Here is a 69831-nt window from a genome sequence, read left to right as displayed (position 1 = left end):
TCCCCCTTAGCGCATCCACAGGGGGCACCGGCCGTGAGGACGCCGGGGATGCCTCCAGGTGGACTGTGGTCACCTCTGTCCTCAGAGTGACGTGGACAGGAGCTTGCGAGCAGGGAGGTGATGCCATAGGTGCTGGAAGGAGTCCCGACGCCACAGTGTCCCCCAGAAAAAAAAAAACAAACCTGGCTGGAGAGGCAGGGCTGCGCGAGGAGAAGGAGCCTGCCCTCGCCCCTCGCCCCGTGACACACCTGCTGCCGGGTGACACCGGGTCCCAGAAGGTGCCAAAGCGCCCTGTGGGGTGTGGGGAGCCCTGTGGAAATAACGCAGCAGTGATTGTCCCCAGCCACCAGATCCTGCTGCAAGCCCAGGGTGTGAGGGATACAGAGAGGGGACACGGAGGTGTGACACCTTCCTTGGCTGTGCCCAGGAGCAGCGCATCAATGGGGGAGCCCACGAAGGACGTGCCGGGGCACCCTCTGCCTCCGACCCCGGGGCTGGCAGGGTGTGCAGAGCAGCAGGGCAGGGCTGAGGGCCTCAATAAACGTGGCTGGAGCTGTGAAACCACCGGAGTGGCTGTGCTTGAGGGATCTGCTGCCTCCCAGACAACGAGGAGAGGCAGCCTTGGCTGTGGGCACGAGGTAGAAGGGTCCCCACTCCTTGCTGGGAGCCTGTTGTACCCACGCACGGCAGCCTGACTGCATATGGGCTCCTGGTACCCACAGAATCACAGAATCACAGAATCTCTAGGTTGGAAGAGACCTCAAGATCATCGAGTCCAACCTCTAACCTAACACTAACAGTCCCCACTAAACCATATCCCTAAGCTCTACATCTAAACGTCTTTTGAAGACTTCCAGGGATGGTGACTCCACCACCTCCCTGGGCAGCCCGTTCCAGTGCCTAACAACCCTTTCAGTAAAGAAGTTCTTCCTAACATTTAACCTAAAACTCCCCTGGTGCAACTTTAGCCCATTTCCCCTCGTCCTGTCACCAGGCACGTGGGAGAACAGGCCAACCCCCACCTCACTACAGCCTCCTTTGAGGTATCTGTAGAGAGCGATAAGGTCGCCCCTGAGCCTCCTCTTCTCCAGGCTGAACAAGCCCAGCTCCTTCAGCCGCTCCTCATAGGACTTGTTCTCCAGGCCCCTCACCAGCTTCGTCGCCCTTCTCTGGACCCGCTCAAGCACCTCGATGTCCTTCTTGTAGCGAGGGGCCCAAAACTGAACACAGTACTCGAGGTGCGGCCTCACCAGAGCCGAGTACAGGGGGACGATCACCTCCCTAGCCCTGCTGGTCACAGTGTTTCTGATACAAGCCAGGATGCTGTTGGCCTTCTTGGCCACCTGAGCACACTGCTGGCTCATATTCAGCCGACTGTCCACCGTCACTCCCAGGTCCTTCTCTGCCTGGCAGCTCTCCAACCACTCATCTCCCAGCCTGTAGCTCTGCTTGGGGTTATTGCACCCCAGGTGCAGGACCCGGCACTTGGCCTTGTTGAACTTCATGCAGTTGACCTCAGCCCATCGGTGCAGCCTATCCAGATCCTCCTGCAGAGCCTTCCTACCCTCGAGCAGATCGACACACGCACCTAACTTGGTGTCATCTGCGAACTTACTGAGGGTGCACTCAATGCTGTCATCCAGATCATTGATGAAGATGTTAAAGAGGACCGGCCCCAGCACCAAGCCCTGGGGGACGCCACTAGTGACTGGCCTCCAACTGGACTTGGCTCCATTTACCACAACTCTTTGGGCCCGGCTATCCAGCCAGTTTCTAACCCAACGAAGCGTGCGCCAGTCCAAGCCAAGAGCAGCCAGTTTCTTGAGGAGAATGCTGTGGGAGACGGTGTCAAAAGCCTTGCTGAAGTCAAGGTAGACCACATCCACAGCCTTTCCCTCATCCACCCAGCGCGTCACTTTGTCGTAGAAGGAGATCAGGTTCGTCAAGCAGGATCTGCCTTCCATAAACCCATACTGACTGGGCCTGATCGCCTGCTTGCCCTTCAAGTGCCGCATGATGACTCCCAAGAGGATCTGCTCCATGAGCTTCCCTGGTACTGAGGTCAAACTGACCGGCCTGTAGTTCCCCGGGTCAGCCCTTCGGCCCTTCTTGTAGATGGGCGTCACGTTTGCTAGCCGCCAGTCAGCTGGGACCTCCCCCGATAGCCAGGACTGCTGATAAATGATGGATAGGGGCTTGGCCAGCTCCTCTGCCAGTTCTCTCAGTACCCTTGGGTGGATCCCATCCGGCCCCATCGACTTGTGCACATCCAAGTGCCGTAGCAGGTCACCAACCAGTTCTTCGTGGATGGTGAGGGCCACATCCTGCTCCCCGTCCCCTTCCACCAGCTCAGGGTACTGGGTATCCAGAGAACAACCGGTATTGCCGCTAAAGACTGAGGCAAAGAAGGCATTAAGCACCTCCGCCTTTTCCTCATCTCTTGTAACTAAGTTTCCCCCCGCATCCAGTAAAGGATGGAGATTCTCCTTTGTCCTCCTTTTTGTGTTGATGTATTTATAAAAGCGTTTTTTGTTATCTTTAACAGCAGTAGCCAGATTGAGCTCCAGATGAGCTTTGGCCTTCCTAATTTTGTCCCTGCACAGCCTCGCTACATCCTTACAGTCCTCCCTAGTGGCCTGCCCACTTTTCCAAAGATTATAAACCCTCTTTTTTCTCCTAAGCTCAATCCACAATTCTCTGTTGAGCAAGGCTGGTCTTCTTCCCTGCTGGCTCATCTTTGGGTGCATGGGAACAGACCGCTCCTGTGCCATTAGGATTTGCCTCTTAAAGAGCGCCCAGCCTTTCTGGACCCCTCTGCCCTTCAGAACCGCCTCCCATGGGACTCCACCAACTAGTGTCCTGAGCAGCCCAAAGTCAGCCCTCCGAAAGTCCAATACAGTGGTTTTACTGGTTCCCTTCCTGGCCTCGCCAAGAATAGTGAACTCCACCATTTCGTGGTCACTCTGCCCAAGACAGCTCCCGACAGTTATATCCTCCACCAGTCCTTCTCTGTTTGTGAAGAGAAGGTCTAGCAGGGCACCACCCCTGGTAGGTTCACTAATCAGCTGCGTCAGGAAGCTATCTTCCACTTTCTCCAGAAACCTCCTAGACTGCTTCCTCTGGGCTGTGTTGTGCTTCCAGGATATGTCAGGGAAGTTGAAGTCCCCCACGAGTACAAGCGCTGAAGATTTCGCAACTTCTGTCAGCTGCCTGTAGAACTCCTCAATCGTCTCCTCATCCTGGTTCGGCGGTCTATAGCAGACCCCGACCAGGACACTAGCCTTGTTGTCCCTGCCGATCCTAACCCAAAGGGACTCGATCTTGTCATTCCTAGCCTCGAGTTCTACAACATCGAAAGACTCTCTAATATAGAGAGCCACACCGCCACCCCTTCTGTGCTGCCTGTCCCTTCTGAAGAGCCTGTAGCCAGACATCGCAGCACTCCAGTCATGAGACTGGTCCCACCACGTTTCCGTGATGGCAACCAAGTCGTAGCCTGCCCGCTGCACGATGGCTTCCAGCTCCTCCTGTTTGTTACCCATGCTGCGTGCATTGGTGTAGATGCACTTCAGCTGGGCCTTTACCTTATCCTCCGGCCTTGCCATTGCTCCCCCTGGCACAGCCCCAACAGTCCTTGCTTCGGCCCCATCCCCCTTCTTACCTAGTTTAAAGCCCTATGTCGTGGTTTAACCCGGCTGGCAGCTAAACACCACGCAGCCGTTCGCTCACCCTCCCCCCTCCCTCTCTGGGACGGGGGAGAGAAATGGAAAGTGAAGCCCGTGAGTTGAGATAAAGACAGTTTAATAAGACAGGAAAATAATAATAACAAAATAATAATAAAAATAATAACAATAATAATACAATGGTGATAATAGGAAAGTAATAATAGTATGTACAAACAAGTGATGCACAATGCAATTGCTCACCACTCGCTGACCGATGCCCAGCCTAACCCCGAGCAGTCCGGCCCCTTCCCCCCAGCTAGCCACCCCTATATATTGTTTAGCATGACGTCAGATGGTATGGAATACCCCTTTGGCTAGTTTGGGTCACCTGTCCTGGGTCTGTCCCCTCCCAGCTCTTACTGCACCCCCAGCCTGCCCGTTGGCAGGACAGAGCAAAAGGCTGAGATGTCCTTGGCTTGGTGTAAGCACTGCTCTGCAACAATTAAAGCATCAGGGTGTTATCAGCACTCTTCTCATCCTAAGCCAAAACACAGCATTCCACCAGCTACTAGGAAGAAAATTAATTCTGTGCTAACTGAAACCAGGACATCTATCCACCCCTTATTCCATACCATTTATGTCATGCTCAGGTTACACTCTTTTCCATACATTCTAATTAGTCACCTATAGTAATCATGGTAGTGATAACATACAGTATAATATACTATTTAACATGGTACAATTCAGTTCATGGGCTATTCTCACCCAGTATTAAATCTCCTTGAGGTACACACCGGACCTCTCCGTTCTTTTGCATCACCCACCAAGTGTATCCAGGTCCCTGAGCGAAAACAATTCCACGAATAGGTTTGCCTTTTCCTGAGGCAGGAGTAGCCCAGACTGTTTTACCCAGCATATTTTTTACATGCACTACAGGAACTTTATCCCCATCTACAGTACGTAACAGGTTTGATTGGGCAGGTCCAGCTCGGTTGGTAGATCCCCTAGTATTGACTAACCAGGTGGCCTTTGCTAAATGCGTATCCCAGTTTTTGAACGTCCCAGCGCCCATTGCTTTCAAGGTAGTCTTTAACAGGCCATTGTATCGTTCAACTTTCCCGGAGGCTGGTGCATGATAGGGGATGTGATACACCCATTCAATACCATGTTCTTTGGCCCAAGTGTCTATAAGGTTGTTTCGGAAGTGAGTCCCATTGTCTGATTCTATTCTTTCTGGGGTGCCATGTCGCCATAGGACTTGCTTTTCAAGGCCCAGGATGGTGTTCCGGGCGGTGGCATGAGGCACAGGATATGTTTCCAGCCATCCGGTGGTTGCTTCCACCATTGTAAGTACGTGGCGCTTGCCATTGCGAGTTTGAGGGAGTGTGATGTAATCAATCTGCCAGGCCTCTCCATATTTATATTTCAGCCATCGTCCTCCATACCAAAGAGGCTTTGACCGTTTGGCTTGCTTGATTGCAGCACATGTTTCACAGTCATGAATAACCTGTGCTATAGCGTCCATGGTCAAGTCCACCCCTCGATCACGAGCCCATCTGTATGTTGCGTCTCTACCTTGATGGCCTGAGGTGTCATGGGCCCATCGGGCTATAAATAATTCACCTTTATGCTGCCAATCCAAGTCCACCTGAGCTACTTCAATCTTAGCAGCCTGATCCACCTGCTGGTTGTTTTGATGTTCTTCAGTAGCACGATTCTTGGGCACATGAGCATCTACGTGGCGTACTTTCACAGCCAGGTTCTCTACCCATATCCGCCCATATCCGCCCATACTCCCTGCCACCCACAACTATCCTGCCTCTGGGCACATCTCCGGAAGAGCTTCCCAAGTAGTTGTTTAACTATAAGCAGAATCTGAAGTGCATTCATGAGGCAGAACAACAAGACTATGGTACTCTGAGTATTCCAGAAATATTCAATATCTTGGAGAGCTATTGTGACAAGCTCAGGGGATAAGAGGGTGGTGAAGGAGGAAGGCAGAGTGACCCAGGAGGATACAGGGGTGGTGAAGGAGAAAGGGAGAGTAAGCAAGTAAGGAAAAATATCCTCCCCTTTCCCCTCCACAGATTGACTCCCTAATGGAAAAAAACAATAGGTATAATTGCTAACAGTTTCCAAGATACTGTTTCCAAAGTACAGAGTCGACGATGTTACTGAATACAAATAACAAGTTAGAGTCATGACCAGGTATCTTATCGTCTCATAAGCCATTGCTACAACACACAGCACCATAATGATCTGAAACCAGGGCCCGGAGAGGATAAACAACACGACAGAGAGCAAATACGGAAAATAATGTACTATAATACTCAATTTGGAAAACAGGCGCAGCAGAGTTGAGATTAAAGCAATCAGCATCATGACAAGTGACTATTAAGCAGGTCTAATCCTTACACCAATTTTAGTTTAACACACTCTGGTCAGATCTGCCGTTATCTCAACCTTTCGGGCCCCACGTTGGGCGCCAAAAAGGCTGTCGTGGTTTAACCCGGCTGGCAGCTAAACACCACGCAGCCGTTCGCTCACCCTCCCCCCTCCCTCTCTGGGACGGGGGAGAGAAATGGAAAGTGAAGCCCGTGAGTTGAGATAAAGACAGTTTAATAAGACAGGAAAATAATAATAACAAAATAATAATAAAAATAATAACAATAATAATACAATGGTGATAATAGGAAAGTAATAATAGTATGTACAAACAAGTGATGCACAATGCAATTGCTCACCACTCGCTGACCGATGCCCAGCCTAACCCCGAGCAGTCCGGCCCCTTCCCCCCAGCTAGCCACCCCTATATATTGTTTAGCATGACGTCAGATGGTATGGAATACCCCTTTGGCTAGTTTGGGTCACCTGTCCTGGGTCTGTCCCCTCCCAGCTCTTACTGCACCCCCAGCCTGCCCGTTGGCAGGACAGAGCAAAAGGCTGAGATGTCCTTGGCTTGGTGTAAGCACTGCTCTGCAACAATTAAAGCATCGGGGTGTTATCAGCACTCTTCTCATCCTAAGCCAAAACACAGCATTCCACCAGCTACTAGGAAGAAAATTAATTCTGTGCTAACTGAAACCAGGACACCCTATCAATGAGCCCCGCCAGCTCCTGGCCCAGGATCCTTTTTCCCCTAAAGGATAGGGACCCGCCTACGGCCATCAGACCAGGTGCTGAGTAAAGTGCCCCATGGTCGAAAAACCCAAGATTTCTGCGTAGGCACCAGCCCCGGAGCCACGTGTTTAACAGGTGGGCTTTCCTTGTCCTCTCCGTACCCCTCCCTGTCAACGTAGGGATGGACGAAAACACCACCTGCACTCCCGCTCTGTCCACTAGCCGTCCGAAATGTGCCCCTCATGTGCCCAGATCCCCCGGGGGTCTGGGGCACAGCCAGGGCAGCCTGAGGGTGCCAGCGTGGTGGGTGACAGGGGAGTTATTGGGTGATGGGGGCTCACTCCCAATTTGCCCATTCTGTTCTGCAAAGAGCAGGGTCTGGGGCTTGTAGGGGGGTTGGGCTTGCAGGGGGCTGGGGCTTGCAGGGGGCTGGGGACCCCGAGTTTATAGGGCAGTGGAGCACTGGCTGGGGCCAGGTCCTGCTGCTCCCCTGCATGGACCACAGCTTGTTTCATGCTGTGCCATCTGGTTTTGCACCCGTTTGTATTTTTACTCCTGTAGTCCCTGCTGGCATGGCTCCCCAAATCCCAAACCTCACCTCCCCTAATCCCAAACCTCACCTCCCCTAATCCCAAATCTCACCAGGGGGCAGCACCAGACTCCCTTTGGGGTTGTCACCCCCCCAGGAGAAGCCCCAAACTCAGCAGTGGCAGTTTTGGGGCTCTGGCAGCTCCTTTTCGCAACAATGGGAGCGACCAGGGCAGTGGTGCAGCCGCAGGGTGGCCGCATGTCCCCGAGGGTCTGCCTGGCCTGGGGACTGCCCTGCTCCACTGAAAAGTGGATTTGGTCACCGTGGGAGGGTGGAGAACGCAGAAACTGCTGGAGAGCACAGCCTGGGAGGACGTGCAGAGGCAACACCGGCTGTGTTGTCTGCATGCATGGTACTGCAGCAGGGCGCTCCCCTCGTGCCTGTGCCCACTTCTCTCCGGCTGCCCAAACACTCAGAGCTCCTGAGCATCCCCGAGGCTGCTGGAGCATCGCTGGATTTGCCTGAGCATCACCAAGCAGCCTGTGTCCAAGCATCGTCTGGGGGCTGCTGGAGCATCCCTACGACTGCCTGAGCTTCACCAGGACTGCCCACGCATCCCTGGGGCTGCCCGAGCACCCCTGGATTTTTCTGAGCATCCATGGGGCTGCCTGAGCCCTGGAAACTCCATGGGGAGCTGGGGGCTCTCGGTGTGAGTTTCTTGTTGGGAGCAACTTTGATGTCATTGCACAGCTCGGAGCATTTATTGGGTTTATTTATAAGACTGATATTTTTCTCTTCTGCTCCAGAAATACTACTGGGGAACAAATTCACCTGCTTGCCACTTTGACCTGTGAGCAGCAGCCTGGCACTGGTAACGGAGGCTGTGCTGGAGCGTGGGTGCCTGAGGGTGTCCCAATCCCTGTCCCCATTCACTGCCACCCCACCGTGTCTCTGCTGGTGTGCAGCACCCTGCCAGAAGGCTGCTTGAAACAGCCCTGTGGCCACAGCAGCTGGTTGCTTATTTAATGACTAATGGCTCTGCCAACTCTAGGGCTAACACTAGTTTTAGGAAGGCAAAAATAGCAGCAGGGGGATTTGCGTATAGATGTTTCTTTGTGGATTAAGAGCTCCAATTTCAATTTGAGCCAGCTGAGCTGCAGCTTGTAGTGGTTTTCCTTTCCCTCCCCTTCTGTTCATCTCTTTCTTTTTTCTATTCCTGTTTTCCTTGGGAGCTGGAAGGATGATGGCTTTTTAAGACAAAACTCACAGCGATGTGTGCATGTTTGTTTCCTGCATTGCTAGGTGACCTCTGCAGCACCACGGCCAGATTTTGGGTATGGGGCTGCAGAGCCACAGGAGAGAGCTGGGGGAGCATCAAGACCGAACCCTGCCCGCTGGCATATCCTGCAGTTTTGTCACCTAATTGAGGCTCTTTTAATACACTTAAACTACTTTTCATTAGGGAAAAAAAAAAAGAACAAAAAAAAAGAACAAAAAAACACAAGACAGGTGAAATTATGGCTTTAAAAAGCAGCTGGGTGCCCTCAGCAATGGAGCAAAGTGTGGTGTGTGTTTTATTGCTCGCTGTTCTGAAGGAGCCATGGGCTGCAGTCTAGAGGAAACCCACGTGTCTGATCCCAAGGAGTAAGCAACGGTGCTGGGGCCCAGTGGGTATTTGCATAGAAATGTTGAATAAACAAAGTCTCCAGTCTGAGGGCAGCAGACCCCAGCAGAGGACACAGCCAATATAGCAGCGCGTGTTGAAGATGTGAATGCCCAGAGTGGGAATCAATGCTCCTGCTGGCGGTGGGGGTGCTGCAGGGGCAGGAGCTCCTTGTGCTGGTGACTCCTTTCTGCTCCCACGCTCAGGTGGGAGAAAGCTCCGTCTGCTCCAGGCTTCACAAAGCAGGATGCTTCCAGCAAGTGTGCTCCTGGTCCAGCAAACCCTTGCCACGTGCACATTTTCCCCTGCCCCGCAGATACGTTTCTTCCCAGCTCCCTGGCTCAAACATCTTTGCCATTGTGGACCTGCTTGTTACAACCCCAAGGTCTCGCCTGGGGAGCTGGCGTCATATTCATCCCTGGAGGTGTGAGGCTGAGCCTGCTTTTTGGGTGTGCATCACTTTGCAGAGCAGTCTGCCCTTTCAGCAGCCGGTCTCCTTCCATCCTGCCACAGCCGTGCGCGGTGTTTGCAGCCCCTTACTACCGGTCAGTGCCACCACCACAGCTCCCATCTTCTCTTGAGCGTTCAGGGGGTGTTCCCCGGAGGCTTCCCTCCATGGTGACAATTCACCATTTGTTCTTTCTCCCTTTTCAGTAACTGCTTTTCCATGTTAGGACCCTCTCTCTTATCCCAGCCTTACCTTTCTAAGTCATTGTGGTGAGGGATCCTGTTGGGGCTGTTCTGGGCATCCAGGCAGATGACACTCTCTGTGTGTCCCCTGTCCTGTTGCCCCTGCTCCTTCAGAATCTGGATTTCTTCAGCACATCTCCTGGTGTGCCCCAGCTGCTGCCCATCCCTTCCTTTACCTCCCCTGCCTTCACGCTGGTAACCTCCTGCAGCACCACGGGCTCCAGAGGGATGCACAAGAGGATGCTCACTCAATGCTTCCTCTTCTTGGCTGCTGTATGACCTCCTGGGGCTGTTGATTCGGGATGTCCTGGGCATTGTGGCAGTCTGTCCCGCTGTTCCTGTCCTGGGATCCTGGGACATCAGCACAGAGCTGAGCCGCTGTCCTTCTCCTGCCCCTTGGAGCTGCTCAGGCCTGCATCCTCCAAAGGGCAAACAGGTCCAAACTGGGGCTGAGAGGCACCAAACTGGGGAAGTGCACCCTGGTAGAGGTGGTAAAACAAGCACTGGAAGATGTCTGGAGGGACATCTGTGCCAAGGGATGTCCCCTACCACCCTGCAGGCACTGCCACCCAACACCTTTCCTGTGTCACCCTTGGGTTCCAGGAGATTGCAGCTGGGGGTTCACAGGACTCCATGATACACGAGGACACTGAGGCTTTATTCCCTAAGCTTCTCTACCTGATTACAGATTACTGCCAACCACCACTAACAAGAATACCTACGGTTAACTGCGATGGATGCACTCAACTCCTTGACCTAGCCCATAGCAGCTTGGCTCGGGCTCCCAAGAAAGAAAGGCCTAGGCCCTGACCAGGCCACAAACTTCCTTGATTCCTGCCTGTTCTTTGGAACCCCCCTGAATCAGGTTGTGTGGTGTGCTTTGATGTTTGTCAGCCTGGAAACCAGTTCACAGGACCATGGACTCATTTAGGTTGGCACAGACCTCCAAGACCACCATGTCCATCTGTTAACCTAGCACTGAGAAGTCTACCACTACACCATGTCGTCCCTAAGCGCCACCTCTACACGCCTTTTGAACACCTCCAGGGATGGTGGCCCAACCACTTTCCTGGGCATCCTCTTCCAATGCCTCGCAACCCTTTAGTGAACAAATTTTCCCTAATATCCAACCTAAACGTCCCCTGGTGCAACTTGAGGCCATTTCATCATCATGTGATTAACAAGCGAATAACAGGAGGTTCTTCCAAGACTAATTTATCAGGGAGTAAAAGAAGTCGTGGGTGCAAGGAGTGTTGTGCTTGCCTTTCCCAGCTTTTGTAGTCTGACTACAAGTCAACCGCTTTATTCCATAAATATGGCTGCATGAGCTTTTGGGGGCTTTCCCTGCACAGCAGTGGGCTGCGTGGTGGCGGCCACCCCACGACCAGGGACATCTCCCCAGGACACTGCTGGAGGCTGAGAGGCCCCTTACCAGCTGCAGATCTTCCGTCAGAGACCGACATCACACACATGTACCAAAGGGTGTTAAGACCTTGCAGGGGGTGGCACTGCGGGGGCTCTGAGGGCCCTGACAGCCCAAACCACTCTGGGATTCTGTGATTTTATCAACAGTTGCTGCATCAGAAGTATGGCATCAAATATACACACACCAATGATAGGATGAGAGGGAATGGGCTGAAGTTGTGCCAAGGGAGGTTTAGGTTGGGTATTAGGGAAAACTTCTTTACCGAAAGGGTTGTTAGGCATTGGAACGGGCTGCCCAGGGAAGTGGTTAAGTCACCATCCCTGGAGGTCTTGAAAAGACGTTTAGATGTAGAGCTTGGTGGTATGGTTTAGTGGAGGACTGGTTAGTGTTAGGTCAGAGGTTGGACTAGGTGATCTTGGAGGTCTCTTCCAAACTAGACTATTCTGTGATTCTGTAATGAAAATAAATTTACTCTTTGTGTTTCAGCTGTGGGTCTGTTGTTTTTTCTGCTGCCTGCCTGTGCTGGCCCACACCCCGGCCTAGTGGGATGCAAACATAAAATTGTACGGAGTCCTGCCCAGGGACTGCTGCCTTTGCTCTGTCCTCCCCCAAAACACTCCCACCACATCCACCTCAAAATTAGAGGTTTTACCCTTCTGGAGCAGCCTTGCACAGCTGACACACATTCCCAGAGCCCCAGGCTGGCTGCCACCTAGCCTTGCATTTAGGAAGCAAGTTGGGATTGGGGGTTTGCAGACCCTTCCCCAAGCTGCATCACCAAGGCCTCATCCTGCCCTGGGAGTTGGTCATAGTGAGGCTCAGCCTGGTCTCCCTATCGTCGAGGCCAATTAACCCATCAGGGAAGGGAATTAGATTGGCAAGATAGCATTTGGCCTTGACAAATGCATACTGGTTGTATTTTTTATCAGCTTATTATCCCAGGGGGCGTATAAAATGATTGTTTAATGATTTACTCTGGTGTGCGAGATGTACTGGACTATTAGATGAATTAGGACCGGGGGGGCTTGTGAGTCCCTGTTCACCCCTGGTCCTCCTGCCAGGAGCAGCTGCTTTTGGCCTGCTTCAGCGCGGGGGCTTTTCCCATCCTGCACAAACTCTGAGATGATTGTTGATGGTTTTGGAAATGGCCTTGGACAGAACAGTCTTGGAGAGAGATGAATTTGTTGGCTGGACTGTTAGATGAATTAGGAATGCAGTGTCTTTATGGCCTCTTTCCAGTACGTCCAGGTCTCTCTCATCCTGGGGAGCCCAGACCTGGTCCCAGTACTGCAGACGGGGCCTCACCAGTGCTGAGGAAGGATCCCCTCCTTTGCCCTGCTGGCAGCACTTTGCCCAGTGCAGCCCACCAGAGCAGCAGCCCTCTTTGTGGCAAGGGCCCTTTGCTGGCTCCTGTTCAGCTCGGTGCCCACCAGGACCCCAGGCCCTTCTGTGCCAGGCTGCTTCCAGCCGGCTGCCCCCAGCAGGTGGTGGTGCTGGGCTTGCTCCACCCCAGGGGCAGGACGCTGTGCTTGTCCTTGTGCAACTGCATGAAGCTCTTACTGACCCATTTCTCTGCCTGGCAGAGAAATATATATAATATAATATTATATACTACATATATTATATTATATTATATTATATTATATTATATTATATTATATTATATTATATTATATTATATTATATTATATTATATTATATTATATTATATTATATTATATTATATTATATTATATTATATTATATTATATTATATTATATAATGATATATATGATAAATATGTATGTATATATTGTTTAATATATAATTTAAATATAAATATATATATTGATATATATAAGAGCAGGAGCAAGGAGAATCTCCATCTTTTACTGGAACATGACTACGGAGGATAAGGAAAAGGCTGAGATTCTCAATGCCTTCTTTACATCTGTCTTCAGCAGTCAGACCAGTTATCCTCAGGGTCTCAGCCTCAGGGTCTCAGGCTCCTGACCTGGAAATCTGGAATGGGGAGCAGAATAACCCCCTGACAGTTCAGGTAGAAAGAGTAAGAGACCTGCTGCTCCACCTGGACTGTCACAAGTCCATGGGGCCAGATGGGATCCACTTGAGGATGCTGAGGGAACTAGCAGATGTGATTGCTGAGCCAATTTCCATCATGTATCAGTGGGCCTAGTGAACTGGAGATGTTGCAGATGACTGGAGACTTGCAAATGTGACACCCATCGATAAGAAGGGAATGGGCCCAAGTTGTGCCAGGGGAGGTTCAGGCTGGAAATGAGGAGACATTTCTGCTCAGAAAGAGCAGTCAGGCATTGGGATGGGTTTCCCAGGGAGGCAGTGGCATCACCATCCCTAGGAATGTTCAAGGAGAAGTTGGACGTGGTGCTTGGGGACATGGTTTGGTGGGTGACATTGGTGATCGGGTGATGGTTGGACCAGATGATTTTGGTGGGCTTTTCCAACCTTCATGATTCTAGGATTCTACAGGAAAGCTGGGGTGGGACTCTTTATCAGGACGTGTAGCAATAGGACAAGGGATAATGGCTTTAAACTAAAAGAGGGGAGATTTAGATTAGAAATTAGGAAGCATATCCTTAATATGACAGCAGTGAGGCACTGGCACAGGTTTCCTAGAGATGCTGTGGATGCCCCATCCCTGGAGGTGTTCAAGGCCAGGCTGGATGGGGCTTTGAGCAACCTGGACTAGAGGGAGGTGGCCCTGCCATTAGCAGGGGGGTTGGAACTAGATGATCTTCAAAGTCCGTTCCAACCCAAACCATTCTGATTTTATGATTCTAGGAGAATTGTGGCTCACCTTGAAATGAAGCACGCAGAGACCAGTCCAGTCCAACTCAGTTTATTAGCAAAGACTACAAAGCATTATAATGAATCACCACTCTTGACAGCTCTTCAGGAGACTCTGGTCATTGGGTTTGCAGCAGGATTACAGGAAAAGTGCGCAGTAAACACCCCCTCCCACTGCACTAGTGCAGGCAGAGCCACTTCCATGTTCTCCAGACCCTTTTTGTTCAGTTGCCACCTGCCCGTCTTGACAGCACAAATGCTAAGCTCACGCACTGTTGACAGCTGCTGGGGAAGCTGCAAAGCTGTCTAATTCTCCACATTGGTTATAAAGGGCTTTTACCCAACACAGAAGTGCTTGGCAAAAGCAGTTGGGGTGGCTAGGAGCTGGAGGGAACTTTGCCAGGCCGAGGCTCATGAATAGGAATGGCTCATGGAAGTGGGGACACATCTTAACCTAGGACTTATACCTAATAACCACAGAGTTAAAATCACTGTCTAAATCCGCATAGGCTGCTGCGTTAATTGCTTTAATGACATCAGAAAAAGAACAGAACCTGAGTACTAAGTTTATGAATGCAAACAATAATCCCAAAAAACAAAATAGCTGAGATTCCCACAAATGTTCACCTGCTCGCAGACCCCGCTGTCCTTTCTGCAAGTGTGACAAGTATTGCTGCAGGGAAACTGTTCTTTTGCCAGTGTCATTTCTTTTCCCATAGCAGCTGATATAACTGTTCCTTTCTAATGCTGCCTTTGCTCTTCATCTGGCACTTGGTCTTGATCTTGGCGGTATGACTGCTCGCTACCGGAATATTTTTCTAGTTTGCTTTAAGACAAAGCTGATGTAAATATTTATGGCAAGAAAGGAAGAGGACTTTGACTTTATCACACAGCAAGGGAATTGCAGAGCAAAGGCATGAGAAGCACTCCTTAGTTCAGCCAAAGTTGTAGCAGTTGCAGTTAGTTTTCTTGGCATGGTTTAAGGTCACAATCTTTACAACAAGATTTTCTGGTTATCCTTGTATTATGTTCTTCTTAAATGCAAAGCACTTGCAGTTTTTCCTTCATACCAACTTAGCCTAATATTTCTCCAGTTCAGCAAGTGCATTCCGTTGTGTAACTGTGTGCCATGAAGCAGGGATTTCTCCTTTGCCATGAAATTTCCCATTGTAGTGATGTTCTAGCTGTGTCCTGAAAGAAGACACAAACCATTTCCAGTATGCTTGCATGGATGGGTCAGGAGGAATGCTCCAAGTGGAATAGGGATGTCCTGCATCCCGGTATGTCTTGAAGGGGATCCATGTGTCTTCACCAATCCTGAATTTGCAGTCACTTGAAACAAGGCTAGAACAAATATCAATGACTAGGTTGTCTGTTTTATGCCATCTGTATCCTGACAAAACTTGTGGACGATGGAAGACAACCCGGTGGTCTCCATCATGGTTTGGCATAGTGTTAGTGCAAACAGCCCCACAAAATGGACACTGCTCCGGGCACCCTGCAAACTGCTCAGCCAGTATTGTGTGAGGCTGCCTTTTAAAAGAGCTCATACAAGCTTCTTTAAACTCTTTCCTGAGATCATCAATAACGGGAGACAGTGCTTCTGTCATGGCATTATTCAGGAACTCTACGTCTGTTATCTCCTGATGTTCAATGCCCTTCAGGTCACTCCTGGACAAGCTTAGCACATCTCCAAGTGCTCTGCAGAATTCATCCAGCCAAAGAGAGATTTTATCCTTTCTGTCTTTTCTGTCTTTGACAACCATGGTTGATGCAAAAACAGCTGACTGAATGTTTTCGTAGTAATGAGAGAGGGAGTCTCTTAAAAACATCTCTAGCCTCCTGTTCTTATCTAAACAGTACGTCTCAACTTTTGTCTTAATGTAATTATCTAAAAAGTCTCCTGGGGCATTAAGATAATCCATGAATTTTTCAAAATTTTCTTCTTCTGCTAGGAATTTCAGCATGTAATATTCCAGAGTGGATCTATTGCCTCTGAAATCTGGAAATTTATCCTTCACGTCTCGAGCTATGTCAAGAGCTGTCTTCTCATAGATGGCGTGTCGAAGAGCTGTGGCAATCTTGCTGCACAGGAAATCAGCAAATGTTGTGATACAGGAGGCTCCTTGGCAGGAAATCTGGAAACATTTGAAGAAGTCTTCTCTCTTGCTCTCCAGGTAGACGACTGGATCATTTGCTTTCCTGAATGCTGCATGCATGTCTTTAAACCTTTCTGCTGCCATTCTGCACAGGTACAGTGATAATTCCATTTTGTATTCTTTATTAAAGCTGTAATTTGCAGTGTTAGGAACAGACTTCATACCTTCCTCCACTTCATTTAGTATTTCGTGAATAAAAGTTCGACTGTAATCCATTTTGTCCTTTTCCTTCTTCTCAATGTTTGCCTTCACACGCATTATGATGCTCTCTGTAATGCGGTGCATGTTGTTCTCATTGGCTTTGTCCATACTCTTAGAAAAGATGTGGAACCTTTTTTTCTTAGACACGTGTTTCTCTATGTCAAGAGAAAAGGTAGGCTTTTGGCATAAATTCAATATTTTTTTAACTACATTAGACTCTCTAAACTGCTCTAGAAGGACATCTTCTATGTCCACATCAATGTCAACCTGTTCCAGAGGGGGGGTATCAGAGGACACTTCAGTAACCCACTGCATCCAGATAGAATTGAACCAGTTTCTCAGTTCACTTTCACCTAATTTCTGGCCTTTTAGAGACAGGGCCAACTCTCTGCTCTTTCTCAGGAGCTCAGTTTCATATGTGGACTTCCTCTCATCCAGTTTACTCTGGCTTTTCTTTAGTTCTGTAAGTTTCTCACACTTCCTTCGTGTTTCAACAAGAAGGGACTCTCTCAGTTCTTTCAGCTTCAGTTCTGTGCTGCATTTCCACTGGATCAGTATTTCATGGTCTCTGTCTTCACTGAAGAATGTTTCCATGTTCTTGGTGATGGCATCACTTCTCTCTTGCACCAGTTTTTCAAGGTGTTCCATGGTGACCTTGCCCAACTCCCCGTTCCGCACCTTGTTTTCCAGTTTCATTTGCAAGTCTAAGATGTGACTTCTCAGCTGCCAGGTCCACTGACTAAATGCAGTTTCCAGTTTCTTGTAGGCAGCAATCTCCACTGAATTCTTGAAGCTGAAAACAAAGTTTTCATTCAGCAAGGCATTCCACAGGTCACTAATACGAACTTTCAGGCTGGAGAGCCTCAAAACGCTGGTGTGCGATTCCTTCTTGGCAGCTTGGAGAATTTTGCTCTTTAATTCCTGGACGTTCTGGCTGTAGGTGGGGTTGGGCGGTGCCATCGGTGGGTTTCCTTCCCACAGGTGAGCAAAGTAATGAATGTGGGTTTTCACGTCAAAGCGGATGACGTCACTGAAGCAGGTGATGTCACAGAATTCCTGTTGGGCCGCAGTCACGGTCATTTCATCCAGCTTTTCCTGCAGACGTCTTAGTCCTTCCATGTTCTTTTCCTTTGCAGTTATTTCGCCCACGTTTTGGTGCACAAAGAGGCAGCCTGGGGAAATATTGACTTGCTTCATCCTCAGGAAAGCCTGCACAGCAATCTGAAGGACGTCTTGCATTTCCGAAGGATTTTCTCCAAAGATGTTGATCAGAGTCATGTTGCCGATGCCAATGACAAAGGTGGCCAGCTCATTGTCATGGTTAAGTGACTGCTTATTGGCCATCTCCATGGCACGAAGTCCTTCTGTGTCAACAACGAGCATGTAATCAAAGTTCAAATCCTTTTGGAGCTTCTCGTCCACTTTAATGAGCTGCATAAACGCTCCCCGGGTGCACCTCCCTGCGCTGACATTAAACTGGAGACCAAACATGGCATTCAGCAGGGTTGACTTCCCTGTGCTCTGGATGCCAAGCACGGAAAGCACAAATACTCGCTTGTCCCCTAGCTTCTCAATTAACCTGTCAAAGATGGCTCCAATCCATTGCAGTGGTATGTAAGAAGCATCACCATCCATCAGCTCAATGGGATACCCTAAAACCATCAGATTGGCAGCAATTTCAGGTAGTTTGACATACCATTCTTCTTTGGAGTTTGTTGATTCCAGTGCCTCATAAATCTGCCCCACCTCTCTCAAAATATGCTCAAGGCCAATGGACGAATCATTGATTTCATTGGAAAGGGCATCTAACTCATTACTCAATTGAGTTTTCAGGTTGCTATTTTCATTGTTTTTCTTTAATGCCAGGTTTTGAGACCATACCTCATGGTACTTTCTGTTCAGCTCATCAAGGTGAGCAGGGGAGATGTCGTTCATGAAGATCTTCATCCACTGCAGAAAGAATTTCTTGGTATTGTCTGGCTGTAACTGGAGAAAGCCAAGGACTGTTTTCATCAGCTGATTGAGGGGAAACGCTTTGCCTAGTTGCTGTTGTCGTATTGCAGACTTCTCCAATTCAATTTGGCTCCGATGATGCTCTATGCTCTTGTTCCCCTTTTCCTGCAAGCGAGTGAGTTCTTTGTCCTTTTTACACCACAGGTACCACAGTTTTCCCTGAAGAGGCAGTAGCTGTGATTTGATCTCAGACAACTTCTCCTTCTTCAACAGATTCACCAGTTTGATTGCCGTTTCTTTGGCTGTCATGCACGCTTCTGCATCTTCATCGACTAAGAAGCCATGCTGGCGAGCTGTGCTCAGGCATGCATTGAGGCTAACAAGCGTGCTCGACCCTTCCACTAGGTCTCGGATGGTTTTTGTCAGCTCACCCACTAATTCTGCTTCATTTCTGTTCTTGATCCCTATTCTTACGTTTTGGCCACATCGGCCAGCTGCAATGCTCTCTTTCTCAGTGAAAAGGCAAACCAAAGGTCTCTGAGACTCCCACAGATCACGTAAAATTCTCCTGCCTTTCTTCTCGTTACTCTGATCAGACTCAGAAACAAGAACCACATTCACGGCAGAGATCTCCTGTAAAAACTGCAGCTGGGGTTCGTGATCCCTCGCATCTCCGTGCAGGTTACAGAAAGCAACAGGGCCGTTAAAGCTGTCGTCATCACTACCACGGGGGATGTACCAGGAGATCTCCACAACACCTTTCATCAGGAAGCAGTCTTTGGTGCTGCCTTCACAATGGCGGTGAAAAAAAGTGTCGTGTTTCTTCCTGCTCAGCAGGGCATTCAGGAGCTGAGACTTGGAAGAGGAAGGAGAGCTGCCGATGCGGAGGAAGGACACGATGGGCATCTCTGCCTGATAAATGAGTTTGTTGTTGTGACTGCTAATCCTTGTCTCCTCTCCCGATTTCACGGTCCCTTTCCAGCTCTGCTTGATTTGGCTGAGGGACCAGAGAGGGAACTCTATCTGTGAAGTGCCCGGGTTTGGTACCAGGAGGGGTAGTGCAAACTGGCAGAAAGCGAGCTTGGATGAAAGGTACTGTCTCATGAAATCATCAGCACAATGAAAAATTGCCATCTGCAGGTCCATGGGGTGCATATGACTCTCCCTGCTTGCAGATTCAGGGGCTCCTTTGTCCAAGTCACTGAGAAAGTCATCAAAGGAATAAGAGGGCTCGTGCTCCTCCCCTGAGGTGTTTGGTGTGGGAACAACTCCTGGCTTACTCGTCTCCTTGCAAGTCAGGTACCTCACCCGATAATCCACTGTCAGGAGCCTTTGCAGGAAGTAAAATGGTAGCTCGCTGTCCTTGCTGGGCTGGCTGTTGTGTACAGATGTCTGGTGTATTATGTGGAAATCTTCTGTGCCCATTTTTCTTGGATAGTACCTTTCCAGCCCGAGGCGCTTAAGTAAGTGGAGGAACTCCGGGTTTGCAGTGCCTTGACTTGGTTTGGATTTGCTGCTGTCTGATTTGGGTTTGCACTGACTGGGAGGCTGCATGACTTGAAAAGCATCTTGCAGTTCTCTGATTATACTGTCTTTGTTCAGGATGCCAGATGTGTCCACTACTTGCCTATCGATGATGGACTGCAAATCTCTTTCCAGCATCTCCCAGTCTTTGAATGCATTGTGCTTTTCGAGGACAGCTTTCATCTCTGTGGACCATGTGTTTCTCATCTTTTCTTTCATGAAAACTAAGCGGTCATTCTTCTGCTCAGGGGTCACCTTCTTGTTTTCAGAAGTTATGGTGAGCCCCGTCAGCAGCAGGAAGGCCTGAGCTCTGCAAGCATCCTGCTCCTTCAGGCTCTGATACTCGTTATGTGCCACGTGCATTTCCTTTATCATGAAATTAATTTCTGGACACCCAAGGAGGTACTGAAAAGTGCCGCTTTCTACTTGATATCCCGTGCTGGTTGTAACTAAGAGCACTAAGAGTTCTAGGTCTTCCTGTGCCCTTTGCTGCAGAGACTGGAGCAAGGAATAAACATCCAGGCTTACAGTGAAGGTGGCTTTGATCTTTGCCTCATGAATGGCAGATGCAGAAGTTGCCGGTGCGTAGGTGACTTCTTGGATGTACTCCTTCATTTGTAGCAGTGTCGTACTGAGATCATCAAGACTGGAAATATTGGAAATTTTGGGAAGCGTGTGCTCCTTCTGGAACACCCACTGCATAATGAAGGAAGCTCTGCGGAAGTCCCTGACAGAATAGATGTGAGGATCCAGCAGGCACTGCAGCAGAGATTTGATGTAGGTGGTGTTTTCTGGAGAAGACTTCTGGCAAAAAGCAACAGTGTTCACCAGGAACTCCTGCAATGCTTTGTCTGACAGACATATGTTGATCCAGACACTGTGATTTTTTGTTCTGTTATTCAGGCCCTGTTTAAAATTTAGCAACATGAGCAGTTTCTTTTCATCAACCTTCCGCTCCCAGGTTTTCACTTGTTCCAGGAAAGCTCTGGCCTCTTCTACGGCACTGGCCAGTTCCTCTCCAAAGATCACACCTGTGCTGTGATTCGTTAGCGCTTCGTAGACAGTCCTGAGTATGCTGCCCATTTGATGGGGGGCTTTAAAATCGCTGCTGTGGTTGGACAGGATTATGTCCCACACTGGGATCAGCTGAAAGCCCCGGTCGATCACACACCAGGTTGTGTTATTGGCCACAAGCCCGCATTTCCACTCGGGAAGGGAATCTGTCTCTGCTGGGCCCCCTGTTTTGGTCACACGGAGCTGAACTGCTGTGTGGGTGCTGCTTCTGTCTCTTCCCTGAAATGATGCCTGTGAGCTGGAGTTTGAAGCATCCCCCTTCACTCCCCTCTTGGTACTGAAGCCGCTGAAGCTAGCCCCGACGTAGCTGTTCAGTGCTTCAGATGTTTGTTGCTTCATCTCATCCCATTGCTCTGCCCTGAAACCTTCGGCACATGCTTTCCACCAGAATATTCCCCCAAAGTGGATGGGTCCCTGGTTCACGTGGGACCCAAACCTGCTGAAGAAGCTGGCGCACCTGCTCTTCAGTAGGTGGGACCTGTCTGCCTCCTGGGGTATGCTCAGAAGCTGTTCGATGCCTTGCAGCTCTCGCAGGGCTGCGTCTGAGAGGTGAAGCTGGTCCTTTTGGAAGTAGTAGGAGGCCAGAGGCATGTATTGGTACTTGGTGGTGCAAATGTACGCCTGCTCCGAGTGTGACTGACGGGAGTCCTCTGACTGTGAGGACTTGCTGGAATCTACACCTGTTTCAACACTGAACCCCCAGAACCCAGCTTTGACAGAAGCATTGATGCTGAACCCCAGCTGCTCCATGGACTTGGTGAAAGAGGCTTCTTCTTCAGAGGAGGAGAACTCCTTCATCTCAAGCAGCGACCCTTGCACTGGACCAGTGAGCATGAAGCCATCAGGGACCCTGATGAGTTGCTCTCGCTTTGCCAGCACATCCTCCAGGCTGTTGGTTTGGTAAATCCCCTGCAGAGCCAGGCCTCCCGATGCCCGCCTCAGGACCTCCTCGTCAGAGACATTCTCCCTCTTCCCCATGGACTTCTCCTGCTGCTCCAGTTGCTTCCGGATGCTCACCAGCTCATCCAGCAATGCCTTCTCTGGAGGTGCCCAGTACTCCTTGGGAATGTCCATGGCTTGCTGTAGGGCCTCTTCTTTCTGTCTTATCATTTCCTTGCTGTGGCTGCGGCTCTTCTGCATTTCTTCCAGCTCCTGTAGGATTGACATGGCTTCTTCTTGTCTCTGCTTCATTGTCTCCAAGCGCTGCTTCTGTACTTCATCAACAGCTCTTTTGTTGTCTGTGATTCCTAGGAGCCTTTGGAGTGCCTTGGTCTCCCAGGGGTACTGTACTTCGCACTCCAGTTTAAGGCAGTCTTCATATTGCAGATGTTTCAAAGCATCTGTTGACTTAACACCCAATATCTCTGACAGTTTGGGGAGCCAGTATTCTTCATCAAGCCCTTCCTTCTCAAATGCTTCTGCCAGCAATTGCTTAGCAAGTTGTGCCCTTTCCCCAGCATCTGCTCTCTCCTCCTGTGACTCCATGGCTGTGGAAGGGGAAAAGAGACTTTTGTTACATCAGGTTAGAGGAGCCCACCACCCCTTAGAAGAGGCCTCTCCATAGTTCCCGGCCCACGCATTTCTTCTGCCCTGCTGCTGGAACCCAGCCTCGGGCACCCCCGAGACAGGCAGACACAGACAGACAGACACACGCAACCACTGGCACGGCTGCACAAATAGCCATGGACAAGGTGCTGCCTTCAACAGCACCCATGTATAACCTAGCAGGAATGGTCTCACCCGTCACTGGCTCCTCATCCTTAGAGCACTCGCCCAGACGATGTAGAGAAAGGGATTGCCTGGAGAGAGGCAATCTCTGGCCCATCAAGTAGCAACTGGAGACTGGATGACCTTAATGAAGCCAACACTCTCGCCATCCACATACCCTTACACTTTTGTCATGCAAAACTACTAACTAAGGGAACAACGATGGTAAATTTTCTAGAGGGGAAGGCATATGAGGAGCGGCTGAAGTCACTTGGATTGTTCAGCCTGGAGAAGAGGAGACTGAGGGGAGACCTCATGGTGGTCTCCAACTTCCTCAGGAGTGGAGCGGAGGGGCAGGTGTTGCTCTCTGGTGACCAGCAATAGGACCCGAGGGAACGGCATGGAGCTGGGACAGGGGAGGGTCAGGCTGGATATCAGGAAAAGGTTTTTCACCAAGAGGGTGGTTGGGCACCAAAGGCCCAGGGGGAAAAGGGGGCTCCCTGTGTGGCCCCTGCCCTGCCCAGCGCAAGTCAGCGGGGACCTACCTGCCCTCCCTGGTGCTCTGCAGCTTCTGCACCGCCTCAGCCCAGCTCCGGCAGCCTCTCAGCCCAGCTGCTGCACCGCCTCAGCCCAGCTCTTGCACTGCCAAAGTCCAGCTCTTACCCCACCCCTTACAGAGCCCCAAGCCTCTGCACTGGTTGAAGCTTCCTGCTTACACAGCAGGGAGAGTCTTTCTTCTTTCTTGGAAGTCAGGCCATTAGATGATACAGCACCTGAAAGTGAAATTTGGCAGCTGCTGGTTGTGCTGGGGCTGAGCCAGGCTGCTGGGGCATCTGCATCCTAAGCCCCAGCCAGGGGGGTATGGTGGTTTTACTTTGCTGGGCAGCTGAACTCCACCACAATGTGCTCTCACTCCCCCTCCTTTGAAGAAGATGTGGAGAAGAAAGTACACTTAAAAGAAAACAAAAACCAAAAAACTCATGGACTGAGATAGTGAATCTAATTTAATTAATGGGGAAAGGAAGAGGAAAAAGAAAAGAAGGAAAAAACAAAACAAGCAGCAAAAATAAACACAAGTGAAGGCTGCACGGAAGCACAGGGAGAGAGAAAAGAAATTCCTGTGTACTTCCCATCAATGAATGACGTTCAGCTAAATCCCAGGATGCAGGGCCTCAATGCATATAACGGTTGTTTGGGAGGACAGAAGTGTTCATAATGAGGGCCCCCCCTCTCCTTCCCCTCTTCTTCCCCTCATGGGGATGGACCCCGTGGTATGGACCCATATCTAGAGCAGTTCTGGAAGAGCTGCTGCCTGTGGGCAGCCCCCGCAGGCTCAGTTTGGGAAGGATGGCAACCCGTGGGAGGCACCCCGCGTGGAGCAGGGACAGAGAGTGACAGAGAAGAAGCAGCAGAGACGAAGTGCCATAGACCGACCACAACTCCCATTCCCCCATTCCCCTGTGCTGCTCGGGGGAAGGAGTTGGAAGAGTGTGGATGGGGGGAAGGTGCTTTTGGGTTTTCTCCTTTGTTTCTCACTTCTCTAGCTTGTTAGTAATAAGCAATAAATCTTACTATCTCCCTATGCTGAGTCTGTTTTCCTGTCACAATAATTACTGTGTGATAACCTTGTCCTTATCTCAACCTTTGAGCCCTTTTCATTGTATTTTCTCCCTGCTCCCCTTTGAGGAGGGGGAGTGAGAGAGTGGCTGTGGTGGAGCTCGGCCGCCCACCCAAGTAAAACCACCACAGAAGTAGACTCAACAGACTCCCTGGGTAAAAGGGAGTTTATAAGTTTAAAATTCTACTGTGTAGAATTTTATAAAAATCAACAGGGAAAGTCCAGAGTCGGGCCACCTTTGTTGAAAACCAACTTGGTACTGAGATTTGTGAAATGCTATAAAAACCAGTATCACGACCTATTGTGTGTATCTGGAGTATTGCACACTGCATAAGAAATGCAAACACTTTATCAGACAACACTTTGACCCTGGCTCCCCTCAGATCCTCATAGACAAGCAGATGGCGTTTGGGCTGGATGGGCAGCATGAGGTGGATCAAAAACTGGCTGCAAGGCCACGGCCTGGTTTAGCTGGAGGCCAGTAACCAGCAGAGTACCCTGGGGTCAGTAGCGGGTCTGGTTCAGTTTGACTTTAATCCTCACTGATGATGTGGGTGATGGTGCAGAGGGAGCCCTTACCAGGTCTGCAGATGGCACAAAGCTGACAGGAGCAGGGGATACACCAGAAGGTGCTGCAGCCGACCCGAGGGATCCGGCCAGCATGGAAAAATGGGTCAGTAAGAGCCTCCTTCAGTTCCACAATGCCTCCTGCAGTAGTTTGGCCAGCATATAAGCCTGAGAAAGACTTAAATTTATATGTTAATAACAAATCTCCACTTTTGGAAGAAGAATCAAGAAGAAAAAGGAAACAGGAATGGAAAATCAAATTGGCCACCTGCTCCCCGGTCACAGCAGGAGCAGATAAAGAGAAGATGTTTTAAATGCGGGCAGATCGGTCATTTTAAAGGAGAATGCCCTGAACTGAAAAGGGAAGAGAGATTGCTCACTATCACAAACTCAGAATAGGGCAGTCAGAGGTTCTCTGAAGAGTCGTCCCTCCAAGACCCCTTGATAAATTTGGAGGTGGGGCCTAATAAGGAGTCTGTATTCTTAGCAGATAGAATTTGGGGCAGCCAAATCATCCTTAGCTTATAAGATACCAGACTTAATTTGACTAGTAATAGCTTAAGAGTAACAGGGGTAGACAGGTCTGGAATGTTGGTGTCACTTTTTGAGTCTACTGAATTAAACTGGGAGACGAAAAGGGTCACCTGGCAAGTGTTACATGTACCCGAAGCAGGAACAAATTAATTAGGGGGAGATTGAATAGTCAACTTAGGATTGCAGTTGAAGACCTGTGAAAAAAGAATAACATTCTCAATGAATTTATTTACAGAGAATGATGAAAAAAAAATAAATCCCAATGGTATGTGTTAGAACTAAACAGTTAGGTTGGTCCAATGTGAAACAGGGATTGTTGTGAAAGTAGTAGGGCAGAACTCTAACCTTTGATAGTACATATTGCTTGTTCAGCACTATGGCACCAGGCTGCAAGTCACCTGGATTGAAAAAATACTGCCATCAGCACAGCACGCCCTGGGCACGTGGCTGTGCGTTATCGCAGTAGCCTGTCAAGGATTGCCAAGTGCTCTGTGAGGCCAGGGCCACCAATTGTGCGCTGCCCTGACTTTGGGATTATGCACAGAATCATAGAATCATAGAATATCCTGAGTTGGAAGGGACCCGTAAGGGTAAGGATCATCGAGTCCAACTCCTGGCACCACAGAGGTCTACCCAAAATTTTAGACCATGTGACTAAGCGCACAGTCCAAATGCTTCTGAAATTCCGACAGGCTTGGTGCAGTGACTACTTCCCTGGGGAGCCTGTTCCAGTGTGCGACCACCCTCTCATTAAGGAACCTCTTCTTGATGTTTAGCCTAAACCTCCCCTGCCTCAGCTTGACAAAATTCCCACAGGTGTTGTCACTGGTGATTAAGGAGAACAGATTGGCGCCTGCTCCTCCACTCCCCCTAGTGAGGAAGCTGTTCTACAATGAGGTCCCCCCTCAGTCTCCTCTTTCGAGGCTGAACAGGCCAAGTGCCCTCAGCTGCCCCTCGTATGTCTTCCCCTCTAGGTCCTTGAACATCTTCGTCGCCCTCCCCTGGACACTCTCCAACAGTTTAATGTCCTTCTTGTACTGTGGTGCCCAGAACTGCACCCAGTACTCGAGGTGAGGCCGCACCAGCGCAGAGTAGAGCAGGAAAATCACTTCCCTTGACCAACTAGCGATGCCGTGCTTGATGCACCCCAGGGTACGGTTGGCCCTCATGGCTGCCAGGGCACACTGCTGGCTCATATTCAACTTGCTGTCAACCACAACCCCCAGACCCCTCTCTGCGGGGCTGCTCTCCAGTGTCTCATCACTGATTCTGTATTTATAGCCAGGGTTGCCCCGTCCCAGGAGCAGGACCTTGCACTTGCTCTTGTTAAACTTCATGCGGTTGGTGATCGTCCAGCTCTCCAGTCTGTCCAGGTCTCTATGCAAGGCCTTTCCACCCTCAAAAAAGTCCACAACTCCTCCAAACTTTGTGTCGTGTTGTGGTTCCGCTCAAGTGGGCAGCCGATCTCCACCACAGCCGCTCTCTCACAACCTCCTCAAAGAGGAATGGGAAGAAAATATGTGAAAAGGGCTCAAGGGTTGAGATAAGGACAAGAAAATCATGCAATAATTATTGTAACGGGCAAAATAGACACAGCATAAGAAAATAGTAAGATTTATTGCTCATTACCAACAAGCTAGAGAAGCGAGAAACAAACGAAAGAACCCAAAAGCACCTTCCCCCCCATCCACCCTCTTCCACCTCCTCCCCCCGAGCAGCACAGGGGAATGGGGGAATGGGGGTTATGGTCAGTCTACAGCACTTTTTCTCTGCCGCTCCTTCTCGGTCACTCTCGTCCCCTGTGCTGTGGGGTCCCAATCACAGGATGCAGTCCTTGATGAACTGATCCGGCGTGGGCTTCCCACAGGCAGCAGCTCTTCCAGAACTGCTCCAGATATGGGTCCGTACCACGGGGTCCATCCCTCAGGAGAAAACTGCTCTAACCTGGCTCCCCTATGGGCAGCAGCTCCTGCCAGATCACCTGCTCCTGCGTGGGCTCCTCTCCACGGGCTACAGGTCCGGCCCGGAATCTGCTCCGGCAGGGGTCTTCCACAGGCAGCAGCCTCCGTCGGTGCAGGGCCACCTGCTCCACTGTGGTCTCCTCCACGGGCTGCAGCGTGGAACCCTGCTCCACCGTGGTACTCCATGGGCTGCAGGGGGACATCCTGCTTCACCATGGGCCTCACCACAGGCCGCAGGGGACTTCTGCTCTGGTGCCTGGAGCACCTCTCCCCGTCCTTCTGATATAGTATAAACTCACTTTAGGATAGAATAAAACTTGTGGTTAAAAGTTAGCAAGGACAAAGTAAACGACATCTTGTTATCTGTAGACCTTTTGTTATGTTTAAGCATCTTGTTATTTGAAAACATCCCAGTATCTGTTAACCGTTAGTCAGGCTGAGACTTGAGATAACTTGAGTCAATTGTCTTGTCTTGTTAACTGAGACTTCCTGTTATCTGCCGACCCTCAGTTAAACTAAAAGCCAACTCAGCATTTTTACAGCTTGGAAAACAACTGATTAAGCAAAGGTGAAAAGTGCATTACGAGGAAGACCTACGGCCTTCCTCCCAAAGACCACTGCCCACATCCTGAAGACCCCGGCCCACAATTCTTGGAAGGTTTTGCGCAAGCGCAAGGACTGATAAGCTAATTAGCATACGAAGCGAGGGTAGGCGGGGTTAGGTAATGAATATGTATGGATGCTAATTGAATATTAATTGTTTCGCTGTATAAATATGAGATATTTTGTCACTTCGAACATGCACGATAGGCGGAAGGATCCCCCGTGCATCCAGCGCTGCAATAAAGAATATACCACTTAAAGAAATTTCGGCTTTGATCTTTAAATCACTTCTTCACTGACCTTGGTGCTGTTTCTCACTCCCTTCACTCTCCCAGCTGCTGTGTGGCACAGCGTTTTTTTCCCTGTCTTAAATATGCTCTCACAGAGGCGCAAAACAACATCGCTTATTGGCTCAGCTCTGGAAAACAATGGGGCCCTTCCCAAACATGGGGCAGCTTCTAGATCTTTGTCACAGAAACCACCCCTATGGCTCCCTGCTACCAAAACCTTGCCATGTAAACCCACTACATGTTGTCAGCAAATTTGCTCCAAACACCTTCTTCTCCTACATCCAAATCGTTTATAAAAAGATTGAAGAGGACTGACTCCCTAAAGTGGAGCCTTGGGGGACCCCACTAGCGACCATCTGCCAGCCAGAAGAGCCCGATTTACCACAACCCTTTGAGCCCTGCTCATCAGCCAATTGCTCGCTCATCGTATGATTTTTTGTTTTTGCTCTATGCTGGACATTTTGTCCGGTAGGATCCTATGGGACAGCGCTGGGTGCGTCCTGGTGGAGCGGAGACTCCCGGTGCACCCAGCACTGTTTGCTTACCTCTATTCCTTTATATTCTCTTAATAAATCCTATTTTTTATTTAATCCTAATTTGAATCCTGAGCCATTTATAACAAAACCCTCCTACTGGAGCATGCGTATCAGTCTCCGGTGCTTCCTCTGGGGATCTCTGGGGGTCTCTCATGCTGAAGGCTCATAGTCTTCCTCCCTCTTGTCCTTCTCCTTTGTCCAACTTGGCTGGATGTCAGAGACTTGTGCAGAGTCCCCTGCAAGCTTTGTCTTTTAGTTGTTCTTCAGCTCTCCCCGTCTCCTTAATCTCCTGGGCAGATATCAGAGACTTGCATAGTGTCCCATGCAACACATGTAGAGACCTGTAGGAAAAGCCTACAAAGGCTTTTCCTACAGAGACCTGTAGGAAAAGCCTACAAATACATTTCCCTTCAAGCTCTCCAAGAGACCTGTAGGAAAAGCCTACAAATACATTTCCCTTCAAGCTCTCTATTGACACGAAATGCTAAATCATTCCTTTGCAAGATCCAAGAATTATATACATTAACCACTCTGTTTTTCATAGACTTGTGGTTATACAAGGGTATGTAAGACAGAAGGTCACATTCATCATACCATGCGGCCCTAGAATTGTTCCATACTGACACGAATCAGATGTACATATCTCACATAACTACTGAATATGACTTGTGACTGGGAGAAAGGACTGGCTTATACAGGATTGGAGTGCCCGCAAGGGGTTTTTATTCTTGTAGAAGCATGCATCTTATTCTTGATATTCATAATTATTTGGAAACCTAAGATTTATTAATAATGACAGGCAGAGGCCAACTGTTAGTTTTGATCCTGGTGAGTGTACATCTCGGAGAAGGCCTTGGTCAGTTGACAGCTTGGAAAAGGGATGACCAGAGAAGGGGAGCAACAGAAGGAAGGGATGCTATCCAAAGAGACCTGGATAAGTTTGAGAAGTGTTCCCCCGTGAACCGGATGAGGTTCAAGAAGTCCAAGTGCAGGGTGCTGCACCTGGGACGGGGCAATCCCAGACATGAGTACAGGCTGGCAGAAGAACTCATTGAGAGCAGCCCTGCGCAGAAGGCTTTGGGGGTTTTAGTGGATGAGAAGCTCGACGTGAGCCGGCAGTGTGTACTTGCAACCCAGAAGGCCAACTGCATCCTGGGCTGCACCAGCAAAGGCGTGGGTGGCTGGTGGAGGGAGGTGATTGTCCCCCTCTATTCTGCCCTTGTGAGGCCCCCCTTGGAGTGTTGCGTCCAGGTCCTGGGCCCCCAGCACAAGAAAGATATGGGGCTATTAGAGTGGGTCCAGAGGAGGGCCACAAAGATGATCAGAGGGCTGGGGCACCTCTCCTAGGAAGAAAGGCTGAGAGAGCTGGGGATATTCATCCTGGTGAAGAGAATGCTCTGGGGGGACCTCATCGCAGCCTTTCAATACTTCAAGAGTTCTTATAAAAAGGGTGAAGAGGGACTTTTTACTTGGGTAGATAATGGTAGGACAAGGGAGGATGGTTTTAATCTGAAAGAAGGGAGACTTAGATTCGATGTTAGGAAGAAATTCTTAACACAGAGGGTGGAGAAGCACAGGAACTGGTTGCCCAGAGAGGCTGTGGATGCCCCATCCCTGGAGGTGTTCAGGGTCAGTCTGGAAGAGGCCTTGGCAATCCTGATCTAGTGGGTGGCATCCCTGCCTATGGCAGGGGGGTTGCAACTAGATGGTCTTTAAGCTCCCTTCCAACCCACGCCATTCTATGATTCCATGATTCTAAGAGGCATTCTGCAAGCAGCTGGCAGAAGTCATGCAATCGTCAGTGCTTGCTCTCGTAGGGGACTCCAACTTGCAGGATCAGGCTGTCCCCATGGGCCTTAAGAAGAGCTGTTGGGGAGGAAGACTGACATGGCTGAACAGGGAACGTTTGCTGAGTCTTCGAGGGAAAAAGCGTTAGCCTCCTGTGGAAGAAGGAACAGGGAACTCAGGGAGAGTACAAGGAGTTTGGTAGCATATGCGGAGAGCAAATCTGAAAGGCTAAAGGCCAGCATGAACTCAATCTGGCAGCTGTGGTGAAAGGCAATAAAAAACATTTTCACAACTATACTAACAGTAAGAGCAGGACCAAGGAGAGTCTCCATCTTTTACTGGAACATGACTACGGAGAATAAGGAAAAGGCTGAGATTCTCAATGCCTTCTTTACATCTGCCTTCAGCAGTCAGACCAGTTATCCTCAGGGTGTCAGCCTCAGGGTCTCAGGCTCCTGACCTGGAATTCTGGGACGGGGAGCAGATTAACCCCTCCACAGTTCAGGTGGAAAGAGTAAGAGACCTGCTGCTCCACCTGGACTGTCACAAGTCCATGGGACCATATGGGATCCACCTGAGGGTGCTGAGGGAGCTAGCAGATGTGATTGCTGAGCAAATTTCCATCATGTATCAGCGGTCCTGATCAACTGGAGTTGTCGCAGATGTCTGGAGACTTGCAAATGTGATGGCTATCTATAAGAAGAGTCGTAAGGAGGACACAGGGAACTAAAGGCCTGTGAGCTTGACCTCGGTACCAGGAGATGCTATGAAAACAAGCTTATCTCCTTCTATGACCAGGTGACCCACCTGGAGGATGAGGGAAAGGCTGGTGACGTAGTTTGCCTAGACTTCAGCAAGGCCTTTGACACGATCTCCCCTAGTGTTCTCCTGGAGATGCTGGCTGCCCATGGCTTGGACAGGTACACTCTTTGCTGGGATAAAAAGAGGCTGGATGACCAGACCCAGAGCGTGGTGGTAAACGGACTGAAATCCAGCTGGTGACCAGTCACCAGTGGTGTTCCCTGGAGGTCAGTGTTGGGGCCCATCCTCTTTAATATCTTTATTGAAGACATGGATGAGGGAATTAAGTGCACCCTCAGTAAGTTTGCAGATGACACTAAATTGGGGGGAAGTGTCAATCTGCCAGAGGGTTGGAAGACCCTGCAGAGGGACCTGGATGGTATGGATCGATGGGCAGAGGCCAAGGGGATGAGATTCAACATGGCTCAGTGCTGGGTCCTGCACTTTGGCCACAAAAAAAACACTCTAGGGGGTTTAGACTATAGGCTTGGGGCAGAGTGTCTTGAAAGCTGCGCAGAGGAAAAGAATCTGGGGGTGTTGGTTGATGCTCACTTGAACACGAGCCAGCAGTGTGCCTAGGTGGTCAAGAAGGCCAAGGGCATCCTGGTTGTGTCAGGAGCAGTGCAGCCAGCAGGGCCGATCATCCCCCTGTGCTCTGCTCTGGTGAGGCTGCACCTTGAGAGCTATGTTCAGCTTTGGGCCCCTCACTACAAGGAGGACATCGAGGCCTCATGTCCAGAGTAGGGCTATGATGCTGGTGAAGGGTCTGGGACACAAATCCTATGGGGAGCAGCTGAGGGAACTGGGGTCAGCTTGTTTAGTCTGGAGCAGAGGAGGCTCAGGAGAGACCTTATCACTCTCTGCAACTACCTGAAAGGAAGTTGTGGAGAGCTGGAGGTCAGCCTCTTCTCACAGGTAAAACAAGAGGGAATGGCCTCAAGTTGTGCCAGGGCAGGTTCAGGCTGGAAATGAGGAGACATTTCTGCTCAGAAAGAGCAGTCAGGCCTTGGGACGGGTTGCCCAGGGCGGTGGTGGAGTCACCATCCCTGGGGGTGTTTAACGAGACGTTGGACGTGGTGCTTGGGGACATGGTTTGGTGGGTGACATTGGTTGGACCAGATGACCTTTGAGGTCTTTTCCAACCTTAATAATTCTGTGATTCTACAGGCAAGCTGGGGAGGGACTTTATCAGAAAGTGTAGCAATAGGACAAGGGGTAATGGCTTTAAACTAAGAGGGGAGATTTAGATTAGAAATGAGGAAGAAAATCTTTCCTATGAGGTCTTTACTATGAGGGCAGTGAGGCAACGGAACAGGTTACCTAGAGATGCTGTGGATGTCCCATCCCTGGAGGTGTTCAAAGCTAGATTGAACAGGGCTTTGAGCAACCTGATCTAGTGGGAGGTGGCCCTGCCCATAGCCGGGGGGGGGGGTGGAATGAGATGATCTTTGAAGTCCTTTCCAACCCAAACCATTCTGATTTTATCATTGTAGGATGATTGTGGCTCACCTTGAAATGAAACATGCAGAGACCTGTCCAGTCCAACTCAAACAGTTTATTAGCAAAGACTACAAAGCATTATAATGAATCACCACTCTTGACAGCTCTTCAGGAGACTCTGGTCACTGGGTTTGCAGCAGGATTGCAGGAAAACTGCATAGTAAAAACCCCCTGCCACTGCACTGGTGCAGGCAGAGCCACTTACATTCTCCAGACAAAAACAAAACAAAATAGCAGAGTTCCCCACAAATGTTCACCTGCTCGCAGATCCCACTGTCCTTTCTGCAAGTGTGACAAGTATTGCTGCAGGGAAAGGAGAAGGAGGTCGATGAGGCCTTCTACAAGCAGCTGGTAATAGCCTCATGATCACTGGCACTGGTCCTCATGCAGGACTTCAATTTTCTGGACATCTGTTGGGTAAGCACCTCGGCCAGGCACTCACCGTCCAAACGGTTCCTACAATGCATTGAGGACAATTTTCTGACACAGGTGGTGGAGGAGCCAAGGAAGAAGGGCATTCTCCTGGACCTCGTGCTTACCAACAGGGATGGCCTTGTTAGGGATGTGAAGGTCGGGGGCAGGTTGGGATGCAGTCTTCTTCTCTGGAGATATTCAAGGCCCATCTGGATGCCTGGATGTCTGGACACATGAGATGGTGGAGTTCCAGATGGAACTTGGTGGAAGAAGTAAGGCTAAAAGCAGGATTGCTACCCCGGACTTTCAGAGAGACAACTTCGACCTCTTCTGGAACCTGCTTGGGAGTGTCTCATGGGCTAGGTTGCTAGAAGGCAAGGGTGCTTGTGAGAGCTGGGCTACATTTAAACAGCACTTCTTCCAAGCTCAGGATCGGTGCATCCCTAAGAGTAGGAAACTGGGGAAGGGGGGCAGGAAACCTGCATGGATGAGCAAGGAGCTCATCGATAGGATCAAAAGGAAGAGGAAGGTTTATGAAATGTGGAAAAAGGGCCTGTCCTCTTGGGAGGAGTAGAGAAGCGTTGTCAGGGCCTGCAGGCCTGCAGGGACTTGACAAGAAAGGCTAAAGCCCACCTAGAGATGAGGCTTGCGAAAGAGATAAAGGATAACAAGAAGGTTTTTGTTTGTTTGTTTGTTTGTTTGTTTGTTTGTTTTTAAGTATGTAAACAGTAAAAGGAAGACTACGGATAATGTGGGTCCCCCGCTGAATGAGGGGGGTGTCCTGGTAACGGGAGACACTGAGAAGGCAGAGATACTGAATGCTTTCTTTGCTTCAGTCTTTGCTTCAAGGAATCCCCCCCAGGACTCCTCGACCCTGGAGGGAGGAGAAAGAGTCTGGGAAGTGGCGATCTCTCCCCTTGTTGACAAGGGAGTGGTTCAGGAGTGTCTGAGTGGGCTCAACGCACACAAATCCATGGTCTCAATGGGATGCATCCACGTGTGCTACAGGAATTGGCAGAGGTGATTGCCGAACCACTCTTTATCATCTTTGAAAGATCCTGGAGAACAGGAGAGGTGCCTGAAGGTTGGAGGATATCCAATGTCACTCTGGTCTTGAAGAAGGGCAGGAAAGAGGATCCGGGAAACTACAGGACAGTCAGTCTCACCTCTGTCCCTGGAAAGGTGTTAGAGCAGCTTGTTCTGGATGCCATCTCCAAGCAATTGGAAGAGAAGAATGTTATGAGGAGTAGTCAGCATGGATTCACCAAGGGGAAGTCATCCTCGACCAACCTTGTTGCCTTCTATGATGGCATCACCAACTGGGTAGATGGGGGGAGAGCGGTGGATGTCATCTACCTTGACTTTAGCAAGGCTTTTGGTACTGTCTCCCATGACATCCTACTAGCAAAGCTGAGAAAGTGTGGGATAGAGGAGTGGACGGTAAGGTGGGTTGAGAACTGGCTGACTGGCCAAGCTCAGAGGGTGGTGATAGGAGGAGCAGAGTCTGGCTGGAGGCCTGTGACTAGCGGTGTTCCCCAGGGGTTGGTGCTGGGTCTGGTCTTGTTCAACGTCTTCATTGACTTTGATGAGGGAATAGTGTCTGCCCTCAGCAAGTACACCGACGACACAAAGCTGGGAGGAGTGGCTGACACACCAGAAGGCTGTGCTGCCATTCAGCAAGACCTGGACTGGCTGGAGAGATGGGCAGGAAGAAATCAAATGAGGTTTAACAAGAGCAAGTTTTGGGGCCTGCACCTGGGAAGGAACAACCCGAAGAATCAGTACAGGCTGGGGGACGACCTGCTGGAGAGGAGCTCTGAGGAGAAGGACCTGGGGGTCCTGGTGCACGACAGGTTGACCATGAGCCAGCACTGTGCCCTTGTGGCCAAGAGGGCCAATGGGATCCTGGCGTGCATTAAAAGGAGCGTGGCCAGCAGGTCAAGGGAGGTGATCCTCCCCCTTTACTCTGCCCTGGTCAGGCCTCACCTGGAGTACTGTGTCCAGTTCTGGGCTTCCTGGTACAGAAAGGACAGGGATCTCCTGGAGGGGATTTAGCGGAGGGCCACAAAGATGATACGGGGCCTGGAGCATCTTCCTTATGAGGAAAGGCTGAGAGACCTGGGTCTCTTCAGCCTGGAGAAAAGAAGACTGAGATGGGATCTCATCAATGTGTATAAATACGTGAGGTGTGGGAGGCAGAGGGATTTGGCCAAGCTCTTTTCAGTGGTTTCTGGGGACAGGACAAGGAGTAATGGCCGCAAGATGGAGCACAGGAAGTTCCGCAACAATATGAGAAATTACTTCTTCACGGTGAGGGTGACAGAGCACTGGAACAGGCTGCCCAGGGAGGTTGTGGAGTCTCCTTCTCTGGAGATATTCAAGGCCCATCTGGACACCAACCTAGGCAGCCTGCTCTAAGGAACGTGATTTGGCAGAGGGGCTGGACCTGATGATCTTTTGAGGTCCTTTCCAATCCCTTCAATTCTGTGATTCTGTGAAACTATTATTTGCCAGTGTCATTTCTTTCCTCATAGCAGCTGATAAAACTGGTACTTGCTAATGCTGCCTTTGCTCTTCATCTGGCACTTGGTCTTGATCTTGGCGGTATGACTGCTTGCTACCAGAATGTTTTTCTAGCTTGCTTTAAGACAAAGCTGATGTATATATTTATGGCAGGAAAGGAAGAGGACTTTGACTTTATCACACAGCAAGGGAATTGCAGAGCAAAGGCATGAGAAGCACTCCTTAGTTCAGCCAAAGTTGTAGCAGTTGCAGTTAGTTTTCTTGGCATGGTTTAAGGTCACAATCTTTACAACAAGATTTTCTGGTTATCCTTGTATTATGTTCTTCTTAAATGCAAAGCACTTGCAGTTTTTCCTTCATACCAACTTAGCCTAATATTTCTCCAGTTCAGCGAGTGCATTCCTTTTTGTAACTGTGTGCCATGAAGGAGGGATTTCTCCTTTGCCATGAAATTTCCCATTGTAGCGATGTTCTAGCTGTGTCCTGAAAGAAGACACAAACCATTTCCAGTATGCTTGCATGGATGGATCAGGAAGAATGCTCCAAGTGGAATAGGGATGTCCTGCATCCCGGTATGTCTTGAAGGGGATCCATGTGTCTTCACCAACCACGAATTTGCAGTCACTTGAAACAAGGCTAGAACAAATATCAATGACTAGGTTGTCTGTTTTATGCCATCTGTATCCTGACAAAACTTGTGGACGATGGAAGACAACCCGGTGGTCTCCATCATGGTTTGGCATAGTGTTAGTGCAAACAGCCCCACAAAATGGACACTGCTCCGGGCACCCTGCAAACTGCTCAGCCAGTATTGTGTGAGGCTGCCTTTTAAAGGAGCTCATACAAGCTTCTTTAAACTCCTTCCTGAGATCATACATAATGGGAGACAGTGCTTCGGTCATGGCATTATTCAGGAACTCTACGTCTGTTATCTCCTGATGTTCAATGCCCTTCAGGTCACTCCTGGACAAGCTTAGCACATCTCCAAGTGCTCTGCAGAATTCATCCAGCCAAAGAGAGATTTTATCCTTTCTGTCTTTTCTGTCTTTGACAACCATGGTTGATGCAAAAACAGCTGACTGAATGTTTTCGTAGTAATGAGAGAGGGAGTCTCTTAAAAACATCTCTAGCCTCCTGTTCTTATCTAAACAGTACGTCTCAACTTTTGTCTTAATGTAATTATCTAAAAAGTCTCCTGGGGCATTAAGATAATCCATGAATTTTTCAAAATTTTCTTCTTCTGCTAGGAATTTCAGCATGTAATATTCCAGAGTGGATCTATTGCCTCTGAAATCTGGAAATTTATCCTTCACGTCTCGAGCTATGTCAAGAGCTGTCTTCTCGTAGATGACGTGTCGAAGAGCTGTGGCAATCTTGCTGCACAGGAAATCAGCAAATGTTGTGATACAAGAGGCTCCTTGGCAGGAAATCTGGAAACATTTGAAGAAGTCTTCTCTCTTGCTCTCCAGGTAGACGACTGGATCATTTGCTTTCCTGAATGCTGCATGCATGTCTTTAAACCTTTCTGCTGCCATTCTGCACAGGTACAGTGATAAATCTATTTCGTAATCTTTATTAAAACTGTAATTTGCAGTGGCAGGGACAGAGTTCATACCTTCCTCCACTTCATTTAGTATTTCATAAATAAAAATTTGACTGTAATCCATTTTGTCCTTTTCCTTCTTCTCAATGTTTGCCATCACACGCATTATGATGCTATCTGTAATGTGCTGCAAGTTGCTCACATTGGCATCATCAAAAAAATTAGGAAACATGCGGAAGCCTTTTTTCATAGACACGTGTTTCTGTATGTCAAGAGAAAAGGCAGGCTTTTGGGAAAACTTCCTGAAATATTCATCTATTTTAGTGTCCTCAAATTGCTCTAGAAGGACATTTTCTATAGCCACATCGATGTTAACCTGTTCCAGAGGGGGAGTATCAGAGGACACTTCAGTAACCCACTGCATCCAGATAGAATTGAACCACTTTCTCAGTTCACTTTCACTTAATTTCTGGCCTTTTAGAGACAGGGCCAACTCTCTGCTCTTTCTCAGGAGCTCATTTTCATACTCAGACTTCCTCTCATCCAGTTTACTCTGGCTCTTCTTTACTTCTAGAAGTTTCTCACACTTCCTTCGCGTTTCAAAAAGAAGGGACTCTCTCAGTTCTTTCAGCTTCAGTTCTGTGCTGCATTTCCACTGGATCAGTATTTCATGGTCTCTGTCTTCACCGAAGAATGTTTCCATGTTCTTGGTGACGGCATCACTTCTCTCTTGCACCAGTTTTTCAAGGTGTTCCATGGTGACCTTGCCCAACTCCCCGTTCCGCACCATGTTTTCCAGTTTCATTTGCAAGTCTAAGATGTGACTTCTCAGCTGCCAGGTCCACTGACTAAACGCAGTTTCCAGTTTCTTGTAGGCAGCAATCTCCACTGAATTCTTGAAGCTGAAAACAAAGTTTTCATTCAGCAGGGCATTCCACAGGTCACTAATACGAACTTTCAAGCTGGAGAGCCTCAAAACGCTGCTGTGCGATTCCTTCTTGGCAGCTTGGAGAATTTTGCTCTTTAATTCCTGGACGTTCTGGCTGTAGGTGGGGTTGGGCGGTGCCATCGGTGGGTTTCCTTCCCACAGGTGAGCAAAGTAATGAATGTGGGTTTTCACGTCAAAGCGGATGACGTCGCTGAAGCAGGTGATGTCACAGAATTCCTGTTGGGCCGCGGTCACGGTCATTTCATCCAGCTTTTCCTGCAGACGTCTTAGTCCTTCCATGTTCTTTTCCTTTGCAGTTATTTCGCCCACGTTTTGGTGCACAAAGAGGCAGCCTGGGGAAATATTGACTTGCTTCATCCTCAGGAAAGCCTGCACAGCAATCTGAAGGACGTCTTGCATTTCCGAAGGATTTTCTCCAAAGATGTTGATCAGAGTCATGTTGCCGATGCCTATGACAAAGGTGGCCAGCTCACTGTTGTGATTAAGTGACTGCTTATTGGCCATCTCTATGGCACGAAGTCCTTCTGTGTCAACAACGAGCATGTAATCAAAGTTCAAATCCTGTTGGAACTTCTCATCCACTTTAATGAGCTGCATAAACGCTCCCCGGGTGCACCTCCCTGCGCTGACGTTAAACTGCAGACCAAACATGGCATTCAGCAGGGTTGACTTCCCTGTGCTCTGGATGCCAAGCACGGAAAGCACAAATACTCGCTTGTCCCCTAGCTTCTCAATTAACCTGTCAAAGACGGCTCCAATCCATTGCAGTGGTATGTAAGAAGCATCACCATCCATCAGCTCAATGGGATACCCTAAAACCATCAGATTGGCAGCAATTTCAGGTAGTTTGACATACCATTCTTCTTTGGAGTTTGTTGATTCCAGTGCCTCATAAATCTGCCCCACCTCTCTCAAAATATGCTCAAGGCCAATGGACGAATCATTGATTTCATCAGAAAGGGCATCTAACTCATTCTTCAACTGAGTTTTCAGGTCACTTTTTCCACTGTTTTTCTTTAATGCCAGGATTTGATACCATAACTGATGATATTCTCTCTTCAGCTCATCAAGGCGATCAGAGCAGATGTCGTCCATTAAGATCTTCATCCACTGCAGAAAGAATTTCTTGGTATTGTCTGGCTGTGACTGGAGAAAGCCAAGGACTGTTTTCATCAGCTGATTGAGGGGAAAGGCTTTGCCTAGTTGCTGTCTTCGTATTGCAGACTTCTCTGATTCAATTTGGCTCCGATGATGCTCTATGCTCTTGTTCCCCTTTTCCTGCAAGCGAGTGAGTTCTTTGTCCTTTTTACACCACTTGTACCACAGTTTTCCCTGAAGAGGCAGTAGCTGTGATTTGATCTCAGACAACTTCTCTTTCTTCAACAGATTCACCAGTTTGATTGCAATTTCTTTGGCTGTCACGCACGCTTCTGCATCTTCATCAACTAAGAAGCCGTGCTGGCGAGCTGTGCTCAGGCATGCATTGAGGCTAACAAGCGTGCTCGACCCTTCCACTAGGTCTCGGATGGTTTTTGTCAGCTCACCCACTAATTCTGCTTCATTTCTGTTCTTGATCCCTATTCTTACGTTTTGGCCACATCGGCCAGCTGCAATGCTCTCTTTCTCAGTGAAAAGGCAAACCAAAGGCCTCTGAGACTGCCACAGATCATGTAAAATTTTCCTGCCTTTCTCATTGCTCTGATCCAACTCAGAAACAAGAACCACATTCACGGCAGAGATCTCCTGTAAAAACTGCAGCTGGGGTTCGTGATCCCTCGCATCTCCGTGCAGGTTACAGAAAGCAACAGGGCCGTTAAAGCTGTCGTCGTCGCTACCACGGGGGATGTACCAGGAGATCTCCACAACACCTTTCATCAGGAAGCAGTCTTTGGTGCTGCCTTCACAATGGCGGTGAAAAAAAGTGTCGTGTTTCTTCCTGCTCAGCAGGGCATTCAGGAGCTGAGACTTGGAAGAGGAAGGAGAGCTGCCGATGCGGAGGAAGGACACGATGGGCATCTCTGCCTGATAAATGAGTTTGTTGTCGTGACTACTAATCCTTGTCTCCTCTCCCGATTTCACGGTCCCTTTCCAGCTCTTCTTAATTTGGCTGAGGGACCAGAGAGGGAACTCTATCTGTGAAGTGCCCGGGTTTGGTACCAGGAGGGGTAGTGCAAACTGGCAGAAAGCGAGCTTGGATGAAAGGTACTGTCTCATGAAATCATCAGCACAATGAAAAATTGCCATCTGCAGGTCCATGGGGTGCACATGACTCTCCCTGCTTGCAGATTCAGGGGCTCCTTTGTCCAAGTCACTGAGAAAGTCATCAAAGGAATAAGAGGGCTCGTGCTCCTCCCCTGAGGTGTTTGGTGTGGGAACAACTCCCGGCTTACTCGCTTCCTTGCAAGTCAGGTACCTCACCCGATAATCCACGGTCAGGAGCCTTTGCAGGAAGTAAAATGGTAGCTCGCTGTCCTTGCTGGGCTGGCTGTTGTGTACAAATGTCTGGTGTATTCTGTGGAAATCTTCTGTGCCCATTTTTCTTGGATAGTACCTTTCCAGCCCAAGGCGCTTAAGTAAGTTGAGGAACTCTGGGCTTGCAGTGCCTTGACTTGGTTTGGATTTGCTGCTGTCTGATTTGGGTTTGCACTGACTGGGAGGCTGCATGCCTTGAAAAGCATCTTGCAGTTCTCTGATTATACTGTCTTTGTTCAGGATGCCAGATGTGTCCACTACTTGCCCATCGATGAAGGATTGCAAATCTCTTTCCAGCCTCTCCCAGTCTTTGAATGCATTGTGCTTTTCGAGGAGAGCTTTCATCTCTGTGGACCATGTGTTTTTCATCTTTTCTTTCATGAAAAGTAAGCGGTCATGCTTCTGCTCAGAGGTCACCTTTTTGTTTTCGGATGTTATGGTGAGCCCTGTCATCAACAGAATGGAAATACGAAGAGTTTTGGGAAGCATGTGCTCCTTGTGGAAGACCCATTGCATAATGAAGGAAGCCCTGGGGAAGTCCCTGACAGAATAGATGTGAGGATCCAGCAGGCACTGCAGCAGAGATTTGATATTTGTTGTATTTTCTGGGGAAGATTTATAGCAAAAAGAAACGGTATTCACCAGGAACTCCTGCAATGCTTTGTCTGACAGACATATGTTGATCCAGACACTGTGATTTTTTGTTCTGTTATTCAGGCCCTGTTTAAAATCTATCAAAATGAGCAGTTTCTTTTCATTCACTGTCCCCTCCCAGGTCTTCACTTGCTCCAGGAAAGCTCTGGTCTCTTCTACAGCACTGGCCAGTTCCTCTCCAAAGATCACACCTGTGCTGTGATTCGTTAGTGCTTCGTAGACAGTCCTGAGGCTGCTGCTCATTTGATGGGAGGCTTTAAAATCGCTGCTGTGGTTGGACAGGATTATGTCCCACACTGGGATCAGCTGAAAGCCCCGGTCGATCACACACCAGGTTGTGTTATTGGGCACTAGCCTGCAGTTCCACTTGGGAAGGGAATCCGTCTCTGCTGGGCCCCCTGTTTTGTTCACATAGAGCTGAACTGCTCTGTGGGTGTTGCTTCTGTCTCTTCCCTGAAATGATGCCTGTGAGCTGGACTTTGAAGCATCCCCCTTCACTCCCCTCTTGGTACTGAAGCCGCTGAAGCTAGCCCCGACGTAGCTGTTCAGTGCTTCAGATGTTTGTTGCTTCATCTCATCCCATTGCTCTGCTCTGAAACCTTCGGCACATGCTTTCCACCAGAATATACCCCTAAAGTGGAGGGGTCCCTGGTTCACGTGGGACCCAAACCTGCGAAATAAGCAGTTAATACCCTGCAGAGCCAGACCTCTGGATGCTCGCTTCAGGACTTCCTTTTCGGAGATGTTCTCTCCCTTCCTCATGGACTTCTCCCGCTGCTCCTGTTTCTTCTGGATGCTCACCAGCTCATCCAGCAATGCCTTCTCTTGGTGTGCCCAGTACTCCTTGGGAACGTCCATGGCTTGCTGTAGGGAGTCCTCTTTCTGTCTTATCATTTCCTTGCCATGTCTGCAGCTGTTCTGCATTTCTTCCAGCTCCTGTGGGATTGTTTTGGCTTCTTCTTCTGCTTCATCACCTTCTTCAGGCTTCTGCTTCATTGTCTCCAAGCGCTGCTTCTGTACTTCATCAACAGCTCTTTTGTTGTCTGTGATTCCTAGGAGCCTTTGGAGTGCCTTGGTCTCCCAGGGGTACCGTACTTCGCACTCCAGTTTAAGGTAGTCTTCATATTGCAGAGGTTTCAAAGCATCTGTTGACTTAACACCCAGTATCTCTGACAGTTTGGGGAGCCAGTATTCTTCATCAAGCCCTTCCTTCTCAAATGCTTCTGCCAGCAATTGCTTAGCAAGTTGTGCCTTTTCCCCAGCATCTGCTCTCTCCTCCTGTGACTCCATGGCTGTGGAAGGGGAAAAGAGACTTTTGTTACATCAGGTTAGAGGAGGCCACCACCTCTTAGAAGAGGCCTCTCCATAGTTCCCGGCCCACGCATTTCTTCTGCCCTGCTGCTGGAACCCAGCCTCGGGCACCCCCGAGACAGGCAGACACAGACAGACAGACACACGCAACCACTGGCACGGCTGCACAAATAGCCATGGACAAGGCGCTGCCTTCAACAGCACCCATGTATAACCTAGCAGGAATGGTCTCACCCGTCACTGGCTCCTCATCCTTAGAGCACTCGCCCAGACGATGTAGAGAAAGGGATTGCATGGAGAGAGGCAATCTCTGGCCCATCAAGTAGCAACTGGAGACTGGATGACCTTAATGAAGCCAACACTCTCGCCATCCACATACCCTTACACTTTTGTCATGCAAAACTACTAACTAAGGGAACAAGGATGGTAAATTTTCTAGAGGGGAAGGCATATGAGGAGCGGCTGAAGTCACTTGGATTGTTCAGCCTGGAGAAGAGGAGACTGAGGGGAGACCTCATGGTGGTCTCCAACTTCCTCAGGAGTGGAGCGGAGGGGCAGGTGTTGCTCTCTGGTGACCAGCAATAGGACCCGAGGGAACGGCATGGAGCTGGGACAGGGGAGGGTCAGGCTGGATATCAGGAAAAGGTTCTTCACCAAGAGGGTGGTTGGGCACCAGAGGCCCGGGGGAAAAGGGGGCTCCCTGTGTGGCCCCTGCCCTGCCCAGCGCAAGTCAGCGGGGACCTACCTGCCCTCCCTGGTGCTCTGCAGCTTCTGCACCGCCTCAGCCCAGCTCCGGCAGCCTCTCAGCCCAGCTGCTGCACCGCCTCAGCCCAGCTCTTGCACTGCCAAAGTCCAGCTCTTACCCCACCCCTTACAGAGCCCCAAGCCTCTGCACTGGTTGAAGCTTCCTGTTTACACAGCAGGGAGAAGCTTTCTTCTTTCTTGGAAGTCAGGCCATTAGATGATACAGCACCTGAAAGTGAAATTTGGCAGCTGCTGGTTGTGCTGGGGCTGAGCCAGGCTGCTGGGGCATCTGCATCCCAAGCCCCAGCCAGGGGGGTATGGTGGTTTTACTTTGCTGGGCAGCTGAACTCCACCACAATGTGCTCTCACTCCCCCTCCTTTGAAGAAGATGGGGAGAAGAAAGTATGCTTAAAAGAAAACAAAACCCCAAAAACTCATGGACTGACATAGTGAATTTAATTTAATCTAATTTAGTCTAATTTAACCTAATTTAATTTAATCTAATTTAATTAATGGGGAAAGGAAGAGGAAAAAGAAAAGAAGGAAAAAACCAAAACAAGCAGAAAAAATAAACACAAGTGAAGGCTGCACGGAAGCACGGGGAGAGAAAAAAGAAATTCCTGTCTACTTCCCATCAATGAATGATGTTCAGCTAAATCCCAGGATGCAGGGCCTCAATGCATATAGTGATTGTTTGAGAGGACAGATGTGTTCATAATGAGAGCCCCCCTCTCCTTCCCCTCTTCTCCCTTTTTTATTTTTCCTTTTTTATTTCCTATTTTATTCTCCCCCCTTTTTTTTTTACTGTGTGACATTATATGGTATGAAATACAAGGAAGTATGGATGTGGTAATTGACATGCCAAGGGGAATAGGGCTGAGTTGGCAAAAGGAGAGGAATGGTATTGTGTGAAGGTATGCTTTGCTCATTGTAATGTCATTGTAATGCTCAAAAACACACCCACAGCTTGGGATGACCCTAGCCCAGGTGAAGACCCTTCCCCTGAGCATGCCAAGGTCAGTGAAGAAGGAGGGGGGAGAGGTGCTCCAGGCGCCGGAGCAGAAGTCCCCTGCGGCCTGTGGTGAGGACCATGGTGAAGCAGGATGTCCCCTTGCAGCCCATGGAGCACCACGGTGGAGCAGGGTTCCACACTGCAGCCCGTGGAGGGGACTATAGTGCCATAGACTGACCACAAATCCCATTCCCCCATTACCTGCTTGGGAGAAAGAGGTGGAAGAGGGTGGATGGGGGGAAGGTGCTTTGGGGTTCTCTCCTTTGTTTCTCACTTCTCTAGCTTGTTAGTAATTAGCAATAAATCTTACTATCTCCCTATGTCGAGTCTGTTTTGCCCATCACAATAATTACTGTGTGATATCCTTGTCCTTATCTGAACCTTTGAGCCCTTTTCATTGTATTTCCTCCCTGCTCCCCTTTGAGGAGGGGGAGTGAGAGAGTTGCTGTGGTGGAGCTCGGCCGCCCACCCAAGTAAAACCACCACAGAAGTAGACTCAACAAACTCCCTGGGTAAAAGGGAGTTTATAAGTTTAAAATTCTACTGTGTAGAATTTTATAAAAATCAACAGGGAAAGTCCAGAGTCGGGCCACCTTTGTTGAAAACCAACTTGGTACTGAGATTTGTGAAATGCTGTAAAAACCAATATCACGACCTATTGTGTGTATCTGGAGTATTGCACACTGCATAAGAAATGCAAACACTTTATCAGACAGCACTTTGACCCTGGCTCCCCTCAGATCCTCATAGACAAGCAGATGGCGTTTGGGCTGGATGGGCAGCATGAGGTGGATCAAAAACTGGCTTCAAGGCCACGGCCTGGTTTAGTTGGAGGCCAGTAACCAGCAGAGTATCAAAATCTCAGAATAGGGCAGTCAGAGGTTCTCTGAAGAGTCGTTCCACCAAGACCCCCTGATAAATTTGGAGGTGGGGCCTAATAAGGAGTCTGTATTCTTAGCAGATAGAATTTGGGGCAGCCAAATCATCCTTAGCTTATAAGATACCAGACTTAATTTGACTAGTAATAGCTTAAGAGTAACAGGGGTAGACAGGTCTGGAATGTTGGTGTCACTTTTTGAGTCTACTGAATTAAACTGGGAGACTAAAAGGGTCACCTGGCAATTGTTACGTGTACCCGAAGCAGGAACAAATTAATTAGGGGGAGATTGAATAGTCAAATTAGGATTGCAGTTGAAGACCAGTGAAAAAAAGAATAACATTCTCAATGAATTTATTTACAGAGAATGATGAAGAAGAAATAAATCTCAATGGATGGGTATGTTTTAGAACTAAACAGTTAGGTTGGTCCAATGTGAAACAGGGATTGTTGTGAAAGTAGCAGGGCAGAACTCTAACCTTGTGATAGTACATATTGCTTGTTCAGCACTATGGCACCAGGCTGCAAGTCATCTGGATTGAAAAAATACTGCCATCAGCACAGCAGCCCTGGGCACGTGGCTGTGCGTTATCGCAGTAGCCTGTCAAGGATTGCCAAGTGCTCTGTGAGGCCAGGGCCACCAATTGTGCGCTGCCCTGACTTTGGGATTATGCACAGAATCAGAGAATCATAGAACATCCTGAGTTGGAAGGGACCCGTAAGGGTAAGGATCATCGAGTCCAAATCCTGGCACCACAGAAGTCTACCCAAAATTTTAGACCATGTGACTAAGCACACAGTCCAAATGCTTCTTAAATTCCGACAGGCTTGGTGCAGTGACTACTTCCCTGGGGAGCCTGTTCCAGTGTGCGACCACCCTCTCAGTAAGGAACCTCTTCCTGATGTTTAGCCTAAATTTAGCCCAAGCTCCTCAGCTTGACAAAATTCCAACAGGTGCTATCACTGGTGATTAAGGAGAACAGATTGGCACCTGCTCCTCCACTCCCCCTAGTGAGGAAGCTGTTCTACGATGAGGTCCCCCCTCAGCCTCCTCTTTCAAGGCTGAACAGGCCAAGTGCCCTCAGCTGCTCCTCATACATATTCCCCTCTAGGCTCTTCACCATTTTCGTCGCCCTTCCCTGGACACTCTCCAACAGTTTAATGTCCTCTTGCACTGTGGTGCCCAGAACTGCACGCAGTACTCGAGGAGAGGCCACACCAGCGCAGAGCAGAGCAGGACAATCACTTCCCTCGACCAACTAGAGATGTCATGCTTGATGCACCCCAGGGTACGGTTGGCCCTCCTGGCTGCCAGGGCACACTGCTGTCTCATATTCAACTTGCTGTCAACCACAACCCCCAGACCTCTCTCTGCAGGGCTGCTCTCCAGCGTTTTGTCCCCCAGTCTGTACGTATAGCCAGGGTTGCCCCGTCCCAGGAGCAGGACCTATAAACAGAGCAAGTTGCTCTGTGTCGGGAGGGGGAGGGGACAGGAACATCAACCGAGGTTAATGTTACCTCCGCAGGGAAACCTGCAAGACATTGATGCCTACTGCACCAATGGGATGCCGACCACGACCTGACTAAGTATCTATGACACCAATGACTGGGAAAAGCATTGTGCCCATCAGTACCCTTGTCATCACCCTGGGGTCGGTATGTTAACAAGCTAACTCATTAATAAATTCTGTGTTCCCCTGACAGACCCCCACTGGGACCCTAATCACCCCATAACTTATGGACAATTATGTAACTGGACAGCACCCACAGCTGTTTATCCTTTGTACTACATGGTGGACCCAAATAAACAAGCAACTGATTAGGGCGTTAGTGGACGCTGGGGCGGAGGTCAGTATTATTCATGGCAACCCAGGAAAACATAACAGAACTTTAACCCTGGTGCAGGGTCTAGGGGAACAACCAGTCACGGGGAAACTCATGAAACGCAAGTTGCAAATAGGCAATTGGCTACCTCGTGACTATCAGGTCATGATTGCTGAAGTTGAAGAGTTTATGACTGGCATGGATATACTCTGAGGAGGTGCACTAGCAATAGGAGGCTCCCTAGGGGCATTCGGCACCACACAGTGTCCGCATATGCAAGGAGTCCAGATAGGGAAAATAGCGGAGGAGGCTTACATTCCAGTTGCTACTGAGGTAGTTATGTGTGGTGGTTTTACTCGAATGTGCAGCTGAGCTCCACCTCAGCCACTCTCGCTCCTCTTCCTCCTCAAAGGGAAAAGGGGAGAAAATATGATACAAAGGGCTCAAGGCTTGAGATAAGGACGAGGACATTGCTCAACAATTACTCAAAATTGTTGATGGGCAAAACAGATTCAGAGTAGGGAGATTAGAAAATTTGTTGCCTATTACAGGCAAAAGAATGGTCTAGAGAAGTGAGAAACAAAGGAAAGGAACCAAAAATGCCTTCTCCCCATCCACCCTCCTCCACCTCCTTCTTTCCCACGAGATGCAGGGGAATGGGGGAATGGGAGTTGTGGTTGGTCTATGGCACTTTGTCTCTGCCGCTCCTTCTTGGTCACTCTCTGTCCCTGCTCCACACAGGGTCCCTCCCACAGTATGCCGTCCTTCCTGAACTGATCCTGTGTGGGCTGCCCACAGACAGCAGCTCTTCCAAAACTGCTCCAGATATGGGTCTGTACCGTGGGGTCCAACCCTCAGGAGCAAACTGCTCCAGCATGGGTCCCCCACAGGCAGCAGCTCCTGTCAGGTCACCTGCTCCTGCGTGGGCTCCTCTCCACGGGCTACAGGTCCGGCCTGGAATCTGCTCCAGTGGGGATCCTCCACAGGTGGCAGTCTCGTTCTGTGGAGGTCCACCTGCTCCTGCGTGGTCTCCTCCACAGGCTGCAGCGTGGAACCCTGCTCCACCGTGGTACTCCATGGGCTGCAGGGGGACATTCTGCTTTACCACGGTCCTCACCACAGGCCGCAGGGGAACTTCAGCTCCGACACCTGCAACACTTCCTCTCCCTCCTTCTTCACTGACCTTAGTGTCTGTAAGGGTGTTTATCACTTCTGTTTCTCTCCCAGCTGCTATCTTTCACCCCTGATCCCCCCTGGCTGTTTTTCAGGTTGGCCTGGATCGTCGCACTCCCTCAACAGAACATATGGTAACCCAGACTAATGCCCCAGGCCAAGACCACGTGCCTGGGTCTTGCTACACCGCAGAACCTTTTTCCACCTGTCTGGTTGGAGCCCCTTTGGGAAATCAATGGGTAGCCACTTTTGTGGCCAATACGTGTCCTGAGCGTCAATCTGCGAGACCTGGAGTCACTCCTGGAATGGTTGGTTATCCAGAGCTGGGGAGACACCAAGCCTCACGCCCCAAGGATTGAGCTTCCTGGGCTCGTTCTCGGTCACCTATTGCACATTTTTCATGTATGCATGGAAAATGACTTAGTTTCATGGTGGATGAATAGTATGAAACCTGTCCTGGCTAGTGCTTGAGTGTTAACCACCCTAAATCACCTAAGGTGCTGGCTAAGGAAATTTAGCAATGCCACTATGCGCTATCTGGCTTGCTGCTTGGCCTAAATTTAATAAGGCATGCTATGCTACAAAATAGAACTGCAATTGATTTTTGTTACTTGTCCATGGTCACAGTTGCGAGGACTCTGGGGGTATGTGTTGTACAATCATTCCCAGTTGGTACCAGTGAAGGAATGAGAAGAATTAAGCAAACAACTGAAGATGAATGATAGCAGGAAGCAATTTGGAGACTGTATGGGGCGGGTGTGTGTGTGTGGGGCGGGGGGTGGTGGTGGTGGCATGGCTACAAAACTACTGTGTAATTCTCCTATGAATTGCATTCTGTGTTCCATGTCTATTGCCCTGGCTGATATCAGTAATAGACTCTCTGTTCCAACAGTGTGTAGTACGGATTGTGGAATATCGATCTCTTCCAACAGTGGACCACGCGGTGGCATGTGTAAGTTGTTTGGTCTGTTGTGGAACAGCTTGTCCTGGCGTTGGGGGTGGCCTTGGTTACAAAAGTGATCACTCTACACTTTGTTAGTTCTCACTGCATCTGCCTGTGCTGCATGTTGTAGCCCATGCTTGCTATCCTTTTTACGCAGTTTCATAGCATCTCTATTTTGACACCATGCTGTATCAAAACCATGTACCATGTGTAGGTGAGTACCAGCCTGTTCCACTCTCAGACCATGCGGTGGCATGTGTTAGGACTAAAAACTGTTAGGTTGGTCTGATTTGAAAAAGGCATTGTTGGTATAACAATGCTAACTCATTAACTCATTAATTTTAACAAGCTAACTCATTAAGAAATTCTTTGTTGTTTTGTTCTATGGCTCAAGTGTGTGTGTGAGTGTATTTGACATCCCCAAACAGCTCACTTGCTTTATATACATATGTTCAGATAGAAAGAGTAAGAGACCTACTGCTCCACCTGGACTGTCACAAGTCCATGGGGCCAGATGGGATCCACCTGAGTGTGCTGAGGGAACTAGCAGATGTGATTGCTGAGCCAATTTCCATCATGTATCAGCGGTCCTGGTCAACTGGAGATGTCGCAGATGACTGGAGACTTGCAAATGTGATGGCTATCTATAAGAAGAGTCGTAAGGAGGACACAGGGAACTAAAGGCCTGTGAGCTTGACCTCGGTGCCAGGGGAGGTTATGAAACCAAGCTTATCTCCTTCTATGATGTGTTGGGTCTGTCTGAGCTGGAGTCACCTTTTCCCTGCAGCAGCCCGCACAGCGCTGTGCTCTGCACTCGTAGCTGGAACAGCATTGATATCACTCCAGTGTTGTGTCTATTGCTGCGTAGTGCTGGCACAGCATCAGGACTCCTTCCAAGCCCCCAAGAGCCAGCAGGCTGGGGGTGGGCAAGTGATGGGGAGGGGACATTGCCGGGGCAGCTGACCTAAACCAACCAAAGGGATATTCCATAACACCTGATGTCACACTCGGCAATAAAAGGGGGGCCTCTCGTGGGGGAGGGGGCTGTTCCTCCTGAACAACCGCTACGCGTTTGAGGCCGTGCTTCCCAGGACGTGGCCGAACACCGCTTGCTGATGGGAAGTAGAGAATAATTTTTCCTCTCTCTGTGCTTCCGCGCGGACTGATTGTTTCTTTTGTTTCTGTTTTTCCTCCCCATTCCCTTTCCCTTTAATTAAACCTTTCTCATCTCAAACCTCGAGTTCTCTGTGTTGTATTTTCTCCCCCTTCCTTTTTGAGGAGAGGGGGAGTGAGAGAGCGGTTGTGGTGGAGCTCGGCTGCCCACCTGAGTAAAACCACCACAAGGGGCTGCGCTGAGATGGTGCGGGAGCTCGGCTGAGACGCTACTGGAGCTGCGGAGCACCAGGGAGGGCAGGTAGGTCTCTGCTGACATGCACTGGGCAGGGTAGGGGCCACATGCGGAGACCCCTTGGCGGCCTCCTGCTTGCTGTTTCACCCATATCCTACTGGGCTGCGAGATGCCAGGAGGGCAGCAGGGCATTTCGCACAGGGGAAATGGGCTCTGCTCGGGGGTAGGGGACGGAGGAGCAGCCCTCTCCGGTGTTGCCTTCAGGGGGCAGTGGCGACCTGGTTCAGGAGCGGCACGGCGACCAACCCCATGCCGCTCGGTCCATCAGCTCACAGACACCAATGTGGTGGATGGCAAATGGCGTTTATTGTCGAGTCACATGGTGTTATACAGCTGATGCCCACAACGTCACTTCCGCTTGCTTACGCCACAGACTACGCGCTGCTGCCCATCAAGGGAGGGGCTCCACCTTTCCGTACAGCGCGACATCTTCCAGCCACCAGACCCTAACCACCCACATTTCCCCCCTCCCTATGCACAACCAAATTAGCTAAAATATAACAATCTAAAAAACAGTTCTGCTCCCGTCTCAGTTTTATACTTTATAACAATCTTAAGAGGTAGACATCATAACTTTAACAAAAAACATAAGGCACAATAACCAGGAGAAAACTAGGAGGTAACTGGTAATAGTGGGGTGTAACTTGGGATAACTAGGGATAACTGGGGATAACCCTGAGTAAATACACTCTTAAAGTAGTTGTTGGTGTTCTACCAACACAATGCCAACTTTCTCTAACCGGCTTCCAACAAACGACACAAAATTATTTAGTATACAAAGTCCAAAGATCACAAAAAGGAACCCTCCCCCCCCCCCCCCCCCAGCGGAGGCCACTTCGCTGTTGTCTGGATTCTGCCAGTGTGGAACTCTCAGGCATAGACAGGACGCTTGCCGACTTATTGGCTTCTCTTGTCATAGGGGTATACCGATTGCAGGGGCATCCGATGATCCATTCCTGTGAACAGAAACTCACAGTTTTCATTAGTTTTATTCTGAAGGTCCGGTTTGATGGACTTAAGCGGACACCATTTGACCCTGCCATCTTTTTTGACTGCAGCATACCCTCGCCCTGTCAGAACTAATTTCCACCCTTGTTCCCGTTCTCCCAGCTCGTTTCTAACTATAACTGACAGGCCTTCATCTAGCGCTCGAGTGGCCCAATGTTTTTGGATGGGGCTATTCACCTCCTCTCCCCTGGGGAATTGATTTAGTGCTAACAAAGTGGTCGCTAGCAAGTGTGCTTGGTCTCCTGAGGGAACGGTGGTGGTAAAACCTTCTGCTTTTGCTAATACCTCTAACTTAGATTTCAGAGTTTGATTCACTCGTTCAACTATGGCTTGTCCTGTACTATTATACGGGATATTGGAGTAATACCCCATTTCTGAGCGAATGCCTGGGCTGATTTGGACACAAAATTCGAACCATTGTCCGTTTTGATCTGATTAGGGACGCCAAGCCACGCCATGGCTGTCAGCCAATGTTGGATGGTTGCTTTGGAGTCGGCCTTAAGGTGTTGTGTGGCTACGATCACCCCACTATATACGTCTACGGTTACCGCTAGCCACACTCGAGGTCTCAGCAACTGAAAGAGCATAAAATCTGTCTGCCACACCTCAGAGGCTTTGAGACCTCTGGGGTTGACTCCACTGGACCATAGTGGTGCTTTTTGACAGTGGGGACACGTAGCTAGTATGTGTTTTGTGTTGGTGGTCGAAATCCCACATCTCTTAGCTAGCGCTTTAGCTCCAGTGTGGAGGGACTCATGTAGCTAGCGGGCATCTTTTAGTGTCCATAATCTTTTTGCAGCGGTGTCTGCTTTGTGGTTACTGATTTGGTAAAACCCTTTGATTGGGTTGTGGCTGTTGACGTGGGTGACCGATATAGTGCCTTTTCGGGAGAAAAGTGCTTCTTCTAGCATTAGAGCGACCGTGGATGTTGACACGCCGGGCCCCGACATGGCCAAGCAAAGTTTGGCTACGAACATTGAATCGGTCACTATGTTGAGGTGTTCCATTGGGAACAGTCCACAGGCTAGTACTACGGCCGTCGCTTCTAATTGCTGGACTGAAAGCGCACGATCGTTCATTTTAATGCTGTGTCATTCTCCTTCCGATTGCCATACCGCTGCTGCGGTTGAGGTTGCTGAGGATGCACCTGTGAAGACCGTTGGTCCCCATTGGGGCCAGTCCATGATCTTCCGTTGGAGGTCGATGTTGACAATTTTCAGCATTTGAGCCCAAGGGGGCTTAATAGCGTATTGAACTTCTCTGCGAAATCTGGCAAGGGCTATGGCTAGAGATTCCGACATCACTACTGATTGCAGTAGCAGCTGTTTACAAAAGGGTAGATATATCGTGGCGGGTTCGATACCTAGGTGTCTTAGGGTGAGTTTTTGGCCTTTCATGATGAGGTTACCAAGGCACTCGATTCCTGGAGAGAATGCACGTGACGGTTTTCCTAGGACTGTCCACTGTATTGGTTGAACTTTTTGAAGGGGGCCCTGGGCTAGTGCCCCTACTCTCCCCCTTTCCGTGAAGTATACATACAGATCAAGTGGTTCATTCGGGTTCCACCTGGCGAGCATGCTTGATGATACTTTTCGCTTGATAAAATCGAGAGAGTTCATTGCTTCTGTTGTCAGAGTCTTTTGCTCCCATGGTTTTTTTCCTTTTAAAAGATCGTACAGGGGAGCCATGGTTTCGGGAGGAATCAGGACAATATTGCAGAGCCATTGTAAGGATCCCACTAATTGTTGCATATCATGGAACGTTTTGATGTCCCGACTGGGGGGGGGGGGGAGGTTATGTAAGAACTTGTGATCCCCACTCCCAAAAAACTTACACATGGTCCTTTTTTAATTTTTGCGCTTGCGATTTCAAACCCGTTTGTTTTTAGAGTTTCTGAGACTGTTGACACTAGCTGGTCCACTTGACTTCCTGACGGCGCAGCGATCAGGGTATCGTCCATGTATTGGATGATAGTCGCGGTAGGGTCACTGCGCCGAACTGGCGCCAGCGCCTGATCCACCGTGATCTGGCAGATAGTAGGCGAGTTGATCATTCCTTGAGGCAGCACTTTCCACTGGAAGCGTAAGTTGGGGCGTTGGCTGTTTGGAAACACAACAGAGAAAGCAAACCGCTCCTTGTCTTCTTCATGTAGAGGTATCGAGAAAAAACAGTCCTTAATATCAAGGACGGCACAAGGTTGCCCTTCCGGTATCATAGAGTTCATAGGCAACAACATTTGGACAGGACCCATTGGTTGAATTATCTTGTTTACTTCACGCAGGTCATGGAGGAGGCGAAATTCTTCACTGGTTCGCTTGGGTACTACAAAAACTGGAGTGTTCCATGGGCTAGTAGAAGGCTCTATATGACCTCGTTGTAGTTCACGGTCGACTAGCTCGAGAAGAGCACCCATTCGAGGCCTCGACAGGGGTCATTGCTCGACCCACACTGGGTCGGACGATTTCCACATCAGTCTAATCGGTGGAAGTGGGTATGCGGCAGTGGCCCTTATGGTAAATTTGTCACCCTGGCTTTTAATAGGGCTAAAGCGTCCCTTCCCAACAGGGGAGGGACTTCTGACATGACATGTGGGAAGAGAGTAATGGTTTTCTCCGGTCCCTTTTTAGTGTGGAGCGTGATTACAACCAATTGAGCGCTCTTGCGAGCTTGGGTTAATCCCCCAACTCCACCCACCATGGGGACATCTTCCAATTTCCAACTCGGAGGCCAGCTCGTCTCAGGGATAACTGTAATGTCTGCTCCAGTATCAATCAAAAAGGAGAAACTAATGGTGGTGTCATTTAAGGTATCATAAAGGGAACAGATCCCCCCCACCACTGGCGGGTTATCACACTTTACTGCCAGGGCCACCCTGGGGTCTTGCCCCCAGAGGGTGGTCCTTGCTGTCCCTGAGATAAGGACAGGTTTGGCTGGACTGTCGGTTGAGCCATAAAATTGGTCGCCTCTTGAGGGGGCAGTGGGTTCGGGGACACCGCACCCCATCTGGGGTTGGCATAGTTGGACCGCCTCATGTCCCAAGTGGGAGAGGGCTGTGCGCGGCCCAATTGCCCTCTCCCCCTCCCGTTTCCCTGGGATTTAGATCTGCATTCCTTGGCGAAGTGCCCTTTCTTTCCACAGGCCCAACACAGTCTTCTGGGTCTGTTTTGGCATGGGGGGAGCGCTGTTGGCGGACTCCCCAACTGAGGGCAATTTGCCATGATGTGGCCTGCCTGGCCACATTTAAAACATGCCATCACGTTAGCTATTGCGGTGCGAACAGCTACCTGGATCGAGGTTAGGTGCTCTTCTTTCGCGACATGTTTAATCATGTCCGCAATCCTGCCGGCAGTGATCCCAAGATTTCTTTGGTTGCCAAATTACACTGCTGGCATAGGCATTCTGCTACGACTGGGCCTTTTGCCTCCATGGGCAGTGACAAAGAGTCAACCGCTGCCTGGAGACGATCTACAAATTGCGAAAAGCTCTCACTTTCACTTTGTTTTATTGTTGACCATGGTGATGGTTTGGCAATAACTCTAGAGGCTGTACGAATAGCTTCTCTGGCCGCAGGAGTAGTTGTCATAACTTCATGGGCCTGCAGGCCCTGGGCTTGCACCTGGGGAGTGATCATTGTTGGGTCCGTACCCATTAGCCGCTGCAGGCTAGAGCCATATAGTGGGTGATCCACCCCAGTTACTTGGGCCAGTTGTCTCGTACAGTTGTCCTCCCATTCTTGTTTAAAAACGATCATCCCTGCCCCGTCAAAGATCAGTCTACTAGTTTGTTTTATATCAAACGGGAGCATATCATCTCCCTCGAAAACACCATCTATGAGGGTGGAGACCATTGCAGAATTAAGCCCTTTATCCGCGATGGCTTTAACAATCGCTTGTACATTCTTAGGGTTTATTGGCGAGTGGACGCTCTGTCCCCTGTCCGTCACCTGGACCGGGAACGCTAGTGTGGCCAATGGGGCCCAGTCGGCGCACACAAGCTTAATTTTCCTCCAATCCATGAGAGGAATTTCTCCCCCTCAGGGTTCTGCTTTATTTCGGATGGGGATATTTTTGCTTTTGACTCTATCTGTCCCCATTTCCTCCTCCTCCGAATTTGAATCAGTATCTGATCCGGAGTCGGAACTCTACTGACTAGTCACCTCCGAGTGCCAGTACCCTTCCATCGAGCCCACCACCCTTGTGGGCAGGCCGTTCTCTCCCTCGTGGCTCTCCCCGCCTTCTTCTTGGCGAGGTGTTTGCCCCACAAGAGCATTTTTTGGATGGACGTTCTGATTGGCTCTCTGCCCCTCGCTCACGTTTCTACCTCCTTCCTGGTTGCCCCCACAACCCTTCTCTTTCTCGTTCTCCTCCACCATTTGCACGTGTTAGTTAAATCTAGCACTTCCTCCCCACTCCCGCCAGAGGCATCTTCGCCCCACCCTTCGTCTTCTAGTTTGGCGCCGTCTTGGGGCATATATGGCGGTGGTCTCGCCCAGATTTCATCAGACCCTGGATCCCCAGTGGTGCCCCTGGCTTCCTCAGCTAACCCACCCCATTGCTTGTGTAATTTTGATACGACCTTCACAAGGGTTTCCATCTTCCTTGTTGGGCCGGAAGCGTCCTCCCCGCTGGGCTGGTCCTGCCGCTCCGGCCGCCGTTCACCCGAATCCAGGAGTTTTCCCGGGTTTTGGCACCACTTGTTGCCTTCAGGGGCAGTGGCGACCTGGTTCAGAAACGGCACGGCGACCAACCCCAGGCCGCTCGGTCCATCGGCTCACAGACACCAATGTGGTGGATGGCAAATGGTGTTGTGAGGAATATTTTAACAATTCCAATTCGTGTCCATAAATTTGTGTCCATAAAGAACAATTCTGTTTGAATCCTGTCTACCTCTGGGCCCTGCACTGGCAATTTAGTTCTTGAACCACAGATGCAGTGTGTCCCAGTCTCCCCCTCATTCCAGTCAATTTATCACGTCTTCAGAAGACACTCCTTAAATTTATGAACCTGTTTGCTTTTGTTATTCCTGTCTTCTAGTTCTAACAGTTACAGTTTTTTTTTCTGTCTTCTTCGAGATTGATTTAACACTGCTATAGATGTTCTGTAGATGACTGTAAATAGCTGGAAAAGAATGTTTTAATTGCTCGTGAGTCGTCAAGCTGTTTGGGAGTTTCAGAACAACTGATAATAACTGGTGACTGCTGGTGACTGTTATGAGATCCTTGGTATCTGGCCAGGGGGGCCAAGAGATTAAGAGGAAGAAAAAAGAAGCTGAAGGACGGTTGGGAGACAAGACCTGTGGAGAGTGTACAGAGAGTGTTCCATAAACTTGGAATAGTGCCGAGTAAGTACAAAGGGTGAGAGGAAGACTACGAGCCTTCAGCATGAAAGACCCCTAGAGACCCCCAGAGGAGACTGATGCGCATGCTCCAGTAGGAGGGACTGGACCCCGGAAGCTAATTATAATAATCTATTTTTTTAGAAGTAGTAATGAATATGTATTAGTCTAGGTGCATAAAAATCAGCTGCTTGATGTAACTGGTGTGCGTCCTGGTGGAGTGGAGACTCCCGGTGCACCCAGCGCTGTTTGCTTACCTCTATTCCTTTATATTCCTTTAATAAATCCTATTTTTCATTTAATCCTAATTTGAATCCTGAGCCTTTTATAACAGTGTTTATTGCCGAGTTACACGGTGTTATATAGCCGAGGCCCACAGCGTCACTTCCGCTTGCTTACGCCACAGACCACACGCTACTGTCCATCAAGGGAGGGGCTCCACCTTTCCATACAGCGTGACATCTTCCGTCCGCCAGACCCTAACTACCCACACTACAAGAAAAATGGGTGGGAGATGGAATGTTCCTGATTTCCATCAGGCTGGGGATGGGAGCCCTGGTTGAGCGTTGTGCTGCCTGGGGGTAGTTCTGTGGGTAACCCGAGGGCTTGGCCCTGGCTCGCCCCTCGCTGAGTGCTTTAGGGGCTGCCTTGGGAGCAGCGTGGTGTGCTGGTCTGCCTCGGCACCTGGAGCAGCCCTGTGCTGGCACGGAGCTGCCAGAGCAAATCTGATCGTGAATCAGCTCTGGGCTCCCACCTCACCTTTATTTTAGTATGGGCGGGAGGTGGGCATCTCCTGTTGACTGCTGCCTGTAATACCCAGTCCTTTCTGTGCCTGTTCTCTTTTTCTCTCCATTTCTAGGGGCACGTGATGCTAGTGGAGCTCTACCCTCAGTAATGGGACAAGGGACTGCTGAACGAGTATTCATCAATGAGTATTCTGTGCCTGGCAATGCCATTTCAATGCACTAATAAAAAGATACAAACAATCCTTCTTGGGAAGGATTTTTGGTGGCCTTTGTAAATACCTTTTAGCTACACTGCTGGTAATTTTCAGCTAATAAACGCACTCTAAGACGTATTCCAGGTCGAGGAAAATAAAAGTTAATGTGGCTCTTAGCGTCTCCAAGGTCCTTGTAACCAGTCTGATTTCTCCTGTAATTCTTCAGGAAGCAAGATTTATTATTTTCTTTTTCCCTGGAAAAGAAAAAAAAGAATGATTCCCAAGTGCTGTACAAAGAATGAAGCTCAGAGGTGAGGAGATCCACAAAGTGCTGAATGTCGGCAGGCTGAGATGTGGGGTAACGTGCCCTTGTAGGGAGTAACAACTTCAGAAGCAGGTTTAAACTCAAGTGGCTGACCTGGTTCAAAGGGGGAAGATTGCACGATGTCTGAACAGCATGGAACTAGCAAATTGCCTCAGAATTGAGTCTCGCTGATGTTTGCCACAATAAACCAGGAGAGAAAAAAAAGTTTGGCTAGTGTTCGTTTTTTTTTCCCCCTCTCCCTTGCTTCTCTGAGGCACCTTAATTCCACATTTTTGGTGTCTGGTGTTATCCTGTCCCTGTTTCTGAATTTTAAAAACACTTGGGCAGAAACAAGCTGGTGACAAACAAACATCGGTTCTGCAGACTCATTCTCCCAGGATTTTGGGAACATGAGATTGTTGTTCCTGCCCTTTTGGTTAATGTTCTGAGTTATTTTCCTCCCTCATCTTTTCATGTTTTTATTACAATGAGGGTGGCTTGGGCTATGCCAGGCACTACAGAAATCTTCCAAAACACCCTGCAAAAAATCTTCGGCTCCCTTGTACGGAAGAAACCTTGCCTCTGCAAGCCACCTGCTGCTGAGCAGCCCTGCAATTGTGGAGGCAAAGCTGAGATAAGAGCTGGGTGGGACGGCGGGTGCTGCCTGCTTCGTGCTGGCTGGAAATCTTGTGCAATGCTGCTGCTCTGTGCTGAGCTGCCTGTGGGTGGGATGGAAGCTGAGGAGCAGGGGCAGCACTTTGGTTTTCTATAAACACCTCGTGTGCTTTGTGGACCTGGTGTCCCAGCAGAGGGAGGCTCTGCTGCGGTCGGACCGTGCTGGGCAGCCGGAGTGGCTGAAAATCCATCCCTCTGCCCACATTTGGGAAGCTGGGGGCACCCACATCACCAAGAGCTTCACGGGGCAGAGGTCCCTTTGGGGTCTGGGGATGGGGAGAGGTGCTATGGAGACCAGGCACTGATCCCCACCCTCCTTTCCGTGCCTCCCAGCCCATTGGGGTAGGACGGTGTGAAGCGGCACCACTGCACTCCCCGGCGTTCCCACACACGTAGGAGCACGTTCCCAGGGCTCCGTCAACGTCCTGCCAGCTCTGCGTCTACCTGGATGCACAAGACTTTTTTTTTTCTTTTTTTTTTCTCCCCACCCCTGGAAGTTGCTTAATAGCTTGGTGCACTCCTACTTCGCGGGATGTGTTGGGTTCAGCAGCCTTTAAAGATACCTATCGCCACCCGACAGCGATGTCTGTGTGCTCACTTTGCTACCCAGCCTGGCGCTGCCTGCGTGGGCACTGAGCTGGCCCCAGGACCCCCATGGGGCTGCGTGGAAGGGGGGCAAGGGCAGCGGGGACTGTTGCAGGTAGGGGCAGGGCTGCAGCCCTTCGGGATGTGACTCATCCTCGGGACTCGCCCTGTTCTGGCGCTCGCTCGTGCTGGAGGTGAGGCTGCTGCGGTGCGCCCCGAGTCGATCTGCGTGGGGGCTTTTACCCCGTGGGACGGGCTGCGATGAGCCCCTTCTGCACCTAACAGGGACGGGAGAGGGGGGAGCCTTTGCAGAGCTCCTGGACCTGGTTGTGGTAAGGATGCTGCCCCGCTCTGCCCTCCTCCGACCCCTGGAAAACCTCGTGTCTGGCTCTGGCTAGGGTCTTGCCAACCCCTGGAGCTGTGTGGGGAGGGTGCAGCCAGGGCTGGGGTAGGGCAAAGAGGAAGGGGGAGCACGATCGGAGCTCGCAGAGCAGCAGCCGTGCCCCTGGCAGCCCTGGGTGCTGTTGGGGTGCCTGCAGAGGGAGCGCCCGGGCAAAGGTTCCTTTTGCTCTCCTGCTTCCCGTGCAGTGGGTTCCTGCTCGACCCAGGGCAGAGCTGTGAGCTGCAGGGTGGTGGGGAGGGGAACGTTGGGCTGGGGAAGGGGTCTGGGCTGGCTTGGGGGTGCCAGGGCACGCCGGAGCCCCCCGGGGCTTGCGGAGGTAGTGGGGAGCTGGGGCTGGTCTCGCTTCCCGGGTGTGCCCAGCTCCGTGCGCCCACGCGGCAGGATGGGTGCTGGGGCCTTGTCCCAGTTCCAATTGGGGGGACGGGAATTGGGTGGGCAGGAGGGGTCTGCACTGGGGGAGGGCAGCCACCACACCCCAGGGGATGGTGTGGAATAGGGGTGCAGGGGGCTGTGCTCACCCCAGCTTTTGCAGCCCCCTCTGTAGGGAGCCCCAGCTGCCCCCGCGCCCTGCCGGACCCCCACATGGACACCAATGCGCAGGATGGTGCCGAGGTGCAGGATGGTGCCGAGGTTCTGTCGGAGGGATGTTCACTGGCCGAGGTGAGCAAGGGCAGGGGCTGGGGGCTTGGGGCTGGGGGCTGGAGTGTCCCCGGGGGCGAACGGGAGACCCCACGGGGATGTGAGCACCGGCACCAGCATGGGCACGGGGATGGCAGAAGGGTCCCATTTCGGGGAGGGGTGGAATTTGGGCATGGAGCAGCCAGCCTGACCCCGTATCCCCCACGGGGCTGGAGGGATGGGCTGGGGGGGTGAGGGGACACCCCAGCTCACCCCTCTCTTCCCGGTGCAGGTCTCGGAGGGGCCCCCAGCACAGTGGTCGGTGCCGGAGGTGTGCGCCTGGCTGGATGCGCGGTGCGGGGACGGGGACCTGGTGCAGCTGGCGGCCGAGCACGGGGTCAGCGGCCGGGCCCTGCTGCGAATGACCGAGGGGACCCTGCGGCGCATGGGGGTCGCCCCCCACAGCCGGCGCCGGGAGCTGCTGCGGGAGCTGCTGGGGCTGCGGCTGCAGCAGGAGCTGGAAGAGCTGCTGAGCATTGCCGGGGGTGAGCATCCCCCTTAGTGCATCCATGGGGGGCACCGGCCGTGAGGACACTGGGGGTGCCTCCAGGTGGACTGTGGTCACCTCTATCCTCAGAGTGACGCGGACAGGAGCTTGCGAGCAGGGAGGTGATGCCATAGGTGCTGGAAGGAGTCCCGAGGCCACAGTGTCCCCCAGAAAAAAAAAAAACAAACCTGGCTGGAGAGGCAGGGCTGCGCGAGGAGAAGGAGCCTGCCCTCGCCCCTCGCCCCGTGAGCCACCTGCTGCCGGGTGACACCGGGTCCCAGAAGGTGCCAAAGCGCCCTGTGGGGTGTGGGGAGCCCTGTGGAAATAACGCAGCAGTGATTGTCCCCAGCCACCAGATCCTGCTGCAAGCCCAGGGTGTGAGGGATACAGAGAGGGGACACGGAGGTGTGACACCTTCCTTGGCTGTGCCCGGGAGCAGCGCATCGATGGGGGAGCCCACGAAGGAGGTGCTGGGGCACCCTCTGCCTCCGACCCCGGGGCTGGCAGGGTGTGCAGAGCAGCAGGGCAGGGCTGAGGGCCTCAATAAACGTGGCTGGAGCTGTGAAACCACCGGAGTGGCTGTGCTTGAGGGACCTGCTGCCTCCCAGACAGCGAGGAGAGGCAGCCTTGGCTGTGGGCACGAGGTAGAAGGGTCCCCACTCCTTGCTGGGAGCCTGTTGTACCCATGCACGGCAGCCGGGCTGCATATGGGGTCCTGGCACCCCTCGTGTGCTTGGATCCCCTGAGGATCTGGGGCACAGACAGGGCAGCCTGAGGGTGCCAGCGTGGTGGGTGACAGGGGAGTTACTGGGTGATGGGGGCTCACTCCCAATTTGCCCATTCTGTTCTGCAAAGAGCAGGGGCTGGGGCTTGTAGGGGGCCGGGGCTTGCAGGGGGCTGGGGACCCCGAGTTTATAGGGCAGTGGAGCACTGGCTGGGGCCAGGTCGTGCCATTCCCCTGCACGGACCACAGCTTGTTTCATGCTGTGCCATCTGGTTTTGCACCCGTTTGTATTTTTACTCCTGTAGTCCCTGCTGGCATGGCTCCCCAAATCCCAAACCTCACCTCCCCTAATCCCAAACCTCACCTCCCCTAATCCCAAATCTCACCAGGGGGCAGCACCAGACTCCCTTTGGGGTTGTCACCCCCCCAGGAGAAGCCCCAAACTCAGCAGTGGCAGTTTTGGGGCTCTGGCAGCTCCTTTTCGCAGCAATGGGAGCGACCAGGGCAGTGGTGCAGCTGCAGGGTGGCCGCATGTCCCCGAGGGTCTGCCTGGCCTGGGGACTGCCCTGCTCCACTGAAAAGTGTATTTGGTCACCGTGGGAGGGTGGAGAACGCAGAAACTGCTGGAGAGCACAGCCTGGGAGGATGTGCAGAGGCAACACCGGCTGTGCTGTCTGCATGCATGGTACTGCAGCAGGGCACTCCCCTCGTGCCTGTGCCCACTTCTCTCCGGCTGCCCAAACACTCAGAGCTCCTGAGCATCCCCGAGGCTGCCAGAGCATCGCTGGATTTGCCTGAGCATCACCAAGCAGCCTGTGTCCAAGCATCGTCTGGGGGCTGCCGGAGCATTCTGGAGCATCCCTACGACTGCCTGAGCTTCACCAGGACTGCCCACGCATCCCTGGGGCTGCCCGAGCACCCCTGGATTTTTCTGAGCATCCATGGGGCTGCCTGAGCCCTGGAAACTCCAGGAGCTTCAGGGCACTGGGGAGCTGGGGGCTCTCGGTGTGAGTTTCTTGTTGGGAGCAACTTTGATGTCTTTGCACAGCTCGGAGCATTTATTGGGTTTATTTATAAGACTGATATTTTTCTCTTCTGCTCCAGAAATACTACTGGGGAACAAATTCACCTGCTCACCACTTTGACCTGTGAGCAGCAGCCTGGCACTAGTAACGGAGGCTGTGCTGGAGCGTGGGTGCCAGAGGGTGTCCCAATCCCCATCCCCATTCACTGCCACCCCACCGTGTCCCTGCTGGTCTGCAGCACCCTGCGAAAAAGCTGCTTGAAACAGCCCTGTGGCCACAGCAGCTGGTTGCTTATTTAATGACTAATGGCTCTGCCAACTCTAGGGCTAACACTAGTTTTAGGAAGGCAAAAATAGCAGCAGGGGGATTTGCGTATAGATGTTTCTTCGTGGATTAAGAGCTCCAATTTCAATCTGAGCCAGCTGAGCTGCAGCTTGTAGTGGTTTTCCTTTCCCTCCCCTTCTGTTCATCTCTTTCTTTTTTCTATTCCTGTTTTCCTTGGGAGCTGGAAGGATGATGGCTTTTTAAGACAAAACTCACAGCGATGTGTGCATGTTTGTTTCCTGCAGTGCTAGGTGACCTCTGCAGCACCAGGGCCAGATGTTGGGTATGGGGCTGCAGAGCCACAGGAGAGAGCTGGGGGAGCACCAAGACCGAACCCTGCCCGCTGGCATATCCTGCAGTTTTGTCATCTAATTGAGGATCTTTTAATACACTTAAACTACTTTTCATTAAGGAAAAAAAAAGAACAATAAAAAGAAAAAAAAAAACACAAGACAGGCGAAATTATGGCTTTAAAAAGCAGCTGGGTGCCCTCAGCAATGGAGCAAAGTGCGGTGTGTGTTTTATTGCTTGCTGTTCTGAAGGAGCCATGGGCTGAAGTCCGGATGGAACCCACGTGTCTGATCCCAAGGAGTAAGCAACGGTGCTGGGGCCCAGTGGGTATTTGCATAGAAATGTTGAATAAACAAAGTCTCCAGTCTGAGGGCAGCAGACCCCAGCAGAGGACACAGCCCATATAACAGCGCGTGTTGAAGATGTGAATGCCCAGAGTGGGAATCAGTGCTCCTGCTGGCGGTGGGGGTGCTGCAGGGGCAGGAGCTCCTTGTGCTGGTGGCTCCTTTCTGCTCCCACACTCAGGTGGGAGAAAGCTCCGTCTGCTCCAGGCTTCACAAAGCAGGATGCTTCCAGCAAGTGTGCTCCTGGCCCAGCAAACCCTTGCCACGTGCACATTTTCCCCTGCCCCGCAGACACGTTTCTTCCCAGCTCCCTGGCTCAAACATCTTTGCCATTGTGGACCTGCTTGTTACAACCCCAAGGTCTCGCCTGGGGAGCTGGCGTCATATTCATCCCTGGAGGTGTGAGGCTGAGCCTGCTTTTTGGGTGTGCATCACTTTGCAGAGCAGTCTGCCCTTTCAGCAGCCGGTCTCCTTCCATCCTGCCACAGCCGTGCGCGGTGTTTGCAGCCCCTTACTACCGGTCAGTGCCACCACCACAGCTCCCATCTTCTCTTGAGCGTTCAGGGGGTGTTCCCCGGAGGCTTCCCTCCATGGTGACAATTCACCATTTGTTCTTTCTCCCTTTTCAGTAACTGCTTTTCCATGTTAGGACCCTCTCTCTTATCCCAGCCTTACCTTTCTAAGCCATTGTGGTGAGGGATCCTGTTGGGGCTGTTCTGGACATCCAGGCAGATGACACTCTCTGTGTGTCCCCTGTCCTGTTGCCCCTGCTCCTTCAGAATCTGGATTTCTTCAGCACATCTCCTGGTGTGCCCCAGCTGCTGCCCATCCATCCCTTTACCTCCCCTGCTTTCACGCTGGTAACCTCCTGCAGCACCATGGGCTCCAGAGGGATGCACAAGAGGATGCTCACTCAATGCTTCCTCTTCTTGGCTGCTGTATGACCTCCTGGGGCTGTTGATTCGGGATGTCCTGGGCATTGTGGCAGTCTGTCCGGCTGTTCCAGTCCTGGGATCCTGGGACATCAGCACAGAGCTGAGCCGCTGTCCTTCTCCTGCCCCTTGGAGCTGCTCAGGCCTGCATCCTCCAAAGGGCAAACAGGTCCAAACTGGGGCTGAGCGGCACCAAACTGGGGAAGTGCACCCTGGTAGAGGTGGTAAAACAAGCACTGGAAGATGTCTGGAGGGACATCTGTGCCAAGGGATGTCCCCTACCACCCTGCAGGCACTGCCACCCAACACCTTTCCTGTGTCACCCTTGGGTGCATGGAAATTGCAGCTGGAGGTTCACAGGAGTCCATGATACATGAGGACACCGAGGCTTTATTCCCTAAGCTTCTCTACCTGATTACAGATTACTGCCAACCACCACTAACAAGAATACCTACGGTTAACTGCGATGGATGCACTCAACTCCTTGATCTAGCCCACAGCAGCTTGGCTCGGGCTCCCAAGAAAGAAAGGCCTAGGCCCTGACCAGGCCACAAACTTCCTTGATTCCTGCCTGTTCTTTGGAACCCCCCTGAATCAGGTTGTGTGGTGTGCTTTGATGTTTGTCAGCCTGGAAACCAGTTCACAGGACCATGGACTCATTTAGGTTGGCACAGACCTCCAAGACCACCACGTCCATCTGTTAACCTAGCACTAAGCAGTCTACCACTACACCATGTCCCTAAGCGCCACCTCTACACGCCTTTTGAACACCTCCAGGGATGGTGCCCCAACCACTTTCCTGGGCATCCTCTTCCAATGCCTCGCAACCCTTTAGTGAACAAATTTTCCCTAATATCCAACCTAAACGTCCCCTGGTGCAACTTGAGGCCATTTCATCATCATGTGATTAACAAGGGAATAGCAGGAGGTTCTTCCAAGACTAATTTATCAGGGAGTAAAAGAAGTCGTGGGTGCAAGGAGTGTTGTGCTTGCCTTTCCCATTTTTTGTAGTCTGACTACAAGCCAACCGCTTTATTCCATAAATATGGCTGCATGAGCTTTTGGGGGCTTTCCCTGCACAGCAGCGGGCCGCGTGGTGGTGGCCACCCCACGATCAGGCACAGCTCCCCAGGACACTGAGAGGCCGCTTACCAGCTGCAGATCTTCTGTCAGAGACCGACATCACACACATGTACCAAAGGGTGCTAAGACCTTGCAGGGGGTGGCACTGGGGGGGCTCTGAGGGCCCTGCCAGCTCAAACCGCTCCGGGATTCTGTGATTTTATCAACAGTTGCTGCATCAGAAGTATGGCAGCAAATATACACACACCAATGATAGGATGAGAGGGAATGGGCTGAAATTGGGCTAGGGGACGTTTGGGTTGGATATTAGGGAAAACTTCTTTACCGAAAGGGTTGTTAGGCATTGGAACGGACTGCCCAGGGAAGTGGTTAAGTCACCATCCCTGGAGGTCTTGAAAAGACGTTCAGATGTAGCGCTTGGTGGTATGGTTTAGTGGAGGACTGGTTAGTGTTAGGTCAGAGGTTGGACTAGGTGATCTTGGAGGTCTCTTCCAAACTAGAATTTTCTGTGATTCTGTAATGAAAATAAATTTACTCTTTGTGTTTCAGCTGTGGGTCTGTTGTTTTTTCTGCTGCCTGCCTGTGCTGGCCCGCACCCCAGCCTAGTGGGATGCAAACATAAAATCGTACCGAGTCCTGACCAGGGACTGCTGCCTTTGCTCTGTCCTCCCCCACAATGCTCCCACCATATCCACCTCAAAATTAGAGGTTTTACCCATCTGGAGCAGCCTTGCACAGCTGACACACGTTCCCAGAGCCCCAGGCTGGCTGCTACCTAGCCTTGCATTTAGGAAGCAAGTTGGGATTGGGGGTTTGCAGACCCTTCCCCAAGCCGCATCACCAAGGCCTCATCCTGCCCTGGGAGTTGGTCATAGTGAGGCTCAGCCTGGTCTCCCCATCCTCAAGGCCAATTAAGCCATCAGTGAAGGGAATTAGATTGGCAGGATAGCATTTGGTCTTGACAAATGCATACTGGTTGTATTTTTTATCAGCTTATTATCCCGGGGGGCGTATAAAATTATTGTTTACTGATTTACTCTGGTGTGCGAGATGTACTGGACTATTAGATGAATTAGGACCGGGGGGGCTTGTGAGTCCCTGTTCACCCCTGGTCCTCCTGCCAGGAGCAGCTGCTCTTGGCCTGCTTCAGCGCGGGGGCTTTTCCCATCCTGCACAAACTCTGAGACGATTGTTGATGGTTTTGGAAATGGCCTTGGACAGAACAGTCTTGGAGAGAGATGAATTTGATGGCTGGACTGTTAGATGAGTTAGGAATGCAGTGTCTTCATGGCCTCTTTCCAGTACGTCCAGGTCTCTCTCATCCTGGGGAGCCCAGACCTGGTTCCAGTACTGCAGACGGGGCCTCACCAGTGCTGAGGAAGGATCCCCTCCCTTGCCCTGCTGGCAGCACTTTGCCCAGTGCAGCCCACCAGAGCAGCAGCCCTCTTTGTGGCGCGGGCCCTTTGCTGGCTCCTGTTCAACTCGGTGCCCACCAGGACCCCAGGCCCTTCTCCGCCAGGCTGCTTCCAGCCGGCTGCCCCCAGCAGGAGGTGGTGCTGGGCTTGCTCCACCCCAGGGGCAGGACGCTGTGCTTGTCCTTGTGCAACTGCAGGAAGCTCTTCCCGACCCATTTCTCCGCCTGGCAGAGAAATATATATAATATAATATTACATACTACATATATATAATATAATATAATTATATATATTTTATTATATTATATTTAATATACAATAATAATATATAATGATATATATGATAAATATGTATGTATATAATGTTTAATATGTAATTTAAATATAAATATATATATTGATATATATAAGAGCAGGACCAAGGAGAATCTCCATCTTTTGCTGGAACATGACTACGGAGGATAAGGAAAAGGCTGAGATACTCAATGCCTTCTTTACATCTGTCTTCAGCAGTCAGACCAGTTGTCCTCAGGGGCTCAGGCTCCTGACCTGGAAGTCTGGGACGGGGAGCAGAATAACCCCTCCACAGTTCAGGTGGAAAGAGTAAGAGACCTGCTGCTCCACCTGGACTGTCACAAGTCCATGGGGCCAGATTGGATCCACCTGAGGGTGCTGAGGGAGCTAGCAGATGTGATTGCTGAGCCAATTTCCATCATGTATCAGCGGGCCTAGTCAACTGGAGATGTTGCAGATGACTGGAGACTTGCAAATGTGACACCCATCGATAAGAAGGGAATGGGACCAAGTTGTGCCAGGGGAGGTTCATGCTGGAAATGAGGAGACATTTCTGCTCAGAAAGAGCAGTCAGGCATTGGGATGGTTGCCCAGGGAGGTGGGGGAGTCCCCGTCCCTGGGGGTGTTCAAGGAGAGGTTGGAAATGGTGCTTGGGGACACGGTTTGGTGGGTGACATTGGTGATCGGGTGATGGTTGGACCAGATGATCTTGGAGGGCTTTTCCAACCTTCATGATTCTAGGATTCTACAGGAAAGCTGGGGTGGGACTCTTTATCAGGACGTGCAACAATAGGACAAGGGATAATGGCTTTAAACTAAAAGAGGGGAGATATATCTTAGAAACAAGGAAGAAAATCTTTAATATGACAGCAATGAGGCACTGGCACAGGTTTTCTAGAGATGCTGTGGATGTCCCATCCCTGGAGGTGTTCAAGACCAGGCTGGATGGGGCTTTGAGCAACCTTGATCTAGTGGGAGGTGGCCCTGCCCATAGCAGGGGGGCTGGAACTAGATGATCTTCAAAGTCCTTTCCAACCCAAACCATTCTGATTTTATGATTCTAGGAGAGTTGTGGCTCACCTTGAAATGAAGCACGCAGTGACCAGTCCAGTCCAACTCAGTTTATTAGCAAAGACTACAAAGCATTATAATGAATCACCACTCTTGACGGCTCTTCAGGAGATTCTGGTCATTGGGTTTGCAGCAGGATTGCAGAAAAAGTGCACAGTAAACACCCCCTGCCACTGCACTGATACAGGCAGAGCCACTTCCATGTTCTCCAGACCCTTTTTGTTCAGTTGCCACCTGCCTGTCTTGACAGCACAAACGCTAAGATCACGCACTGTTGACAGCTGCTGAGGAAGCTGCAAAGCTGTCTAATTCTCCACATTGGTTATAAAGGGCTTTTACCCAACACAGAAGTGCTTGGCAAAAGCAGTTGAGGTGGCTAGGAGATGCAGGGACCTTTGCCAGGCCCAGGCTCATGAGTAGGAATGGCTCATGGAAGTGGGGGCACATCTTAACCTAGGACATATACTTAATAACCACACAGTTAAAAATCACTGTCTAAATCTGCATAGGCTGCTGCGTTAATTGCTTTAATGGCATCAGAAAGAGAACAGCACCTGAGTACTGAGTTTATGAATGCAAATAAGAATTCCAAAAAACAAAATAGCCAAGTTCCCCACAAATGTTCACCTGCTCGCAGACCCCTCTGTCCTTTCTGCAAGTGTGACAAGTATTGCTGCAGGGAAACTGTTCTTTTGCCAGTGTCATTTCTTTTCCCATAGCAGCTGATAAAACTGGTACTTGCTAATGCTGCCTTTGCTCTTCATCTGGCACTTGGTCTTGATCTTGGCGGTATGACTGCTTGCTACCCGAATGTTTTTCTAGTTTGCTTTAAGACAAAGCTGATGTATATATTTATGGCAAGAAAGGAAGAGGACTTTGACTTTATCACACAGTAAGGGAATCGCTGGGCAGCAGCATGAGAAGCACTCCTTAGTTTGCCCAAAGATGCAGCAATTACATTTAGTTTTATTGACATGGTTTAAGTCATAATCATTACAACAAGATTTTGTGGTTATCCTCGTATTATGTTCTTCTAAAATGCAAAGCACTTGCAGTTTTTCCTTCATACCAACTTAGCCTACCATTTCTCCAGTTCAGCAAGTGCATTCTGCTTTGTAACTGTGTGCCATGAAGCAGGGATTTCTCCTTTGCCATGAAATTTCCCATTGTAGTGTTGTTCTAGCTGTGTCCTGAAAGAAGACACAAACCATTTCCAGTATGCTTGCATGGATGGATCAGGAGGAATTTTCCAAGTGGAATAGGGAGGTCCTGCATCCCGGTATTTCTTGTAGGGGATCCATGTGTCTTCACCAATCCTGAATATGCAGTCACTTGAAACATCGCTAGAA

At 50.3% G+C, this 69831-nt stretch overlaps 4 protein-coding genes across 6 annotated transcripts in view; 1 reads left to right on the top strand and 3 right to left on the bottom strand.

Annotated features, from left to right (window-relative positions):
* Positions 1 to 14918: 14918 nt before the first annotated feature.
* On the bottom strand, positions 14919 to 23195 carry LOC137855019 (interferon-induced very large GTPase 1-like). Its single transcript, XM_068679095.1, has 2 exons — positions 23066 to 23195; positions 14919 to 22300 (listed from the first exon to the last, which is right to left on the bottom strand). The coding sequence occupies exon 2, from the start codon at positions 22296 to 22298 to the stop codon at positions 14982 to 14984; it is 7317 nt and encodes a 2438-aa protein (XP_068535196.1). The 5' UTR covers positions 22299 to 22300; positions 23066 to 23195; the 3' UTR covers positions 14919 to 14981.
* Positions 23196 to 35960: 12765 nt separating this feature from the next.
* LOC137852919 (interferon-induced very large GTPase 1-like) lies at positions 35961 to 42167 on the bottom strand. Its single transcript, XM_068675076.1, has one exon. It carries the CDS (start codon positions 42165 to 42167, stop codon positions 36027 to 36029), a length of 6141 nt encoding a protein of 2046 aa, XP_068531177.1. The 3' UTR covers positions 35961 to 36026.
* Positions 42168 to 59348: 17181 nt separating this feature from the next.
* Positions 59349 to 63503, top strand: LOC137855021 (sterile alpha motif domain-containing protein 12-like). 3 transcript variants are annotated; one of them, XM_068679098.1, is made up of 4 exons: positions 59349 to 59526; positions 60347 to 60474; positions 60725 to 60977; positions 61070 to 63503. In XM_068679098.1, exons 1-4 carry the CDS (start codon positions 59481 to 59483, stop codon positions 61072 to 61074), a joined length of 432 nt encoding a protein of 143 aa, XP_068535199.1. In that variant the 5' UTR covers positions 59349 to 59480; the 3' UTR covers positions 61075 to 63503. The 3 variants fall into 3 exon arrangements, 1 of the variants encoding a protein (XP_068535199.1); XR_011095489.1 differs by lacking the exon at positions 59349 to 59526 and adding an exon at positions 59606 to 59743 and having other exon boundaries at positions 60725 to 63503; XR_011095488.1 differs by lacking the exon at positions 59349 to 59526 and adding an exon at positions 59902 to 60028 and having other exon boundaries at positions 60725 to 63503.
* Positions 63504 to 69431: 5928 nt separating this feature from the next.
* Positions 69432 to 69831, bottom strand: part of LOC137855018 (interferon-induced very large GTPase 1-like) — an 8380-nt gene continuing 7980 nt past the window's right edge. Inside the window, exon 2 of the mRNA XM_068679094.1 lies at positions 69432 to 69831. This exon is cut by the window's right edge and continues 7045 nt beyond it. Within this exon, the coding sequence (XP_068535195.1) occupies positions 69561 to 69831 (271 nt within the window). The 3' untranslated portion in view covers positions 69432 to 69560.

This window comes from Anas acuta, chromosome 3, assembly GCF_963932015.1.
Source record: "Anas acuta chromosome 3, bAnaAcu1.1, whole genome shotgun sequence".
Taxonomy (NCBI): domain Eukaryota; kingdom Metazoa; phylum Chordata; class Aves; order Anseriformes; family Anatidae; genus Anas; species Anas acuta.
This window is presented reverse-complemented; position numbering and strand designations above follow the sequence as displayed.

Coding starts and splice junctions, on each gene's coding strand:
- LOC137855019 (XM_068679095.1), bottom strand. CDS start 22,298: ATGGAGTCACAGGAGGAGAGAGCAGATGCTGGGGAAAGGGCACAACTT.
- LOC137852919 (XM_068675076.1), bottom strand. CDS start 42,167: ATGATAAGACAGAAAGAGGACTCCCTACAGCAAGCCATGGACGTTCCC.
- LOC137855021 (XM_068679098.1), top strand. CDS start 59,481: ATGGGGCTGCGTGGAAGGGGGGCAAGGGCAGCGGGGACTGTTGCAG. Junction 59,527..60,346: donor GGCAGCGGGGACTGTTGCAG/GTAGGGGCAGGG, acceptor CAGCTTTTGCAG/CCCCCTCTGTAGGGAGCCCC. Junction 60,475..60,724: donor AGGGATGTTCACTGGCCGAG/GTGAGCAAGGGC, acceptor TTCCCGGTGCAG/GTCTCGGAGGGGCCCCCAGC.